Here is a 72,089-nt window from a genome sequence, read left to right as displayed (position 1 = left end):
GACGTCTGTTTTGATCAAGCAATGAAATGGTGTCCGATGTGCCTGATGGGGAAATTGTTTTCCAAAATTTTGCGGGGTTATTTTTTATGAGCGATTGAAGGTCTTGGGATAAAAATTTTATTGGCCTTCCGGATGGCATGGCAGTAAGATATCTCACACAATCTATGTGCAGCTTGCACATAATCAGTGCGCAATCGCTTCGCGGCTCTGAAAAGGTATTTTTTCTTGTTTTTTAATGTTCGTAAGGAATTGTTATACCAAGGTTTAGGTATGTTGACCCGTAATGTTATACACGGAATGTATTTGCGCACAAGTTTCGCTATTTTTCCTTGTACAAAGTCAAGTTTTCATTAAGAGACCGGGATGAAAAATCACGAACAAAAAATTTGGAGAAATGCTTGAGACAACAATTAATAGCGTCGAAGTCAGCCTTTCTATAATTTAGTATCTGTTTTGGTTGCGCGTGACGTGAGTAATGAGGAGCATTCTTCGATAACTGAAGAAGCTGATGATCGCTGAACCTGTCATTATAAGATATATCGCTACCCCTCTCTGGAGCAGATGTTAAAGCAAGGTCTAAAATATTAGCATCGCGTGTCGGAGCGTCAACTAATTGGACAAAAGAAAAGTCGAGTGTTAGCTGCATGAACTCATTAGAGGCAGATAAATGAGAAGATAAGTGCAACCAATCACTGTCCAGGTAATTAAAGTTGCCGAACAAGAAAATGTCAGATTTAGGAAATCTATTGCGAATGGCCTTAGTATTGTCATGTAGATCAGCAACAATACCACGGCAAAGGAGTCTGGGGGCCTGTAGCAGATGCCTAAGACAGTGTTAACTAGGCGGGATGTTGTTAATACCCATATGATTTCCAGTTCGCATGGGATATCAACAATGAAAGACAAAATGTTATTATTAACAGCAATTAATACTCAACTGCCCCTTTTGCTTATTCTATCTTTGCGGTAAATTTGAAATTCGTTGCTATCAGGCAGAGGTTCCTCGTCAGCGATATCAGGACGCAACCATGTTTCTGTTAAAAGTAGTATATTGTAGTTGCTATTATCAAGATATGAGCAGACTTCGAAGCGTTTACGAAGAAGGCTGCGTATGTTAGTGAATGACAAATGGAGGGGTGGGCTTCGAATACTATCCATTGTGGGTTTCTACGTGGACACAGGCCACCACCCACCGCGGGTTCGAGCTTCGCGCGAGCCAAGGGCCCCGATCAGCCGTCACCACACACACACTGGGACACCGATGCGGCGCACTCAACCTCCGCTGGGAGGAGAGCGATTCGCCGCAAAGAAATAGGCCTCCAAGTTCACCAAGGAGACGTTTATTCACGTCGTCCTTCAGCAGGTACACACGCACTCAATAGTCACCCCGTCCCAGGGGCGCGCGAGGAGCAAGGCTCCGCTGCGCGCACGAAGCGACTCGAGTAATGCGCGCCGCTAGCACGCCGCTGCAGGAGAATGTCCCCGCGGCAGTGCTGTGATCCCTCTCTCGTGTCGACCGTTGGGCCGGTTGCGAGAGAGAGTGGGCAATCAACGCAAGGTACGCCTGTCGGAGGTCGCTGGACCCCGCTGGACAGGCTCGAGCCACTGCAGGTCAGAGGACACGTGCGGGCGAGCTCGAGTAAGCACTGGTCCGAACGGCAAAGGCTGGCACGGACAAACACTAGCGTACGCACCTTACGCTGTCTCGGAGGGATCTCTCTCTGGGCCCCGCTCGGACGGTCGCGCCGTGCGCGGCCGCCCAAAGCGGGTCCCGAATTCCCGCCAAAAGGCGCCAATGGCAAAGGCCCTTGGGGAGCCGGGGCGGAGCTGTGGCTAAATGACAGTGATTAGTCACTCAGCCGCCTTTCCACGGCCTGAGGCGGGAGCAAGGGAAAGAGGAGAAACAACGCGGGAAGCCGGCACAGCCGCGCAAAGGCAACGGCGGAAAGCCAGGATTCCCACACCATAGACGGCTGGGTTGGGTTTTTGGTAACACATGCATTGCTTCTGCGTCTTAGCTATTTTGAGACTTCTGTTACTTGGTCAGTGTTAGAGTCATACATGTATACTGAATCACCTATGCGCAGTTTGTCTACGTTGAGTTTGTAGGCCGTTTATTTAGATTTAGCAAATTTCAAGAGCTTTTTCCTGGCGAGCCATGTTTGTAGTGAAAAGTCCTCATGCACTGCATAATCGGTGTCCTTAAACTTTTTTCCGTTTTCGAGAATAAGTTGTTTGTCTTTAAAAAATGTAAGTTTTACTATGATTTCCTGCATTCGTCAGTCTGAAACTGCCGTAGACGATGCAATCTTTCAATTTGTGTATTTTGAAGATTACCCCTAGTTTTTCAGTACAGAGATTTATAATTTTATTTCCTGACGTCGACCACGTTTCAGACATCTCGTCCGGAACGCCAAAAAACAGCAGATTTGATCACCTATGTCTGTTTTCCGCGTCTTCGCATCTTGATTTGATTTTACGAAGCTGTGCGCCAGTCATCATCATCAATAGCCTGACTAAGCCCACTGCAGGGCAAAGGCCTCTTCCACGTCTCTCAAATTAACCCTGTCCTTTGCCAGTTGCGGCCACCATATTCACGCAAATTTCTTAATCTCATCCGCCCACCTTTCTGCCGCCCCCTGCTATGCTTGTCTTCTCTTGGAATCCACTCCATTACCCTTAAGGACCAGCAGTTATCTTGCCTTCGCATTACGTGCCCTGCCCAAGCCCACTTCTTGATTTCGACTAGAATGTCATTAACCCGCGTTTGTTCCCTCACCCACTCCGCCCTCTTCCGATCTCTTTAACATTGCACCTATCATTTTTCTTTCCACAGCTCGCTATGTTATCCTTAACTTAAGCCAAACCCTTTTTGTTAGCCTCCACGTTTCTGCCCCATAGGTGAGTACCGGTAAGATACAGCTGTTGTATACTTTTCTCTTGGGCGATATTGGTAAACTGCCTTTCATGATCTGAGAGAACCTGCCAAATGTGCTCCACCCCATTCTTATTCTTCTAGTTATTTCGTTCTCATGATCCAGATCAGCTGTCACTACCTGCCCTAAATAGACATATTCTCTTACTACTTCCAGCACCTTGCCACCAATTCCTAACTGCTGTTTTCTTGCTAGACTGTTTAATATTGCTTTGTCCTGCTCTGCCTGTCTAACTGATTGATCATGCTTTGCAGTTTATGTCCTGAATGACTTAGCAAGGCAATGTTATCAGCGAATCACAGATTACTTAGGTATTCTCTATTAACTCTTATCTCCAACTGTTCCCATTTCAGGCCCCGGAATACCTCCTGTAAACAGGCAGCAAATAGCATAGGCGAGATCGTGTCTCCCTGCCTGACAGCTTTCCTTATGGAATTTTATTGCTGACTTAATAGAGAACTATGGTAGCTATGCAATCGTTATAAATATCTTCCAATATTTTCACATAACACTCTTCTACCCCCTGAATCTGCAATGCCTGCATGACTGCTGAGGTTTCTACTGAGTCGAATGCTTTCTCGTAATCAATGAACGCTATATATAGGGGCTGGATATATTCTGCGCATTTCTCTATCACCTGCTTGATATTGTGAATGTGGTCTATTGTCGGGTACCTTTACAAAAGCCTGCCAGTTCATTTGGTTGATTTCAGTCTACGGTTGTCCTGACTAGTGCACTGCACGGGCTCGGGTCGGCCCGAAAACCCAGGCCTGGCCCGGCCCGCGGGCCGGGCCGGGACATGATTTGTTTTGCCGGGCCTGGGCTGGGCCCGGGCCTGAAGTTGCGGGCCTGGGCCGGGCTCGGGCCGAAAGCTGTGGGCGCGAGTCGAGCTTGGGTCTGTACAGAAACGCCTGGTGTCCGACTATTCATTCACTATTGCAGAGTGAAGTACACAACTGCGACAGTGGAGCAGCGACACGGATGAGCTATGGGTTATAGTACGTGCTGAGAAAAAAACTAAACTTTATTCATTGACTTATTTATTTCCTTATTTCCACACCGTGGTGGCTTAGTGATCAAGGCGCTTGATTACTGAGCCGGGGAACCAGGGTTTGCTCCTATCCTCAGTGGCCGCATTTCTGTTTAGGCGGCAAGCACGACAGCCATGTACTTTGTAGTATCATTGCTCGTTGAAGAAACCCAGGTGGTCGAAATGATCCGGAGCCCTTTGCTTCGGCATCTCTCACAGCCTCACACCCCTTGGGCCCTTAAGCCCCAAAAACATAGCTTTAATTTTATACCTATATTTTTCTCATGTGAGAAAATTCACAAACTAAAGTGCGTTTGGTTTTCTTTTTGATGAGCTGACCGGAACGTCTAGTAAATGAAATAGCCACAAAAGCTCACGAGAGTTTGTAAATCTCATCGAATAAGCACATCTATCTCTCCTCGCTTCTTCAGCCTGGTTTTCATGACAAGGGTTTCGCCCTGTAAGTTATCACGTCGTTCGCACGTTATCTTCTGCTCCACCAGTAAGAGTAAAATTCAACCGGTCTTAATTGGCCATTGATCATTCATCATCCCAAAGTTTAGGACGCTTATAGTCTTCCAAACACGCACCATGAAATACTCAGGTCTTTTAACTTTTCATTTCTGCTGAAAGGCGGCCAGTTTGGCTATGATTTCAACCTCTGAGATCGTGTTCACTAAAAAAATGTCATCCCACTGCTTGCTAGGCAGCTTTAATGTTTATTCTTCCGGGCGGCAAAATATAACTAATTAAAATCATGGCGGAGTGCAAAGTGGTCTATTACGCGCGTATGCAGCCCTTTTTATTTCGCTTTCGGAACTTCCGAGTTTATCTTCGCGCACCTACACGAGATCAATGTCCAAAAGAGGGCCTGGCGAGCACTACTCTTAATCACTTCCTTCTGGGTTAAAAAGAACCAACTTTCTGCACGACAAATTGTGGTTTCAGGACCTTTGTCGGCCAGTTCCTTATCGGTCTAGTCGCAGTCTACTTGCTCAGAGTGAGCAGTGTACCTCAAACGTTACTGTGAAACGGGCCGGGCCGGGCCCGGGCTGGGCTTCACTCCGGGATTCACGGGCCGGGCCGGGCTCGCTAGAGCGATAATTTAGCGGGCCTGGGCCGGGCCCGGGCTCGAGCTTTAGGTCTCGGGCCCGGGCCGGGCCCTAGATTGAGGCCCGTGCAGTGCTCTAGTCCTGACCCTATTAGGGATTACCTTAGTAAATAACTTGTAGGCAACAGCCAATAAGCTGATCAGTCTGTAATTATTGAATTCCTTGATGTTTCCTTTCATATGAGTTAAGATAATGCTAGCATTTTTCCAAGCTCTAGGTGTGCTCGAGGTCCCAAGGCATTGCGAGTACAGGGTGGCTTGTTTTTCGAGCACAATCTCTCCTCCATTTTGTTGTCTGATCCTCACCAGCTGCATTCCCCCTTTGCATTGCTCCTAAGGCTTTCTTTGCTTCCTCCTTTACTACTGGCGGGATGTCCCTTTGCTGTGCTCTACTTCCTCTCTCAGTAACATTCTGATCACTACTGTATAGATTTGTGTAAACTCTTCGACTACTTTAACTATCTTATCCATATTGCTGATGACATTACCTATGCCTAGTTTTCTCTTCACTACTTTTAGGCTACCTCCGCTCTTAAGAGCATAATCGATTTTCTCCATGTTAAACTTCCTGATGTCGGCTACCTTGCGCTTATTTATTAACTTCGACAGCTCTACTAGTTCTGTTCTGTCGATGGAGTTAGACGTCCTCGTGCTTTGGTGTTTCTTAATCAGATCTTTAGTCTCCTGAGATAGTTTCCCGGTATCCTGTCAAACCATCCTACTGCCTACTTCTACGGCACACTCCGCAATGATATCTGTGAGACAATCGTTCATTGTTTCAACATTATGTTCGTCATCTTCAGTTAAAGCGGAAAATCTGTTGTGCAGCAAAATCCTGAATTCCTCTACTTTCCCTCTTGATGCTAGCTTGTTAATAGACATCCGCTTCACTAATTTCCTCCGTTCTCTTTTCAAATCTAAGCTAATACGAGACCTTACCATTTTGTGGTCGCTACAACAGACCTTTCTGAGGACCTCCACATTGTCTACGATGGCAGGGTGAGTGCACAGTATGAAGTCTATTTCATTTTTAGTCTTACCATTGGGGCTGTTCCGCGTCCACTTCCTGTTGGCTCGTTTGCGGAAGAAGGTATTCATGATCCATAAATTATTTCTATCTGTGAACTCTACTAATAACTCTCCCCTGCTATTCCTAGAACCTATACCATAGTCACCTACCGCCTGGTCTCCAGGTTGCTTTTTGCCTACCTTCGCATTGAAGTTGCCCATCAGTACAGTGTACTGTGATTTTACTTTGTTCATTGCTGATTCCACGTCTTCATAGAAGCTTTCAACGATCTGGTCATCATGGCTTGATGTAGGCACGTAGGCCTGCACCACCTTCAGCTTATACCTCTTATTAAGCCTAATTACGATAGCTGCCACCCTCTCATTAATACTATAAAACTCCTCTATGTTGCCAGCTATATCCTGATTGATGAGGATTCCCACGCCTAGTTCTCGTCTGTCTGCTAATCCACAATAGCACAGTAAGTGCCCGCCAGTACGTATACGCCTCATCTGCCCTCCTAACCTCACTTAGCCCTATGACATCCCATTTATTACCCACTAATTCCTCTAACAGCACTGCTAAGCCAGCCTCACTGGATAAGGTTCTTGCGTTAAACGTTGTTAGGTTCAGTTTCCAATAGCGGCCTGTCCGGAGCCAATGATTCATAGCACCCTCCACTGTGTTACAGGTCTGACCGCCGCCTTGGTCAGCTGCTCCGCAGCCGCTGGGGACTGAGGGCAGAGGGTTAATTCGGTTGTTCTTAGAAGATTATACTACACCAGGGTGGACAAATCCTGCTCTGGTGAAGTGCGCTGATGGTTCTAGTCACCGAAATCAGGCCCTGTACCTGAACCAATAGTACCTGACGTATTTGGTCTGGACTCGGACACTGTCGAAAGCTGTTTAATCTTACATTCTGCCATATCAACTTCGACTGTGCGAATCCTTTCTGACAGTTGCTTCAGCTTGATGTCAACACAGGCACACCTGTGTTTAAGCGCAGTCATTTCGCTCCGAATGTTGTTTTGACCTGTTTCAATTCTTTGTATCGTAGCGAGCATAGTTGAAAATATATCCTCATTTCCCGGGTTGGGACCTGGGTTTGTTTCCACATTGGCACAAGAAATCAAGAGCAGGTTACTAACGCCGCGTGCAGCTTTGCTGTCAAGCAATCGTAACACATCACACAACACCTCAGGGCACGACACCACAAAGAAACAACGATTGCTGGTTCTAACACAACAGTAAACGTTTAGGTAACTGACCTGGATGAAGAGGCGAAGTGAGTGCACCATTCTGAATGCGATGGTCTCCCCACAGGGGTGGCTGCTGGAAGCTGCTTATATTCCCGGTGGCCATTGCTGACAGTGACGGAATGCGCTCGTTGTTGCCAGATTGGTTGTAACTGGTCGCTGCGTCCAATCCTCGGGCCATTGCTTCACAGTCAAGGCACAGGCTCGCAGGGAGGCTGTGTCAGGGTTTGCAGCAAGCATGCTGTGTATAAGGCCAGCCTGGAAGAAGAGGCGAGGTGAGTGCACCATTCTGAATGCGGTGTCGTGCCCTGCCTCTTCATCTTCGTATTTGCCGCCTCTTCATCATTGGGGCGCAAGTGGTAATAGGGGTATGAATAGGTAATCCTACATAGAACGAAGGCTTGTGTGAGGCAGCAGTGGTCGGTCTCCCGCATGCCTCTGGTGCGAGTGGTGATGCTGCGGATGAGGCCGTTGATCTGGTGGGCAGTGGTTCGGAGGCATTATATGGCTTCCGAGTTCTGCGTGTTGTTCTGCGCCAGCGTACCTAACACGCAGATGGTCTGCACGGGAGGTGGGTGTCGGTGTAGAGCGCGATCGGCTCATGCCAACCCCATGACCTTGCCAACTCCAGTGACACCACGACCATAAGTTCTGCCCGATGTTAGACTACTCGTTTTTGAGCACAAATGTGCAATTTCCGCAAAAATATATGTTTGTTGGGTTCTTTCTTGCTGCGGTAGAATTAATTCTCGGCCTGGTTGTGCACTGTAGGTCCATGGTAGCATACAAGTATGCACAAGAAATCACTCAACTAAAACGCTCCTGAACCCTTCTGTGAACTCTGCAACCTCATCAGAACACCGAGAAGCATGCGTTGATGCCCCTCGCCCGGTCATCGGATTCTTCTGAGCTGCAGTGCGCGGGCCATCGCAGTTAGCGCTGTGCTTTTGAATTGAGAATGCCGCTCTCAATGTTTTCCTCTTTCTTTCCCAAGCATATGTTATCAAAGATAGCGGGTGATCAAGAGCCTTGCAGCATTACCACAATCTGACTTGATATTCTTGCCATTCATTCGTACAACAGTGAGTAGTTTCTAGCATGGTATTATTAAGTACAGTTTTTTTTTTATTTAAATGCCCCAAAGGCTCAAGTGGGCATTACTTAGGAGGAGTACATAAAACAGCATAGTGCATAATCTTTCCGTACGTTAGTTCACAAATACAGTAAAGCGCTATAAATACGGATGGTAAGTACAGAGCACTGCATTCGATAAGGGATACATAGCTTTCATACACAGCACATGGAGGAGGAGGAGGACGAAAGGCGGGTAGGTTAACCGGTAAATGAGACCAGTTTGAGCTACCCTGCACTGGGGGAAAGGGATGAGGGGATATAAAGGTGAGGGAGAAAAGGGAGAGAGATAGAGGGAAAGTATAAGGCAAAAAGGCTTAGACAAAGTCACAGCCTGTTGTGCAGGCCCAACACTGACAGCTGATGATCTCCGTGGTCAGTGTCCCCGAATCTGGAACTTCGTTAGCAGGCGTGAAGCGCTGGGTTCCAATGCAAGGCGGAGAGAATGTCTTGTAGAACTGTACTCTGGTCATTCACAAAAAATTTGAGATATGGTCTCATCACAGCCACAGATGTCATAGGCAGGGTTATCAGCCATGACGATCAAAGTAGAGAAGTGCTTTGTGAATGCAAACGTTAAGCCACAGCAGACACACCATAGTTGCCTCACTTCGTGGTAGACCAGATGGAAGCCGTAACTTTAGGTTAAGATCCAGGGATAATTGATGCTGGTTCGAAAACTGGCCAGAAGAAGTGTGATCTCTCAGGCGATTGTTCAAAACCTACCCACTGCGTCGGCTCTCGAGATGGGGATGGTCAAAATCGCCCTCGTGGTGAGCAGTTCGCGCGGCCTGGTCCTCGCAGTGGTTGCCGGCAATGCCGTTGTGTCCTGGCAGCCATTGGTAGATAATATCATGCCCTTCATTGATAGTGGTGTGGTGTAGCTCTCGAATTTTCACAACAAGTTGTTCATGGGACCCCTGACGAAGAGTAGATTGCAAGGCTTGGAGGGCTGCTTTTGAATCAGTGAAAACAGACCATTGCTGGGGTTTTTCTTCACTAATATGTTCAGTGGTGATGTGAATAGCAGCAAGTTGTGCACCAGTCGATGAAGTCTGGTGTGATTTTTTCACTTTCTTAACTATGGTCTTTACGGGGATGACTACGGAGCCTGAAGAACTGGAGGGGGTCACAGAGCCATCGATGTATACGGGCAGTCGGTGTCTGTGGTTCTTATGCAATTAATCCAATAGTGATTTGTTTTAATGCTGCTGGTGATAAAGCAGCCTTCTTTTTGATGCCTGGTATGGAAAGCAGCACACGAGATTGGTGCAGGCTTCATAATGGAGATGACGGTCTAGAGGCTGGTGTAATTTGTGATGGCAAAAAGTCGTAATGGGCATCAGTAATTTTTGCATAGGATGTACACAGCCAGTTAGCAGGAAGACTGGCAAGATGGTGAACGGGAATCCGAGAGAGGTGTCATATGCACTCTCAAGGTGTCGATTGTTATATAGGTAGTCACTAGATTCTCCTGGGCCTTGAGTACTGTTGCCGCTGTAGACGTGCATTTGGGCAGTCCTAGGCACGTCCAGAGTCTCCGGAGTCGTCTTGAATGCTTTGTAGACACTGTATGTTCGTTTTCCTCAAGTTTCCAAGTGCAGGGAGACTGTACCGAAGGAATCCCATGAATAATACGGTGTACAGGTGGAGCATCGACTGCACTGATGCACCCCACGGCTTCCCTCCAAGAAAGGAGAGAAGGTGAACGATCGATGTCAGTTGCCTTTTCATGTACGAGACATGAGCGCCATGATAGGTTACGATCAGTAATTACTCCAAGGAAGCGATGCCTTCTTTCGCAGGGTATTGTTCAGCCATTTATACATACGGGGTAATGAGACATACTTTTGCATGTAGAGACAACCAGGGAACATTTTTCACTTTAAATCTCTAGGTCTTGCAAGCGGAGGTAGGCCATAAGAATGCTGGCTGCCTTTTGAAGCCTTGCTCTAACTTGCGGCCGCGTAACTCCTGATGCCCAGACACAAATGTCGTCCACATGGACAGAGAGTTGCGCTGACTGTGGTAGTATGTTGATAAGGCTGACAAGCGGAAGGTTGAAAAGCATTGGGCTAAATACCCCATCCTGTGGGACACCACGGGAAGTGAAATGTGAAGACGTTGGTTCATCCTCAGTTTGCATAAAGAGTGATCTATTGGATAAATAACTTTGCATCCAGCAGAATATGCGACCACCAATTTATACAGATTCCAGAGCGTCCATAATAGCTTGATGATTGACGTCGTGTGCCCCTTTAACATCCAGAAACGACGCCACGGTCAAGCACTTCAGATGTTTCTGATGTTGAATTGATGACACCAGGTCAATCACGCTATCAATAGATGAACGTCCACATCGAAATCCAGACATTACATCTAGGTATATTTGTTAGCTTCTAGATACCACTCAATTCTAAAGTACAACCCTTTCCATGAGTTTGCCCACGCAACTAGCCAGTGCAACTGGATAATACAATGCAAGGTCAAGCGGTGATTTTTCAGGTATAAGGACTGGATCCAGATGACTTGATTTCCATGCATCTGGTACTGTACCTACACACCATGATAAGTTAAAATGGTCTGAAGAGCACGTCGAGCCTCCTGACCAAGGTTTGCTTGTGTAGAGTATGCTACTCCATCGGGCCCCGGCAACGATGACCGTCTACAACCAGCCATGGCGGCGTCTAGTTCTTCCATGGAGAAAAGGAAGTCCATTCGCGAGTCCCTAAATCTGGGCACAACAGAGCACATAGTTCTTAAATAGACAATAGCGAAAACAATACTACGATGAGTTTGGGCAACTAAGGTGCACTGAAACTCTTGTATGAAAACAGGATATATCAGTTTCAGTAATCATGTCATTCGGCAACGAGTTCATCTTCCATAGAGAATAGTGAGGGCTAGGTTTGATATTTTAGGGTTCTTGCAAAGGTGGGTGTTACTTTGTGGAAATGATCACTCCTGGATGAAATATGATAAGCAGGAGCAATAAGGTCAGGTGCAAATGGGGAGTCACTGTACTATAAAGAATGAAAGAGCGATAAACAGGAGAACTTGTGTTGAGTGATAAGGTCGGTAATATTGAGTTTCCTGTAGTAATGATGAACTCTGATACGGTAAGTATGCCAAAACATGAACTTGACAGCTTGATTTGGACAGACTCAATGTGGTTAATTAATGAAATGCGGCTTGGATTTTATATTGTAAAGGCATACTGTAAAGCTGGCCTTATGAGAGTAGTATACGTGTGAAGCTTTTTCTTGGAGTTGGCAAGGTATAAATGACGTTTAATGCGTTCCAGTTTTTGAGATGCTTTGTTTATGGTGGGATTTATGTGGGCACTCCAGCCTGAATAAGCACTGAAATATACACCAAAGTACTTGAACAATCTTTTCTGTCAACTACATTGAGCCCACTTATAACGGACAGTTATAACGGACGCTCTATGAACAAGGGCAATGTGACCGCTAAAATATGTATTGGGGCTATGGCACTGCATCTAAGATAGAACGTACAAGTGTGGCTGCACAGCTCGGTTGCTGCAAACGAGGAGGCACCACAAAATTGGCCCCACCATAACCTCGCACTTCCTTTAGGGCCAGTGACCGAAGAGCGCCTCCCAGTTCCCGTGACACAATCTCCCCTCTTCTTTGGAAAGAATAGGGCAACTTGAGAAAGTAGTCATAAAGGTGTGATGTGTACAAGGCGAACGAAACTATTTAGCAGATGTAGCCATCGAAATGCATGCTTGGGAAGGCAACGCTTCGAATTACCAACTTTCTGTACACGGTTATGGACATGAGTGACCAGCAGCTGTCATCGCCAAGTCTCTCAGGCCAAGATACTTAGTGAGCTATGCATGTGTACACTGCAGGCCTAGCACAAAGACATGAATCACAAATGAATTTTGTTTATTCGACGAGTATGCCACTAGGCTTTAGTATAGAAGGGGGTATAGGAATGAAGCATGACTGTGTGTCGAGTGGTCAACTGATTTCGAGCACTATATAGCGAACAAAAAAAGTTCAGTTGCTTCTCGTGCTCGGCAACTGTGCTTAGCACTATGTGCTGTTCTCTGAATGCCATCGAATGCGACACGAAAGACCAGCCACGCGACATGGGCGCTTCATTCACGTGCTTTAGGTGCCCTATTGGCACTGTCACAGTGTATGCCGGTAGCGACTTACAGACCAGCTGCCGATGTCTCGGTTAGGGTCTGTTCACAGCCGTCAAAACAATTATAACCGTTTAGATAGAAATGACTGCATTAAAGTGCATCACAAATTGCTTTAGTGGGGTAGGATTTACGCATCCAGGAACAACGGAGGATGCAGTGGAACACCCACGCATTGCGATTGAATTGGACTTGCGGCAATGCATCATTCAAAGTTGGTCGGATGTGAATTTGTTAAGAATGACTTGGTTTGCATGGGTGATGATGCTGACATACGAGAATCGTGCACCAACGCGGCTAAAGTATGCGTGCATATGCACTCCCAAACTGCCAAGAAAGAGGTTATTATGAAGACGATGCCGAGAGTGCCAATCTAGCACAAGCTGCCGTGAATGCTTCAACTGCTATTAATCACATCGCAATTCCAAAGCAGCTAGTCACATCAAGTGTCTTGGCGAGGAGCACATGACGTCTCTGGCGAGCTTGGAAAGTGCCACTATAGCGTCTACCTTTAAGAACCACATGCGCATAAGGAGCTTCTTTAAAAAATAAATGGCACTTGCGTGTGGCTTTGTACATTTGCCTGTAATATGGTATGTAATGCAATGAACATAATATGCGTGACCGTCAGGTTCATTATAAGTGGGCTCTATTATATTTTGTCTTGATGAATACTTCCATGAATAATTAAAGGTGCCCCTGACAAACACTGATGGGAGCAGCAAGGCTTCGTCTGTGCTGGTGATAAGGCGAGCATCAAAACTGCAGGATAGTTGTGCCGGACCCTCACTGTCCACATGCACTTCCGCTGCTATAGCCCTCTGGGAAGCAATTTGTCCACCGCTCACATGAACAGTGGTACTTCCAGTGCACTTGCACTGTTGAACTGTGCTTAGTGTTCTCATACTCTTGAGAGAATGTCCTGGTTAAAATGCGGTGTAAATGCATTTTGCAGTGTGGTCAACAAATAAAAAGTTTTCTGTTTTGGTCGGTCATCAGGTACCTGACTGTCAGTTAATGTCCTCTTTTTTTATCTCCTTTTTTTGTGTGGAGGTCATTGGCTTTTGTCATTGTGGCAAAAATCTGGCAAGAAATGCAGGCCACAAAGTGGGGCGCATGTGCGGGAGCGCATTGCGCATGGTAATGTGGTTCTGGCTGCTGCCAACTTGTTCACGAGATGCAGCTCAACACAGTCCCTGCGACTTCTGGAGAACGTTGGTATCTGCAGCTCCTCGAAATGGACTTGCGACTATCCAGAATTACGTTTTAATTCCAGATGTGCATATAGTTTCCACGTCTCATTTATGAATGCTTGCATTTTTGCATTATTAATGTAGTTACTCGTCTGTAAGCCGACCTGTTTTTACAAAATCATATTTTTCCAAACTCGTGGGTTAACCAATACGTGGGTAATGGCTAGGGCGACATGCAAACCACTACTTCAGAAAGTCGTGCTCTGTGTAAACCGTTTTGCACAAAGGTAGATAGATGCCTCTTGTTTTTCAAAAAAGCCTCACAAAAGATTCTCAAATAAGGCTGATATGAAGATAAGAATAGAGCCTCACTGTGATATCGTCGTACCAGCCGCACTTTTTGGAGGCAGCATCGTAAAAGCAGTACGTCTCACAGTCGCTCAGCTGCGGAGCATGTCATGGTGGTATAGCATCATCTTCTATATAGTACTGCTCATGCAATAGGAAATTGTAAAAGAGCTGCCAACATATGTTGCATACAAGAGTGGAAAAGAAGTGACTGCAATTCATAGTACTTACACCAGAGAGCATTCACAGAAGTATTTGATTACATGTTTATTTCTTTCGTAAGTAAAGGAATGGTGAAATTTGTAATAATGTTCTGACACTGGACAGTTGGGGGCTTAGTAACACTGACTTTTGAGAATGCTATTGGGACAGTCATCTTGACACCTGGATAAAGATCTGTAAGCATGTATGGGCTGAAAAGAGAAAGATCAAGTATATCATTCTTAACTGATTGAACTTAGCGGAGGTTACCGTAATGATTGCGGCACTTGGAGTGGTCGAGTTCAGGGCTGCAAGCCCTGATATTTTTTTGGGTGGGTATAGAGATCCTGAATTTTCAGCTTTTTGCAGTGTTGCTTATGATTTCATTTTTTTTTCATGGGTTCCTTTCTGTTTGTATCTATGTAATGCAGGCTATGTCAGCCAGCTCCCCAGCATCGTTGGCAAGCTCGTGGAGAGTGGCAGCTGTGGCAGTGCCAGGCAAGTACGCTCCATCAGCTACACCATCCCTGTCAAGCCGCTTTGAGGTAGTCTGCAGGCACAACCTGTGCAAGCCCACATAACAAGGCGCATCGCATCAAGATGGCTCTAGTGACACATGGGCAGTGCAAGTCTGCAGTCAGCAGAGATGGTGTGCTTTTATGTCGTGAAGCAAACTGAAGATGGGGATTGTGTGAGCAAAGTCCCTGCACAAGTTTCTTGGTGTCTGTGTATATTTTGTGCTTTCAATGCTAGTTCCTGTGTATTGTTGTTTGGATGCACTGAAGATGTATGTTTGCTTTGAGGTGCACTGTAGTGGAGAAACCTGGAATAATTTTCATTACTTGGACTTCTATAACATGGGTTGGCAATATATGGTACAGGTGTACGATTTGGTTTTTGGTGCAATACTTCCCATAGCTGTAGGTGGGTTATCACAGATGCCACACTAGAGGGCTTTAGAATGATTACAGTTGTCTAGAGCACTTAAACTTGCGCTATCACTGCGCAGCACATGGGGAATAAATTCTTCATTTGGTCTCCATTGCATTGTGGCCACCACAACCAGGATTCACACCAACTGCATAGATCATAAGGACAATGCGTTGACCAGCTGGGCTACTGCAGTGGGTTTCTGCGTGTTGCGCGATGTCATCATATAGCAGCACATGATGAGTGCAGTTGCTTCAGTTTGCAGCATGGCTTGCTTAGGTTCACCAGTCGTAGGTGCACACTGTGTAATGATTGCTGCAGGCTTTTTACCAATCATTGCAAGTGCCTTCTCTGACACTATGTGTGTGTTTTTTGTGTGGGCCCAACGGTGAAATTGTATGGTAGCATTCGCCGATTGGTTGAAGTGTAGCGTGGTGGCATTGGCGTACTTTATTGGGAACAACGATGTCGATGGCCTGTGGGTTATCAGTGTGTAAATAAGCCTGGGCAAGTAGAACTCATTATGTATGCATGCGTCCATTGTGGCGAGTGCTTTTTGGAGAAAACCTGTCTGTGTTTGCTTGGTAACATGCACTACACACAAGGCATATGACACTGGCTACCATTTCTCCTCGTAAGCTGTCTGAGGAAGTGCTGCTATTAGGCACTGAGGGGGTGCTTGAGCATGAAAGTATTCCGATGCACACAGTGGCATCGGTTTTTCACTGTTACGAACTCATTCTTGTTGAACACCGTAAAGCTAAACGGTTTGAGAGTTGCTTGTCTGGTTTCGTTTGATAACTTGTGGTAAACTGCACCACATCTCCAGCCAAACCCTTTTCAATTTCAATATCCCAACATTTTGGAGCCAGCTCGGCTCTTTTTCTGGCTGGGATGTAACGCAGGTGCTGTGGCCTTGTGTCTTTAACTACGCAGTGGGCAAAAAGGGACTCTGGTGTTGTGAAGGGTGTGGGAGGGTGTAAGGATGTTTTGACACAGGCCATGCTACGGTCTACGGCTGTGAGTTATGGTGCCAGGCAGTGTGGGGACAGCTGCTGCGTCTTTTCTTTTTCCGTGAGCTGTGGAGCAAAGTCAGCGCGTCCACAGGGGGATAGGTTGCCCTGTGTGCGGTTGGCATTGTTTTGATTAGCTTGAATATGCTAAAGTTTGAATAAGAGCCTTTTTCGTTTATTTGTTTTGGTTCCGAATGGGGTGGTTTCTTGAACGTTTTTTCTATGGTCGGCGTATTCGGAATGTCTGGCTACTGGGCTGCATTTTGTTGCGAAGTTGCATATGTCGTTCTTGCATTGTCGAATTCTTTATTTAGGTTTTTTTGTTTTGTCTACATATCTTGCTTCGCAGTCGGTGCGAGGAATCTTGTAAGCAGTGCTTGAGCTCTTTCCATGGCTGGTCTTTGGGAGCAGCTGGGGAAAGTGGCCCAGTTTTCGTAGGCATGTGCGCTACTCGGAGGCCACCTTTTTCAGGATACGGGTGATAGTTTCGCTAGTGCCTTCAGACATAAAGAAGAGTGGCCTATTTTGTGGTCTGGTTAACTGCTGTTGATTGATTTCTTGGCACATATTCGGTTTTTTGGAGGTGGCTGGTTATCTGAATAAAATTTTTTGTGTACCCGTTTATGATGAGGTCCTTGAATATCAGGTTTTTGTTCTGTTTGGTTCTATACTGCAGTGTGTTTGAACTCTTCGTAATCATTTCTTCACAACTGGTGTCTTGTAGATTGTTGGGTGGTTTGAAGTGAAGTGCAGATATAAGGCTGAATGGGTTGGTTTGCAGAAGACAGAGAACTAAAGGGAGCTGTGTTTTCGGGTTACGAGGACATCCAAAAACGAAAAGAAGTTTCCTTTTTCCACTTCTAGTGTGAACTGAACACTCGCTGCTATGGAATTTAAATGAGGGTGAAAATGTTGAATTTGGAATCTCTTGATGATTGAGAAGCAGTCATCGACATGCCCGAGGAAAGCCTTTGGCTATGGCTGGAGTGAGTTGAGAGCTTGTTCCTCGATGTGTTCCATAGTTAGATTTGCTAGATCAACATAGGTGGAGGTTCCTATTGGTGTTTCTTTCACCTGCCTGTAGAATTCGCCTTTAGACGAGAATTATGTGTGCCGGTTGTTGATAAACCAGACTTGTCTGCAGAGTTCAGCCTCGCAGTTTCGTTTTCTTTGCTAAGTTTTACAGTAATTTACCATATGTGTCTAGGTAGCCGAAAACTATGATATTACGTTTTCTTGAGGGCGAGCATGCATTACTTTGCTTATTTCTTCTAGTGCTGTTTCTATAGTGGTTGGGTTGTCTGTAATCTCTCCCAGAAAGCTTGTTTCCAGAAACTTTCACGTGCACTCACTCACTCACTCCGTTTTCAGCATCTTTCAGGTGCTGAATCACTATTGCAAGTTAGGTATTGTGTGTAATTTGATGACTCTCTGCACAAGTGGACTTTTGCATCTGACATGGCAGCAGTGCAGGGCATGCCTAAGGAAGTGTGGAATTGGGAATCATGTTCCTAGTTGGCTTTAGTGCAAGCTGTTGTTAGATGTATTTTTTTATGAATTCAGAGGCTGGTCATAAACTGTTCACCGACTGGCTTGGAAACTCGGAAAGCTTGCTTTCAAGGAACTTGTGGAGTTGGCAGCAATGGGAGATGCTTTCAACCCCTGAGGAGCTGAGTGCCATTTTGTTGCATGCATTGTAGTTTTACCTTCATCTCCTTTTCGGTGCTGGGTACTTCATGTGGAGCTGGCACCATAAGAGCTGTTCCTTTACTTGTAGTGAGCAGTTTTCCCTAGAAATATTCCAGTGCATTCAGCCAGATCAGAAAAGTTATCAAAGAATCTTTATATGAGCTGATCTCTTTTGTGGTGAATACACCTAGAGTCTATTACTGCAGCCTTTTGGCTGTGTTAAATTATTTGCATATGTCAGCGGGCAAAACTGGCTTCAGTGGCAAGAGCGAATTCAAGACGCCAGCTACATGATGTTTGTCACTTGAGCATTGTAGTTGGTACAATGCACTGATTGACATTTTGATTACTATTTAGACTGCTAACATGAAACAGACACAAGGAAACAGAATGCGGAGAGAAACTTCATTTTGCGGAAAGGGCAATACATTGCATGTTGTTAATTGTGAATGTGTTTGTTTAATTTCAGGCTGTTTTTGCCAGTTGCCATGTTTATGCATTAAACATAATATTTTAGTAAGTTGCTATTGAGCTTGAATTTCATGTTATGACCCATTCATTTCGAGCTGTCCATTTACGTAGTGGAGACTCTCCAGAAAGAACCATTGCTAATACTACTGCTGAGAATCCCCGAGGAGGCCAATTCACTGTGTCGAGCAGCTGATGCTTCAACGACCTTTCCCACACCTGCTTGCAATATGCCCAAATTCGCCAGATCTGCCTTTCCCACGAAGGATGTGCGATATGTAGTTTTGCCAATGAAGGGGTTCTTCGCCAAACTGTTGCTGCTGTCGGGTGACATTGAACAAAATCCCGGCCCCGAATTGGCTATTATCCTTCAAAGTTTGCAAAAGGGTCAGGCAAGAATTCTTAGTAGGCTTAGTGACATAATGGAAAGACAAAGCAAGCTTTAAAATATAAATGGGTGATTTCAGGGTAAGGTTAGAGTCACTAGAATCAAGGATAGCCATTCTCAAAATCAACGAATGCGAGACTGCTAGTATAAATAGCAGTACGCAAATATGTTCGGGAAAAGTCGATATGGCAGCAAAAAAAGTAGATCATTCAGAAAATAACAGCAGAAGGATGAATTTAATTTTCTATGGTTTCGAAGGCAAGGAACCACACGAAATCTGGCAAAGTTCCGAAAACTTTGTTAGGAACCGTTGCCAGGATAGGTTAAAAGTCACCATAGGGCAGATTCAGCGGGTCCATGGGATAGGCAAACACACTCTTGAGCATAAACGACCATTCATTGCAAACTTTGCATCATACAAGGAGATCGAACTGGTCCTAATCAACGTCAATAAACTAAAAGGCTCTGATTATGTAATCTCACGGGACTACTCAGTGTGTCAGAGAAATTTGTCAGAAGCTCTGGACTGTTGGTAAGCCAAGAAAACCTAGCGGTAAGGACAAGGTATCCCTGGCATATGAGAAACTAATTATAAATGGAGAGGCTTTCAGATTGAATGAGGATACCCAGTCTGTAAACAAGCTAAGTAAGGAATGAACAGCCTTAAGTAATAGGTAGTCCCAAAATTCTGAATGCTCTGTTCTCTTAAACTGCCAAAGCATTAAGAACAAAATCGGTCAGTTTTATGGTTTGGTACAGATGCTCAACGCAGAAAATGTTTTTGCTACAGAATCATGGCTGGACGACTCACTGAGCGACAGTGAATTGTTTTCTTCCGGTTATCAGATCTGTAGAAAAGACAGGAACTGTAGAGGCCGCGGATTATTTATCTTAGTTACGAAAATCTTGCAGTGTACTCCAATTGATGTGCAAAGCAGCAATCACGAGTCAGTTTGCCGCAGGCTCCTCACTTCTGATAAAGGAACAACAGCGTTGGCGCTCGACCACAAGTTATCACAACACTAGATGATTTGCTGGCTTCACTTCCTGTTAATCGCATTGTGTTAGCAGGAGACGAACTCTCCAAACTTAAACTGGGACGAGAGCATGCTCTCAGACGGAACCTGCTCAGCATTTTTTGATATGGTTTGCAAATACAGGTTTGATCAATATGCTGTGAATGGCTCACGTGGAAATAACATCTTCTACCTATTATTCTGCAGGGATCCGAGTGTTGTTCATGATGTTTGTGTGTCATCTGGTAGTTGTGACCATAAGTTTGTAACTGCAATGCTTACTCCACCACAAATAATTCCTGCTGCTCATGAAACTCGCAAAGTGTATGAATACCGCAGGGCAAATTTTAATGAAATCAGCTTGGGTATGGGAGCAGAGTTTCAGGCTTTCTCACAGCATTTATCTGAGAGTGCAGACTTTCTATGGAACTCTTTCTTTTAAAAGCATGCTGTCATCAGTGATTGAAAAACATGTACCTTTCAAATACATTTAGATAAACCAAAAGTAGACAAACCCTGGATGACTTATGAACTTAAAAGGCAGATAAAACAAAGGACTCGTGCGTTCCAAAAGTATAAAAAGAATCCTTAAAACAAACTTGAGTGCTGTCAACAAGAGCTACATACAGATTATATCGAAGCTATCACGTGCTACCGCCAAAGATATGTACTTTTCCGGACTCGCTCAATCTATTAGGACAAATGCAAAAGCAATTTGGAGCTATCTAAGGAAGACTCAAAAGGAGAGGACGGGTATTCTGAGTTTTCTTCAGAATGAAATCCAGTAATCAGCATGGTTTCCATAAAGGGGTTAGCTACACCACTCAGCTGATAGAACTATTTCATGAGCTTGCAGATACTGCTGCAAAAAGAATGCGTACTGATGCAGTCTTCCTTGATTATACAAAGCCTTTGATTTCGTATAACATGATCTGTTAATACATAAAATGAGTACTCTTAACTTGGATACATAAGTCATCAAGGTTAAGACTACCTGAACGACTGAACACAAAGCGTAGTTATTGGATGCAAGAATTCTAGTTTTGCTCAAGTCACCTTGGGAGTGCTGCAAGGCTCTGTGCTGGACTGCGACTCTTTTTAATTTTCATCAATGATATCGCCTCAAACATTTCCTCACAAATCAGAGTATTTACAGACGAATGCATTGTTTGCAAACGTGATTTAGATCCACTTCAGCAAGACCTAACCAATATGGCCTCCTTGTGCCAAAACTGGGAACTTAGCCTGACTACAAAGAAATGTTCCCAGGTAACATTTACTAAATCTAAAATCAACCCACCTACAAATTGGGCAATTCCATACTCACAAAGGTAAATGAAGTTAAGTGCTTATATGTTATTTTAACAGCAGATCTGTCTTTTTCAAGCCATATTGACACGACTGTCAAAAAAGCTGGGAAAATGCTTAGCCCGCTTACACGAACCCTTAGGACTGCCCCTCAGATTCTTAAAATTACAGCATATAAGTCACTCGTAAGGCTGCAATTAGAGTATGCATTCAGATTATGGGATCCCCACCAGCGGTACCTGATTGATAAAAAAGAAGCCATACAAAACCTCGCTGCCAGATCTATATCAAGGCAGTACTCCGGACACTTAAGCATTACAGAAATGAAGAAACACATTAGACTAAAACCGCTACACATAAGATGCCAGAAGCACTGCCTGAAACTACTGCTTGCAATATACACTGACTCAACTGGCATTGACGAGCTTACACACCTCAAACCTCCCCGTTATGTTTCAAACAGAAGATACCACAGTTCCAAAATACGCGAAATGACCTGCAAAACGAACTACATGAAATATTATATTTTTCCCCGTAGTATTTCTGAATGGAATAAGTTGCCGGTGGAAGTTGTGGCTGCTCCCCAAGATGCATTTTTAAACTCTAATCAGTGATTTGTAATTGCACTGTTCTTTTAAACTGTTGTCTATACTCTTTGTCCTGAAGTGCATGCATGTTTTTGTTTGTGTGTTTTTTTTTCTTTCTGTTCTACTGATCTTGATGCATTGCTCCTTTGTCATCCCTCCCTTCTGGTGTGATTATATTCGCGCACTCGTCACTTGATGCAGTGCCCACTCCCCTGCTATAATGCTTCGGTGTTGCAGGGGATACTGTAAATAAATAAATAAATAGTTTGACACAGCAGTGAATCTACTCTGACATCAGTTTTTCAAAATTATTGTTACGTGCCAGCTACAGAGGTGTCAGATTCGGGGGTCATTAATGGTATAACCACTTGAACAGAGGAAGAGAGCGTGTGGCGAAGTTGTGTTAGATGCTATATTTTCATTGCTTTTAGCTTTGCTGGCAGGTGTGCCACAATTGTAGCAACCTGGCTGAAATTTTAAAACTCATTTGAAATGATCCAGTGTTCGTTTGAACTGCAGTACTTTTTCCCAGCAATGCAGCAGCGAACATACAGCTTTGAAGCATAAATGGGAACCATTGGGTTGAATGCAGGATATATAAATGCGCAAATGGAGCCTGTTCAGCGCAATCAGGCCACGAGGAGCGTCAGGAGTCCTCGTCTTGCAGCCTATCAGAGCCACAGCTGTAACCCGACGTGTGCCACGCGGTGGGCCACAAAGGGACTCCGCACTGCGCTGAAACCAGGTTAACTCAATTTGCTGGTAGATTAGAATAATCAACTGAGGCGACAACGGACGGATAAAAAATTTCCAATACACAAGTAAGTACGCAAAGCAAATGAAATTAAGTCAGAATACAAGGAAATAAATGAAACTCGAAGTGGTTGTGTCATGCCTTCCTCTATTCTCTTGGCTCACGTAATGAAATGAAAATGAATTGCATTTTCTGAGCTTGAGCACGGGAATACATAAGTCTGCTTGGCTTCGTGCCATGATAGTTTAGTGGCGACAAAATATCTTTTCACAACACGTTATCAGCTGCTCTCTGAGACACGGTAGATGTTGAAGATGTTTCGTTTAGAACTTGAAAGCACAGATATAGAAAACTGGATGCAAGGGTACAAGTGGAAGTGCTCACAGGTGGACACAGAGTTTAGGCAGAACACTGACATCAAGGAGGTCATTTTCTGAAGACTGAGGACAGGCCACATGTATTACATGCACATGCACGTCCCACCATGCGTGCTAGAAACCACAGGTTTCAAAGTTTGGAGCTTCCGTTTTGTGTGCTGCATGTCCTTCTGAAGTGTCTTGTACTGTGCAAGACTAGAAAACTACATTTCCTTGAGAGGTAGGCATACCAGATTTTAGCACACCACCACACATGATCATCCTCTGGTTTAGACCATGTGGTATCCTTTTCATTTGCTGTAATTTCTTTATATATAGTTTATGTTATCACCGTTAACCACTTGTACATCTGGTCTCAGCACATCATCAGCGACATCAAGAAAAGTGCATGCCCAACTCTTACATGTGCCCAGAAGTTCAGCAACTTCGCGGAACTACGAGGTGTCCAGTGAAGCCTTTAATATTGGGTAGCTTTAGCAATCATTTAATGTTAGAAACTTTTAATGCAATAGCATTTAGCTTGTCATCTCATAATATAGTCCTGGCTTCTCTGTCACGAAATTCCTTGATTGGTCAGATGTCACCTGTTGTGTTCTCATTCCAACCTGCCCATGACATTTCACTGGCACATCATGCCAGGCGGCAAAATAATGATTGGCCCAGAGAGGACATGTGAGCTTGCGATGCCATCACAACCTGGCCACCATGGCACATAGTGACCTACGTACCAGGCTGTGAGCAGACTGCCCCCATGGTACACTGAAGTGAGGTTAGTTGAAATCAATTCAATGAAATTTTGAAATTCTCACCGTGACGCGTTATGTGAGCCTTACGGGTTCTCGGGAAGAGCAACCTGAGTATCTCCAGCCCCACAGGTTGATCTGTTCGAAGCAGTCAACTGCCGTGCAGTGGCGCATCGAATAAAAGCTGCACCACTGTGCCAGTTGTGGTATGAGAACTCCCTACGTTCTATGAAGGTGACTGAGATGGTTGTGATGTCACCTGAACAGTAGACTGATTATAAGGTGCCGGCATATTTTAAAATCTGAGGACACCCAATATTTTGGAAGAGGGCCCACCCCAAAAAAGGGATTAAAGGCCAACTGCGGGTTTTTTAACGCGAAAGCATTTCTAGGCTATGTCAGTGGGGTCGTGTCACCAAAGCATGTCCGCAAAACGTGTCCGCAGCAGTCGCGACGTTCTGAGAAGAGGCAACATCAAACGAATAGTTGTAATTAAGAGAGGATGATGTGAGGATGCTATGCAAAAAATGTCAGTAGGATGATTGGTTTATTAACTAAGGCCAAAAATGAAGGGAAAACGTTGAAAAAGCAGTGATGTCGATAAAGTGAGCGGATGGGAAAACAGCCGTGGATGGCAGAAGAGTGAAAGTAAAGTTTGGAATGAATTGAAATGTATTTGATGAGTGATAAAGAGTCAAATGAAAAGTTTAATTGACTTAGATTAATTAATTAATTATCAGCAAAAACTATTGGAAGGTTGGATAGGCTGGATGGGGATATAGTAAGTGTTCGGGAAAGCAACCATGGTGCCATATTTGAAAAACCAAAATAACTGATTCAGATAAAAGTATAATCAATCAGAGTAAATAATTGATTTTGAATTAAAGCATAAGGTAACTACGCTAATTCAGTAGCTATACTAATAAAGAAAAAGTATGATAAAGAGAAGCGGAGTGCCGAGGACGCGTCAATCCTTTTGCATTCTCCCAATGCGAGTCGCTGCTGTGATCTCTAATTTTTTGAAAACATGAATACAAATTATGTTTAAAATTTAGTCTAGATATCCTGCAGTATATTAGAACGTATTATTTTCATATGTTTTCTCCACAACTGTCTACACACGCTTCGGTCCGGCGAAAAAACTTTTAAAACACCAAGTACGAGGCCGCGGCGGCTGAATTTCTTTGGAGGAGAAATTCGAGGCCCGTGTACTGTGCGATGTCAGTGCACGTTAAAGAACCCCAGGTGGTCGAAATTTCCGGAGCCCTCCACTAAGGCGTCTCTCATAGCCTTCGTCGCTTTGGGACGTTAAACCCCATAAAACCAAAACCAAACCAAGTACGAGTATTTGAAAAGAGCAAAAATGAAGAAATCGAAACCTAGACTGGATTAGGCTAAATGGTGACATCACGAGGGAGCATACTAGGACGTCACGGATACAGTTGCAAAATCATCGTGTGCGTGTTGATTGCCCGAATTAGCGACTAAGTGAGAGTTTGACTCAATGTTTGTCACGAATGAGGAAAACCCAGCTTGAAATTCTGAGCAGGAAACGCCGAGATAATATCGGCAGCTATGCGTCCAGCGACGTCACACACGCAAGGCTGCCTGCGACATCTCCCCGATTGAGGCCACAAAATGCGGAAATTTAAGAATTTGTTCGTCTCGCTCATTAATTCGACACAGAAAACCAGAAAAATGCGGAGAAAGTGCCGTAACTGTTTCAATAAATTCATAGGAAGCAGAAAGACGCTGTAGCTGCCCTTTAAATCAGTTTAGGGGAGCTGGTTTACTATAATCGAATACGACTATACAATGCAACGCACTCAAAAATTCAAGATGATGAGTGCCATAAGTTTAGAGTTTTGGCTGCAAAAACACAATAACGTTAGACACTTACTGTATAAAGCATAGTAGGAATTCTATACGCTATGGGATTTTGTTCAAGAATGTGGTTAAGAAGATCGCCGAGTGTTTTGGCCCTTTGGCCCATTTTAAAAATCGAAGTACATAACAGGGCATGCTCCCAAAACATGGTTGCATAAATCGTGGTAAAAGTTTATTGAATACATGAATAGAAATCATGTTTAAAATTACAAGCGTATTAATTACAAAAGTATATTACAAACGTATCGTTTTTTATATGTATCCGTGACGAATGGAATTTCCACAATTCGAACGAACCCAAATGTCCCTTTGATTCGCAGATTTGTCCTAGGCAAGCACTCATGTACAAGTCCCCTAGAAAGGTGCAGCTAGGAGAAGCTACACTCTGCATTCTTTGTGATCCATGGATGCGACATCACTTCCTCCAGGCTTGCCCTTTTTTTCGGCTCGTTCCACAGCAGCCTAGAAGTGAGATCCTTGGCTTCATTGGAGACATGAGCAGGGAACTGGAGGTCCAGACGTCGGATCCGGTCATAGGTAGTTCTTGCGGAGATCGATTCAAAAGGAGGTTTTCCGACTAGGAACCCATAGATCACAACACTTAGAGCGCAGAGATCCACTTTTTCGTCATAGACGCTGTTCTCAAGCATTTCGAGCGGCAAGGAATCCATGGTACCGCACAGAGTTTCACGCCTTTAAGACGGAGCATGGACGGACCAGCCAAAGTCTGCTGACTTGAGCACACCGTTGTAACCTACCAGGATATTCTCTGGATTTATGTCACGGTGCATGACTTTCTCGGTGTGGAAGGACTGGAGTGCCTTCCAAACTTGGTGGATATAAGTCGCGAATTTTTTGCTGTCAAACATTTGTCCTTTCGTGAGCTCCTTGTATAGATCTCCTTTGGGTGTGCAACCTAGAATAAGGTAAACCGTGGAAGTAACCATACAGTCTCAGGATATGATGATGTCTGAGGTATAGCTGAATTTCGATCTCACTTTGAAGCTGGTGCTCAACATTGTTGCTCTTCAACTGGGACTTGAACATAACCTTCAGTGCAATGACGTATTTGCTATTCTCTTATGCCAGGTATACGTTTCCGAATGTTCGTTTGGGTAAGGGTCGTCCAATCTTGAATTCGTCGAGGCTCCATTACAAGATCGTTTTTTTTTTGTAGTAGTCGGAATCGGTGCTTGCCGTCCTCTGTATGGCGTCAGCAGCCCTTGCATTCTGTGGCTGGTTTTCCTTGTCGGCCATTGCAAAGCAAGGAACTGGACTCAGGGAAATTAATACACGTCGATGAAAGACTTCAAGCACAAGAGACTACTGACGCCTGATGACAGTAAGCTAAAAGCGCATTGCACTGCACTCATCACACCTGGCCTGCTGGCACCAGTTGTGGAGGGCGGTGTAGAGGTAGGCCAGGCAGCCGTCGCTCACCCGGTGGTCTGGGAGCACCCCGGACCGCAGCATGAGGAACAGCAGCAGCAGGTGGCCGAGCACCAGGCCCGCCACGTCGTGCCACACTGCCACCAGCACTGAGATGGCCATCTGCATGCCCTGGGCTTCCGCCAAAAGCAGGTGCAAGATGCGCAGCTTCTCGAGATGAGTCAGGATGCGCATGCCCGTCGTAGCAGTCAAGCAGCGGCCCAGAATGTTCTGCAGCAGTGCCACGTCTGGGAGCGCGCGATGAAAAAAGCGTCACGAGCCGTGTGAAAAAAAGGCTCGGGCTTCGGGTTGCTGTTGTTGGGCCGGCGTTATTGCGACAGGGGTAGAAATAACGAAAATCCAAGCCAAATCTTTATTGCGACCCGGTCGCAGGGTTGCCAGATCGCTCCGACCTCAGGTCGCCAAATTGACCTGCATAGTAGCGCAAACGTAGCCAAAAGCGAAATTGTTGAGTAGCCAAAAGTAGCCAAAAATATTTGTTTTGTGACATTTCTTAGGCATACTAAATAAATTTTTGCAAAAATATTTATATATTAGATTTTTTTCCCGCACATGATGTCTGAGGTGGTCCACACACTGATCTCCACTAGGGGAGCTGGATTAGCTGGATGCCGCTAAAGTCCCTTTATGAGCTTTTCTAAAAAAAGCCGCATTCCCGCTTTCCGAGACGAGCGCGAGTGAAGCCACCGGAAGTTCGATGGCTTGTCCCGGAAGTCGGGTGTCTGCTGTGTATTTCAATGCAAAAAGTCGCGTCTTTTGCCCTTTCGTTCTCAGTTTTTTGCGCTGTTCTCGTATAATATCTGCTGTTATATGAAAGAAACAAGCAAGCCGAACGCGAGTAATGTGAGTATTGTGTGCAGAACCCTGTAATTTCAGAGAAACCGAAGAAAACAGGCATGCAGGTCTCACCCTACCGCGGCAAAGGAGTACGTGCATTAAACACTATGTTCTTGTCTTGTTCTTGTCTTCCGAGCGTGACGGAGAAGGAGTGGAATGACGATGAGGCTAGGTCATCTTAAAACCGAATTTTCGTGCAGCAAAGAAAAAGCGCAGCGCGAGAGGAACGACTGACAAGAAAGACGAATGCTGCAGTGCGTGTGAGAAGCGCTGTTATAAGTCAACTGCACCAAGCATCATGAATAAAAGCCCATTCAGACTTAACTTGCTACAATACGAAACAGTACATGACACACTCCGTCGAAAAAGCAATACCATAGCTTTTGGAGGCGCTAATGTCATCCAACCGAACACCGTCGACACCTCACAAGATAGTAGCCTAGCCCTCGCTCCGGTTCGGTCTAAACATAATCGGTAAAATGGTCGCTGCAAAGTAAGCTGCCTGGTGAATGTTTCAACCTATTCTTTCTTATATTTATCTCCCATTGATAGCATAACTTGGGCTTGAGCTTGGGAACAAGCACCACAGCAAAGAGCAGAGTTGGCGAAGCTAGGCAAACGAGACGACACCGAGGCGAGTAGACGAGGCTCCATGCTTGCTGCGTGTAGCGACGTCCTGTCGTCTACTAGTGTCGTCCCATTGTGATGCAATGGACCCTTATTTTTGAAACGTCTTTCCCGAAGACTTCGCTGGTCTCCTCGCTCAGTTGACGGCGCAACAGGTAGGCATTGGCATGTAAAAAGACGAGAACGACGAAAAGACGAAATGCTTAGTGGGAAAACAGAACTGGAACTGAAAAACCGTGCTGAGGTCCGATTTCATGCGCTGCCAAAGGCTGACTTCCGGGACAAGGCCGCTTACTTCCGGTGGCTTCACTTTCGGGCGCCCGATGCGGCATCCAGCTCCCCTAGTGGAGATCAGTGGAACCACACCACTGATCTCCACTAATGCCGCATCGGGCGCCCGAAAGTAAAGGCACCGGAAGTAAGCGGCCTTGTCCCGGAAGTCAGCCTTTGGCAGAGACAAAGAAAAGCGTGGCCAATGCTCAGCAGCATGTGACTCAAATGAAGGAGCAAAACAGTGCACTGAGCGAAGAAGCACTCGAGGCAAAAATACAGTCACTCCCGAAGAAGCAGTATAGTTAGCTGTGAGAGCTTGTTTCCTGGCCGCAAGACGAAAGCCTCTGAGAGGCATGCCTTATGAAGATGCCTGGATTGTGGAATGTTGCTAATGAGAATGCGGAGCCCAATGCTCTACGAGCACCTTCGGAAGCAGAGAATTATGATTCTGCCTGGACGAAAATGCTTGCAAAAATATCTGAAACGGTTTAAAGGTGTGGGGCTTCAAATTTAACTACCATAAAGTTCTTGATTTCAGGGTTTCAATTTCCAGTGCAACGAACATCTCGCACGTTCCTTTAGTGCGCAGTTCATTGCTTAACCTTTTTGTGAATCTTTATTTCCACTTCAAGTATGGTCGAATCAAGGCTATGTGGTAAGCGGCTTTGGACTTTCTGAAATAATTTTGCTCTCGAGAGCTAGTAAGTAAAAAGAATCGGTTGCATGGTGAGTATCGAGTTTTTTGCGGGCGAAGGCAAACTGCTAGAATACGTCAAAAAATTGATCTATATCTGGTATTGCAAAATGTGCGCACTGTCAGCGAGCTCGCATAGTTCTTATATAAGAGAACATTTTTTTTAAGAACGCTCGAAATACAAAAAAATATAGTTTGCTTCGCTCTGCTCCGCGCGCGCGTATTGAACGCAGATGCACCCACCTAAAAAAAGCCCATGAAGGCTCCCTACACCCACCCGAACAACAGCGCACCAAGCGGGCGCCGCCGGAAATCATCAACATCGGGACCCTCGCCAAGCCCGCCCTTGCCACACTAGCCAGTATTCTAGGCACTATAGTGTGTGTGGAGGAAAGAAAAAAAAGAGTAGAGGCCCTTCTCACACAACACCATGGGAGAAAGGTGTGGAGGAAATCACGTGGTTTTTCCACGATCAGGAGCAATCAGGAGGCCGTCTTGTCCGGGCAGCTTAGCAACGGCGTCGTAGTTGCTGCTTGCAAACCGGGCGGTAGCAGGCGGCCGCGGTGTAGCATTTGCGGTGTGGCGTACTTCTCTCAACTGCTCGACTTTGTTTTTGACCGTGCTCACACGCTGACGTTGGCGCCGATCACTCATATCTCAGGTGGAATTCGCTGCAAAACTCTCGTTATTGCGTGCATTGATTTCAACGTGCTCGGCGACCACGATCGCACGGGCATTTCGTCTACTGCGCAACTGCTAGGAACCGTCGGGAGACCACCGCTGATCACTGAGGAGCACTCGCGCTGTTCGTTCACCAGTGATTCAATACGCCGTGCGCTAGAGAGGCCGTCGGCGTATTGTGCGGACGTTTCGCGTCCCGCGCGTGCAGTGTGCGTGTGCCATTCGGCCTCCCGTTTCCATCGGCAGTGAAACCGTTGCTATTAGGCGTGTTCTTGCAACGCTCCAGTGATCGTCACTGGTGTTAGTGTAACTGTCATTTTCGTTTTTATTGCGTAAGCAATATTACGACAGGTTTCAGCCCGTGGCGTCGGGGCGGCCGCGAGGCACGTTTTACCTTGAAGGGCGGCGCGAGGAGCGGCGCACTACAGCTGTAGCCGCGCTGCTGCTGAGTGGAGGCGCTGCCCTCGCCGCGCTCTCGCACATGGTGCTCTCGCCAGCTGCGGAATGTGGAGAGGAGGCTGGAGAATGGGGTGGGTGGGGGGGGGGGGTATAAAATGCGTTCGCTCGCTTGCCGGCACCCCGACGCCAGGGTTGTCCAAGGGACACCCCCCCCCCCCCCCCCCCCGCTCCTGCCGGACAAGGGACTTGCAAGACGGGAGAGGTCCCTCCTGCTCCGGCTCCGTGTGGGCTGCGCCTGGACCGGGGCAAGACTGTTCCGCAAGGGCCTGCCTACCTGTGCAGACTGCCCCCGCTGTGGTCACCCGGAGGAGACAATAGAACACCTCCTGTGCGGTTGTCCTGCCCTGGCCGCACAACAGGCTAGGCTCTCAGCTGGCTACCGGGCACTGGGTCTCCCAGCTGACACGTCAAGTGCCCTGCTCTTCCCGTCCGGACCCAACACCAGCAAGGCCCTTCGGTCCCTCCTTGCCTTCCTGGAGGACACGGGCTTGGACAGCTATTGCTAGTCCTTGGCGGCTGATGACAGCGACGGCGCCTCTAAAGACGCTCTTCTTTCCCTTCCCTTTACTTCTTTCTTATCCCCTCTACCTATCCTCCTCCCTATCTGCACGCCGGCAGTGGTGGTGGCGATAACTCGCCAGTCACAGGCCCGTGCTAGTTTCCTTTCCTCTTCCTTCATGCACTTACTACTTACTACTACCGGCTCCGTCGTTATGCCGCCTGATAAACAGAAAGGAAGGCTACGTCGGCTTGACGAAGCCAGGAAACGACAACGGGCTTGGGAGTGAAGAACGCGAACAGCGCCTTGCTAAGCGGCGCGCTCAGGACGCTGCTAGATGGGCGCACCGCGCATCTATCGAAACCGAATCGTCTACAACCGGTGATGATCCCGAATGGAACGCTATGGATGCTTACGCAACCTACCAGGTTTAACCAAAGCTAAACCCCAGCAAATTTTTCGCGATTGCGCTTGTGTGAGCGGCGGGGGCCATGACATGGGCGGAGCGCGATATTATAAAGGAAGCAGCTGCGCTCACTTTGCTCTTAGTATACTGCATAAACTTTGTTATACGCCCGTTTCAAGCGTGTAACGTTTGAAGCGTCTAGCGAGCTCTAGCTTCTGGGACGTGCCGGGCTCAAGTGTATTCGTTCATGTCGTGGCCAAGTCTGTGTTTCTGGTCGCGCGCTATGTTTAGACCGGTTTCCTGTTGCAGGTTTGCAATTGCTTTTCTATATGATGTCATGGTCAAGAAGTGCGAAAAAGGCGAAGCTCTAAGTGAATTAGGAGGCCTTTTCTCACGTGTTTATTGTGGCCATGTCCTTAGTGAAATGAGGATCCACATGTGCACTGAATTTCACTGATGCCTGTGGTTATGTTGAAGAAAAATAATTTGATGCATTCATTACGTGCAATAGATCGACTTTCATTTTATGTATTCTCGATCACAAGTAAAGTGTGCTACTATGCAGTGACATTACAAGCTATAGTGTTTCATCAAATAGCGAAAAGTGGTGCTACAGCTTGTGGGCAATTCCTCTGCGCGGGGGCGCACAGGCAGTCACTCGAGGCAGGACTTTGTACAAAACGGTTTATTCTCACATGGCAGGTCGGTCGTCGTTGGGGCAGCGGGGTCAGGTGTCGGGAGAGCTGGTACAAGAGAGAGCGCGAGCCTTCCCGGTCGCGCCTTATGAAGGCTTTCTCCTAGCCTCGCTCCCCCCGCCCCACCACTCGGGAAGAAGAGGTCCGAGGCTACCCGCGGTGAGCGGCGCGAGATTTGACCTGCCCGCGAGCAGACCCTACATCTCCCCCCCCCCTCAAACGTCCGTCCCGGGGTCCGCCAGTAGGCGTTCGATGACCTCCGGGTCCGGGTCCATAGAGTCGTCGCAGGGGGGAGGGGTGCTCGCCGGGGGGCCGCTCACCGCTAGCTGGATGGGCTCCTCACGAGCCGCCTGGGGGAGCGAGGCGCCTGGCTCCACTGGGGGCCCTGCCAGCAGCGCCCTCCAAAGCTCCTCGGCCGCCGGGGACAGCAGGTCTGGGCGGCTGGACTGGAGGATGCGGAGGGCCGCCTCCTCCGGGCTGCCCCTCTGCAGTGGCGCAGCGGGGGAAGGTGCTGCAGCCGCCAAGCGCAATTCCGCCGCCTCCCTGCGCGCTCTATGCAGCGCACCGGCCTCGTGGCGGGGCCTGTGCACAACAAGTGTGCCGCAGAGGGAACACAGGCCGGCCCGCTCCTCGTCATTAAACACGGCCGGGGGCTCCTGGTCCCTCTCCTCCAGGGTCAGGCCGCGGAAAGGCAGCGGCACTTCCTGGAGGTCACCGCCGCGAAAGGGCTGCGCCTGGTCCCGCCACCTGGACCGCGTGCAGTAAGAGATGGCCGCTCCGTTGGCGACCGTGGTCCAGGTGGCCACGTGCCGCAGGACCCTGGGCCGCTTGGGTTGCGGCTGCTCGGCGGCCGAAGCGCCGGCTGGGTGCTGAGGGGGGCCCTGCGCCTGGTCGTCACTGGCCCTCTTGCGTTGTCCTGCACCACTGGGAGGTTCTCTCCAGTGGTCAGGCGCGCGGTTAGACTGGCGGTGGGGGCCACCGCGGCCGCGGAACCGGCGCCACTCGCGTGGACCCTGCCGCCGGCCGGGTGGCGCGCCTTGAGGGCGGCCACCGTTCGACGGTGGTCTGCCATCCCTTCCGGAGTCCGAGCCCCGAGTGTCGGTCCGCTGGAGCTTCCTAGAAGGCATATTGAGAGGGCGAGAGCATTGCGAGTGATAATTGATCGAGAGACACGGGTGCTACCTGGTCCTCAGGTTGTAGCGTCGGTTGCGAACCGCACCGCTACCTGCTCGTCCTCCCGGGGGTGAGATCGCCGCATCGCGCTGATTTTCCACCGCTTCGCAGCCATCGTCCTTGCGAAGGTGGAAAGCCTTCAAATCAGCGACATGCACCGGACCGGCGGTTTCGCCGTTTGTCAACAACCGCAGCTGGTAGGTGAGCGGCGTAGTCCGTGCCGTAACTTCGTACGGCCCAGCCCACTTGTGCGCTAGCGACGTGGCGAAACCGCGCGCTGCGTTACTAAGTGGGTGCGTTCTCTTGAGTACTAAGTCGCCCGTGTTGAAAACGACGTGACGGCGACCTTTGTTGTACTGATCCGCCTGCTCCATGCGCGCGACATCGAGGTTTTCACGGGCTGCGCGCTGCGCTGCCTCCATGCGCTCCCGGAGCCTTGCCGCGTACTGCGAAAGCGGAGGGGGCGCAGGCCCCGCCGCGTCGAGTAGGGCATTCTCTAGCGGAAAAGCGATCTCTCTCCCAAAATTCAAGTAAGCGGGTGTACCGTATTTACTCGCATAATGCTCGCACCCCCCACATTGCCTATCGAAAATTGGATTTTTTTTTCTTCGCATACTCATCGCATCCCCAACATCACTCGACAGAACTAAGGAAAAGTGCATGCACTATCAAAATATAGCATTACCAAACTAATGATAAAAGGACTAACAGATACAAAGGAGCGGATGACCCAGCTACAGCCTAAGACAACTACAGCTCAGATAGGAAAGAAAATGATTACTTCAAAGCAAAGCGGAATCTTTGGGCTACATAAAAACATTCAAGAGAGCGAGAAGGCGAGAAGGTGTTTCGTCAGTTTTGTTCCGCTGGTACCGCCGCACGTTCTCCCGAGTTCCGCGCATAGTTCTGCCATTTTGCGAAGACTTTCGTAGGCCTCGCTCAGTGCGTGCTACTTTTGTCACCGTGCTCTCGGTGCCGCTTCGCCATGGGGCGATACGCAAGCTACACCGCTGCCTTTAAGCTAAAAGCTGTCGAGTACGCTTTGGAGCACGGCAACCGCGCTGCCAGCAGACACTTCGGAGTCAACGAGTTTTGTGTCCGCTACTGGAGACGGCAGCACGACAAGCTCAAGGCAACCAGCAAGACTCGGCGTGCCTTCCGTGGTCCGAAGACGGGAAAGTTTCCTGGGGTTGAAACTGCACTCCTGGACTACATTAAGGCTCTACGGGCGGTTGGTTGCGCCATGTCAATAGAGCTGATGCGGAACCAGGCGCGCGTAATTGCAAGGAAAGAAGGCATCTCGGCGCAAGATTTCCGGGCAAGTAACGGGTGGGCCACGCGGTTCATGCGGCGCAATGGACTTTCGCTCAGGAGGCGGACGACGCTTTGCCAGCGGCTACCTGCAGCCTATGAAGACAAGATTGTGGACTTCCATCGCTTCGTGATACGAATTCGGCAGGAAAAAAACTTCTTGCTCTCCCATATCGGAAACGCGGACCAAACGCTCCTCAATTTTGATATGCCGAGCAGCACTACAATGGAGCAGACAGGTGCGCGGTCTGTGCACATAAGGACGACTGGTGCCGAAAAACAACGATGCACGGTCATGCTAGGCGTGACTGCGGACGGGCGGAAGCTGCCACCATATGTGATTTTTAAGCGGAAAACCCTGCCAAAAGGAAAGCTGCCCTCCGGAATACACGTGCGGGTGCAAGAGAAAGGTTGGATGACGGCAGAATTGATGATCGACTGGTTGAAGACGGTGTGGGCACGGCGACCGGGAGCACTTCTTTGTCCGTCGCTTCTCGTTCTTGATAGCTTCCGCGGTCACCTCATGGACTCTGTTCGCGCGAAGTTGACGGAATTGCGTACGGACATCGCAGTAATACCAGGTGGCCTCACATCGATGCTTCAGCCTCTGGACGTGTCTTTGAACAAGCCGTTCAAAGATAACGTTCGGAGGCTGTATGCAGAATGGATGGCCGAAGGCCAACACGCTCTTACGCCGGGTGGCAAGATAAAGAGGCCATCTGTGGAGCTGCTGTGCAGCTGGGTAGCAGATGCATGGAGCATGATTGGCGCTGACGTGGTCGTGAAGAGTTTCAAGAAAACTGGCATTTCCAACGCCCTGGACGCGACAGAAGACCACTTGGTGTGGGACGAAGATGAAGAGGGTGAAGCTGAGGAAGCCGACGAAGCAGCGACCAGCGATAGCGATGGCAATGTCGACGTGGACTCCGCGGACTCTGAGTGATGGTGATGTTGCGGGCGGCCAGCCTTCGCAAATAAAGTGTTTCTGCAGCTAGTGTTTGTCGTCTCTGTGGTTTTATTACAAACGTAAGTCCTGCTTGCAATTGAAGTTTTGGTTAAATTTACAATAGCTGGCTTGAGAACCCCGGTTCACAGCCTATTTACATTTGCTTTCAGCACTCCAAAGCATTGTTCAAAAATTTTCCCCGCGTAATTATCGCACCCCCTAACTTCGCACCGATTTTCTGCGAAAAAAAGTGCGAGGATTATGCGAGTAAATACGGTAATACCCACTGACCTGTTCACGGTTGTCCTTGTAGCGAACGCCAGTTCGGACAGCCGCGCGTCCCAATCTCTGTGCTGCTCGGTCGTCGCGACCAGCATGCTCTTCAGATTTCGATTCACCCGCTCGGTTATGTTGCTCTGAGCGTGGTAGGGACTCGTTCTCCTGTGGCGGATTTGAAGCGCGCGACAAGAGTCTACAAAGACTTTGCTTGTGAAATAAGAAGCATTGTCTGTAATCAGGTCGTAAGGGAAACCGAAACGAGTGAAAGTCTCCAACAGTTTTTCCCAAATTCGTTCCGACACAAGCTTCCTAAGGGGGAAAACCTCAACCCACTTGGAATAGTGGTCCGTTATTACCAGGATGAATTGGTTTCCGCGCGCGGACCGAGGGAGGGGTCCCATGATATCGCACGCGACCACTTGCCACGGGTAGTTGCTAACTACCGCCTTCATCATGCCAGCGGGCTTGCCCGCCCGAGGCTTGGCTACCTGGCATACCGGGCAGGTACGGGCGTATCCCAGCACATCCTTTCTCATGCCTGGCCAGGTCGCGACACGGCATAACTTGTCGTAAGTCTTCTGCCGCTGCCATGGCCTGCCAGCGCTGAGTCATGGAAGTACTGCAGGAACCGTTTCCGCAACCTTCTCGGGACCACGACTCGGAAAGGGGATACTATCGCCTCTTCCTCGTCAAGTTGGGGAATATAGCGGAGCAGCAAGCCATCATCGCCCAGCAGATACGCGTCGTACTTGCCCTCAGCGTTCCCGGTGCAAGCTGCGCTGCTCGCAAGCCCCTTCAGCACCCGCTGGCCAAGACCGTCTGCTTTCTGGGCCTCGATCAGCTCTTCTCTACTGACCGCTACTCCCCAAGACAGATTTATTTCTGCCTCGCTCCTAGGCAGGCGAGCGGTCGCCGCCACGAGCTGCTGTGTTTCCCTTCCCTCACAGCACTGTGCGGGACCTTTGTCCGTCTCCTCTTTCTCCAAACCGGGCGCGACACTCCCGTCCGCCCTCTCCTCCTCTCTAACAGCGGTGACGCCGCTTTCTACAAAGCTGGGCTGCGCCACTGAAACGCTTCCGCCAGCCTTCCACGGTGCGCGCGATAAAGCATCGGCCACCTTGTTCAAGCTGCCCCGGCGGTACTCGATGGCGTACGCGTAACGTTGCAACGTCAGCGCTCATCTCGCGAGTCTGCCTGCGGGGTTCTTGAGCTTCTTTAACCAAGACAATGCCTGATGATCTGTCTGCACGGTGAAGACCGCTCCGTCTAGGTGCATCTCGAACTTCGACAATGCGAACATGATCGCCAGGCATTCCTTTTCGGTCACGGAGTAATTCCGCTCCGCCGATGTGAGCGTGCGACTAGCGAACGCGACAGGGCGCAGTTTGCCCTCGTGTTCCTGTAACAAAACAGCTCCAACACCGTAGTCACTAGCGTCTGTCTGCAAGACAAACTGCTTGTTCAGGTCGGGGAGGCGCAGACTAGCGGTATTCGCTATAGTGCGAGCCAAGGCAACAAATGCGTCACTCTGTTCCTTGCCCCAGACCCACTTCGAGCCTTTACGCAACAGCAGGTTCAGCGGCCTTGCAAGCTCCGAACAGCGCGGGATGAATTGCCTGTAGAACGCAACCATCCCCAAAAACCTCTGCAAGCTTTTCACATCCATGGGGCAGGGGTAGTTCAGAATTGCCTGCAGTTTGTCATCATTCGGTCTCAGTGTGCCATCATCCACGACAAAGCCCAAGAGGTTCACTCTCTTCGATTCCAACTGTACTTTCTTTGGATTAATGGTTAGACCGGCACGTCTCATTCTATCGAGAACGGAATTCAGGTGAATGAGGTGCTCCTCGAACGACTGTGAGAATATCACAACGTCGTCGAGGTACGCCATGGCGTAGTTGAACCTTGCATCGCCCAGCACGATGTCCATCAGTCGCATGAACGTGCTCGGGGCGTTAGACAAACCAAACGGGAGTCGAGTAAATTCGAAGAGCCCGCGGTGGCAGGTGAATGCGGTTTTCTCGATGTCACCTTAGGCCAGCTCAATCTGCAGGTACCCTCTGCTTGCATCTAGGACTGTGAAGAACCTCGCGTTCCCTAACGCGTACACCACAGCCTCGATCGACTGAAAAGGGTACGCAACCGTAGGCGTCAGTGAGTTGAGCTTACGATAATCAACACACAGCCTGACCGATCCATCTTTCTTCGGCGCTAGAACCACTGGTGACGCCCAGGGACTTTGTGAGGGTCTCACCGCACCGGTGTCAATCATCTCGTCAAGGGCACAGTCGAGAAGCTGCCTCTTATGCGCACTTAACGGCCTCGGGTTACACCTGAAAGGGCGCGTATCACCCGTCTGAATCTCGTGCTGAAGCAGGTCGGTTCTGCCCGGTTTCTCCGTGAAGCAATCCGAAAACGGGAGTAAAGTTTCCGCGAGCCTTCGGCGCTGACTACTGGGTCCTGAGAAAGACGCAATAATCGCTTCTAACGGGCCACCGTCTCTCAGCATCTCGAGGGAGCTCCCCTGCCTTTTTGTCGCACAGGTGTGGACACCCACCTTTTGTGCAGGACAGCCGGGCAAGGATGCGCTTTCGAAGGGAATGAGGGGGGCGAGCTGGCTGTAACGATAGCCATTCTCCCCCATGTCGAGCACAATGCCTTCGCTCGAGAGAAAATCCCTTCCCAGAATTACTGGTATCGACAAGGCAGGCAGATAGACGAAGCGATGTCTCCGCTTTCTGCCGTCAAAGCGCATCGTAAGACGCACCGCTCCCTTTGCCTTTGCCGCCCCAGCTGCTAAGCTTAACGGGGTTTCGGCCGGTCTGACACGGAAGTTACCTATCCGGCAGGCCTCGTACACCTCGTCACCGACCAGTGACAGCGTTGAGCCCGTGTCTACGAGTGCAGAGTAGCATCGACCCGCTAACTGCACTAGCATAAAAGGGCTTGAGCGCGGAACGACTCCCTGAGCTCTACAGGCGAGCGGGACAAAGGCCTCCCCGTCGCCGGCGCGGGAGTTCTTTTCCTGACTAGCGCCTTGACAACCATGAAATTCTCCCGCTGACGGTGAAAGGCCGGTGCCACCAGACATCACCGCCAGCGTCTGGCGTTTCCCTGGATACGCCTAGCTTGGCACTCGCGTGCCATGTGGCCGGGCTGGTTGCAATTCCAGCAAAGCCGGTCGTTCACCCGCCGCGTGGACGGAGGTCCCCTCGTTCCACGAAGCGGCTGGGGACGACTCTCCCCTTTCTCCGCGCCTTCCTGACGCTCGCTCGGCGCGCGGCCTGTGAGGCCGGCACGACGCCGCTGCTCGAAAGCGTACGGGTCCAGCGCGTGAGGGACAACAGGGGGTTCCGCCTGCCTTTCCACGGCCATTACCTCGGCGCGCCGAGCCCTCATCGCGCATTCTCGGCCTCCATCTCATGCGCATCCCGGTTCTAGCGATTCGACTGGCCTGGGGGGCGGCTGGTAGCGCAGTTCGGCCAGTAAATCCGCCTGCACGGTTTTGGCCTCCTGCGCTAGGGCCTCGAGGTTTGTAAAACTGCGGCCCCGCAGATACGGCTTGAAGCGTGGATGGCACTGCCTGATCACACGTGCAACCTGATCTCGGTCGGTTGCCGTCGGATCTGCCCTCTTGTACAGCTCTTGCATTGCGCGTACGTACTCGAGGAGGCTTTCCTCTGGGTGTTGGGTGCGCAACGCGAGCTCCTTCAGTATCCGGCGCTCATAATCAGGCGGCAAGAACTCGGCGCGGAAACGGTCTTTGAAGTCCGTCATCGACTGGAAAGTCGGCTGGCAGCGCCTCCATCGCGCCGCGCTCTCGACGAGTGCTACAGGCAGGACCTGCCCTAGCATCACGTCATCTGGGGCGCCCAGAGCCGTCTGGTAGTCGTCGAGTTGTAGTAAAAACTCGTTGACTGATTTAGCGTCCGTGTACCCGGAAAAGGAGGGGACCTCCATATTTATCCGCGGGCGCGATGTTGTCGCCGATGCTGCGGCCTGGTTGGCGCCAGCCACCGAACCGAGCTGACGGGCTAATGCGGCAAACATCTCAGTGACCTGCCCTATTACGGCCGCCGCGTCGGCCGTCTCACTACCGGCTGCCCCGCCATCCAACGCCGTGGCTGAAACATCCTTTCTGGGAGGCATAGTTCGCGCTAACTGTCGGGCCGCACCGGCTAACTGCTCATGGCAACAAGAGCATTCATATACAGAACAATCTATCTACAAACACACGGAAATACACAACAGAAAACGCCCGAAAACTACATAAATAACACAAAACCCCTAACAAATTTACAACACTACACAAGTCGCTACCCCGCGAACATTCCACCTGACCCGCTCCTTAACCCTAGCGGTCCGGCGTGGCCCCGAACAAAGAGGGCCTACCACGAGTCTGGCTGCACGTCCCAAAATCGGCAGAGAAATCGTCCACAAGGTGTTAATTAAAGCCCCACGTTGGGCGCCATTGTTTGTGGGCAATTCCTCTGCGCGGGGGCGCACAGGCAGTCACTCGAGGCAGGACTTTGTACAAAACGGTTTATTCTCACATGGCAGGTCGGTCGTCGTTGGGGCAGCGGGGTCAGGTGTCGGGAGAGCTGGTCCAAGAGAGAGCGCGAGCCTTCCCGGTCGCGCCTTATGAAGGCTTTCTCCTAGCCTCGCTCCCCCCGCCCCACCACTCGGGAAGAAGGGGTCCGAGGCTACCCGCGGTGAGCGGCGCGAGATTTGACCTGCCCGCGAGCAGACCCTACAAGCTGCAGCTCTGCACATTAAACATGAAACACGGCATTGAAGTGATGCACAACACCGTGAAACTTATAATGCAGACACTGGGTACTCCTAAACTTCTAGAAGTCTGAAAAGCTACGGTAATATATATCATGCACAATACTAGATCTGTGGATATGTGAAACATGCTATGTTGCCATGCTACAAAGGATGGATTTATGGAGAGGGGCAGTCACATTTTAAAAATTAATTTCTTGGACTTTTTTCATTGAGAAAAACATGTTCAGAATGGTTATCCTGTGTAAAATTTCAGATAAACCCTCCCCTGCTGTCTACTATATGCACTTTGGCCCTCTCCGTTTCTGTCACCTGCGTGAGTGGCTCTTGGAGTTGTGAATCAAAAGTCATTGCTGGCACGGCCACCAATACAACACGTTATGATATTACATTTTGCGTTCAGGGTCAAGAACTCAAACTTTTTAGTATACTTGCCCATCCTCACTGTTGTATACGAGAATTCCTTGCATCACCAGTCGCACGAAAACATGCTATGAAGATAAGTATAGTATTTATGGCCAATAACAAAGTACTGCAGAATTTTTCCTACCCTCACTGCTGCAGCACAAGGCAACGTTGACACAGCCAGCTTCCCAAACATATGCAATGGAAGCAGATGGCAACATTCAGCAGCAAGAGCTGCATTAAAAGGCAGGTTGAACACTGAGGTGGGGTGTGACAATGCATGGCAGCATTGTTCACGATTCAGCCGAAAGCAGACAAGTGCACACTCATTCAGCATAAAACTGTGTGGTTTGTGCTATCCTCCAGAGAGCGCGATTAAAGTGCGGCCAGTATACGGCACACTTTTATGCGAGCATAGCATGCAAACAACCCTATATCAATAACCTTCCTCAGGGATCTCATGCATGAAGCTCCAAACTCATTCTAGCAAAGAAGGATTTTTTTTACAACCTCATGAGCACATTTGACAGCTGTCCACTCAAAAATCATTAATAGAAAGTGTTGCAGAGTACCATTCAAATATGTCTCGTGTAAGCAAGCTGTACATGAAAGGCTTCCAGGGTAGCCATATACAAAAACATTTCAGGAAGCTTAAGTTTAAAGGGAGTACTTTACACTGCATAAGGTGGGATAGTTTGTTCGGAAGCTTCATGAAATACACTGTGAGATCCAAGACACACAACATTAAAAAGAGAAAGAAAAAGAAAGGAAGAAGAAAAAAGAAAGTGCTTTCAGGCAATCGGTATGTGAAATCTCTTAATTTTAGAACGTTCCCCAAAGCACGTATAAAATTTGACAAAATATTTTTGCAGAAATGACTAAAAAAACCTGAGCTACTGGTGACTATTGCATGCCATACTCAGTAAAGAATGCAGGGGCTCGTTCGGTTGAATGTGAAATTTACCGTTGATTTTATGTGCGACTATTGTTGCATATACCTTTATGCACTCGCTGTAGTTTCTACCGGCATCTTGCTTACACCTACGATTAATTCGATCCCGACTTTACGTATTCATTGATCACACGCGCCCTTAGGTTATTCTAAACTGAAGGTAGACACATGCGCCGAAGCAGATGAGTAAATTTTTATTCTTTCACAATACAGCCACTACCAGTGGCGTAGGCAGAAGTATTTTTCGGGGAGTGTTATACGCCGCCGGTAAAAAGAAAGAGACCCTGCGCTTAAACAATACCTTAGAGATTTTTCTTCTTTAATAAAGGCGAAGGGTTAGTTTTGTTCACTGCAATATCTATATAAAGATACGTATGCACACAGGATCCTGAGAACTTCATTCATAAAAAACATTTATTTTCTCAGAAAAAACAACGCATACGGAAAAAACGTGGCTATTTACAATATTTTCACATCATATACAACAACACAAAAGCTTCTGCTCTACAACAAAGTCATCAACTGCAAACAAATGGCATTTGTCAAAACTTCTACCCCGTACATGCAAACCTGCGGGGGCCTGTGCCCATGCGGTAGCACGCTCCTTCGTTGGCTTTGAAACGCGCGCGCAATCAGCGCGGCGGCGAAACGTCAGCATGACGTCAGCCCAGACAAGATGGCGTCGAGCTTGTTTCCGGCTTCACAAAATGTCACGTGACGGCCTCTCTAATTTTCCTTCCTCCAAGACGCCGTGAGTGTGTGGTGTGCAGCCGGCATGGCTCCCAAGTTGCCTATCAGTCTTGTATCGTGTTCTTAGTTGTGTAATTAAAGAAGTGCAGACACAGCAAATGGCGACAAGGACCGGATCAAGAACGCTCCAAGTACACCCTGAAGATCGCCACGTCGAGCGACAGTAACTGGCAACCGTAAGAAGAGCAACGACAAACACGAAGTGTCAAGCCTAACTCCGCGAACCCTACGCTGTGCGGGAGAAAACAATGGCAGCTCAAGCAGCGCTAATTGGTAAGCTCGACAGTTTCGATGACACTATTGAAGACTGTTCAGTAACACGTTCTGCTGGGCGAGTTGGTTCATCTTGGTAAAGTAAAAGCTTTTAGCGCAAAACGACTAAGGAAGGACGGTGACAGAACACAGACACAGAGGAGCGCTACTCTCAAGTTGAGAGTAGCGCTCCTTTGTGTCTTTGTTTTGTCCCCGTCCTTTCTTAGTCGTTTTGCGCTAAAAGATTTTACTTTACCATGTTGAAGACTGGTCGTCGTACATCTAAAGGACGGACGAATACTTCGCGCTCAATAGCTTACCGGAAGAGAAGAAAGTCGCGGCTATAATTACGAGCATGGGAGCGAAAACTAACGCTATCCTTCGCAAGCTGACCACGCCGAACAAAGCTTCATAGAAAACGTACGCAGACATTAAAAAGTGCTTGGAAGATTACTTTCCACCTGTGCCACTTGAAATGTCTGAGCGACATCGGTTCTACAAGCCTCTGCAGAGAGAAGGTGCTAACGAGTACTTGACAGAATTGCGGTGGCTTTCATAGAACTGTAACTTCGGCTCATTTTTGGACCAGGCACTGCGGGATACATTTGTGTGCGGTCTTCGCTACGTCCAAGTCCAGCAGAGGTTGCTAACCGCAAAAAAGGTTACGCTTAAGCACGCCCTTGACGAAGCAGTAGCACATGAACTTGCCGTGAAGGACATCGCCGAATTCAAAAGAAGGGAAGAAGTGCCAGCCTCCGTTGCACAAGTTGAGAAGGAGGCGCGAAGATGTTACAGGTGTGACCGCAAGAGGCATCAACCGTCGGAATGCAAATTTCTCACAAGTGTTTGTCACAAGTGCAATAAAATTGGCCACGTAAGTACCGCGTGTAAAAGCAAGTCAAGTGACGCCAATAGAGCACCACGCCGGTCAAGCCTTACTTACAAAAAGAATAGGCAGCCTTTAAAAAGTCAAGTGCATGCCATTGAACAAGACAGTGATGCATTTGAACTTCTGGCACATGTCGACGATGGAAACAAAAGCAGTCCGATCTGGCTGAAGCCCCAGATTGAAGGGCACGCATTGCAAATGGAGATGGACACTGGATCCAAGTATTCTCTTGTGCCACGGACCACGTACGAAGCATACCTCTCTCATCTGCCTCTGAAGGGAACTTCAGTACGGTTCAAAACGCTGACGGGTCAAGCCTTCAGACCTAACGGAGTGGCAACAACCAACGTCCTGTTTGGAAAGTCAACGCAACGCGTGCAGTTCTTCGTAGTCGACAATCCAGGACCTCCACTCTTTGGAAGAGACTGGATTAATCGTTTCAACCTTCTTGAACTGAGCAGTGTATTGAGGACTGACAACCAACTGGGGCCACGTGTAGATCAACTGAACAAGATCCTCGCAGAGCACAGGAACGTCTTCGATGACAACATTGGAAAACTCAAGCAGTTCAAATTGAAACTGCATCTTCAAGGTGGCGCTCAACCAAAGTTCTGCAGGCCACGACAAGTGCCCTGTCCCTTGAAGGAGACAGTCAACACTGAGCTTGAAAGGTTGGAAGCACTAAGTATCCTGACAAAAGTGAATCACAGGGATTGGGTCACGCCCATAGCGCCAGTAGTGAAAGCAAATGGGACTGTCCGCATATGTGGAGACTTAAAAACCACAATCAACCCTCACTTGGTGGTGGATCAGTGTCACTTACCCCTCATTGAGGACATCTTTGCGAAGTTAGCAGGAGGACAGAAGTTTTCAAAGATAGATCTGAGACAAGCCTACCTACAAATGAAAGTAGACGATGAGTCCAAGCCGGTCTTGACTATCAACACAGAAAAAGGGCTGTATCAGTACAACAGAATGATTTTTGGCATTTCTCCTGCACCAGCTGTGTGGCAGAGAACAATAGATCAAATTCTGCAGGGAATCCCAATGTGCCATGCTACTCAAGATGACATTCTCGTCACTGGTGAGTCAGAAGATTCTCATCTCAAGAATTAGCACCCGTGCTCAGGAGACTGAAAGAGTATGGGCTCAGAGCTAAACTCCAGAAATGTTCGTTCTTTGAAGACTCTGTAACATATTGTGGTTACAAGCTTGACGGAACCGGGTTGCACAAGACAGAGAACAAAATTCGGGCAGTGATGGGCGCTCCTACACCCAAGTCCACGTCTGAGCTGAGGTCGTTCCTTGGCCTTGTGAATTATTATGGGAAGTTCATTACTGACAGTGCCAACCTCCTCAGACCACTGTATGCACTTCTGGAGAAATCATCACCATGGAAGTGGACAAAAGAGTGATGTGGCATTCCAGCGAGCAAAGAAGATTATAGCCTCAGAAACTGTACCCGTGTACTACAACCCAAGCCTGGAAGTACGTCTAACATGTGATGCTGGCCCTCATAGACTCGGAGCAGTCCTTTCGCAAAAATTGCCTAATGGGAGTGAAAGACCCATTGCATTTATTTATTTATTTGGGAATACTGTAGCCCTCACTTGAGGGCCATAACAGGAGAGGTTTTTATTTTAATTATCGAGGAACAAAAACCTCAGGCACCGACAAGACACAAAAAACATAATCAAAACACGAATACTTAACAACTTAACAAACAAAGATGAGGGAAATCATAACAACAGCATGATCAGTTGTCAATTCCCCTGTTGCCTGTAATATAATTCCAAAAGGTTCTCAAATTCTTTGACATTTTCAGCTGTGACAATGAATTCCGCAAGACCATTCCACATAATAATACATGGGGGAAAAAGAGTTTTGAAAAGCACATAGGTGGGCTCTGTACGGCCGTATTGCGGCACTGTGGTTTAAACGCGCACTTTGTTTTAGAGGGGGGGGGGGGGTGTGAATATATGTTTCTTTGCTTATTTTTAGTTGATTCCTGGTTATTTGAAAAAACAGTTTCAATCCTTGTTTTTTTTTCGTCGTGTTTCGAGCAGTTCCAGGTCGCAAGATTACAGAATCGGTCTTCCGATAACGCGAACATACAAAACGCACTGCGGTTCTCTGAATTTTTTCGAGTTTATCTCGCAAGTACACTTGGTGGGGGCTCCAAGCTGAGGAGGCATACTCCAAAACCGGGCGGATAAATGTCTTGTATGCAGTTAACTTCACTTTTTTTGGTGCATGCTGTAATTTTTTTCTCAAATACCATAGTTTTCGATAGGCTTTAGAGCAGACTTCCTCTACATGGATGCGCCAGCACAGATCGTCCTGAATGATTGCTCCTAAATACTTAAAGGGACAGTGAGGAGAGCTCTATTAATATTTTTTTTAAAGCAAAATCCGATAGTTCGGCATTTCATGGCTTTGTTGCCACTCGGCCGGCAGCGAAAGATGCATTTATTTCTAAGAAATTTGGATTCGAAGTTGAAAATTTTTTCCCGCCGCTCTGATTCAAGCTTGGAATTCTCCTATGACGACACAGGACTAAGTGACGTGAAACATGACGTGCACATGATGTAACGCAGACTCCGTGATTTCTGGCGGCCAGCAGTGCGGCCTAGCAGCAGCCGAAAAGAAAGCTACCGCCGGCCGCACGTCGAAGGCATCTATCGGCTATTGCGGCCGTCGCTACCATAGCTTCGTTTACGTTTGCACCGCCGTTTTGCCAGCGTTACGATGGATCCCGCTCTGGAAGTCGTCAACGAAGTTCTCGCAAATAGACACCTTTAGCATACCGTGTACCTTGTCACCGCTAGCGGAATACCGGGAGCCCGCCTACCGCTGGTGAGCAGGCGCTGATTGGTCCCGATGCTGCAGGCGCGCGCGTAGCTGCTGGGTACGTGGCGCCATCTGGCGATGTCAAGGAGATTTGCGCATGCATTGGTTGCACCTCAGTGATTCGTGGCTTCTAGTGTCTTAGTGTTGCTAGAACCATTGGTTCTAGCAACACTGTTTTGTCCTACACTCTAAAAAAAGGTAGTTGAGGTTACTACATTTTGGGGTAGCAACGACTGTCACATATATGACTACCTAGGTAGTAACTGTATGTAGTAACTGCAATGTAGTAACATTTACTACCTCTGGAGAGAAAACACCTTCAGAAAAAATATAATGACTTGACATTAGGATCTTATGCCTATATGATAATAATAGTGCAAAATAAGAGCCAAAATAAAAAAACTGGAGCAAAAACAAAAAAGAAAAAAAAATTGCTTCCTTTCACGAGGATTCGAACCGCGGACCTTAGACTCTCTATCCCACCACGCTAACCACTACGACTTTTTTTTTACGCCACCAGTTTTTTTTTCTTTATTGCATGGAAGAACTTCCATAGAAAGGAGGAAAACATCAATCAGATTGGTTCGCGTCTCAAGTTACCGGGCTGCTTAATAGGAGCCCGCCATAGCCCTAACTCACCACTGCATCCCCATCAAAACATCAAAATTCAGGGAGGCACACACATGCATCTAGGCACGGCAGCCAGCTTGGAGGTTCTTCGCGTGCAGCATATACACTCCTCACCAAAGCACACTGTTCACGAAACACAGATTTGGACGATCTTGGTGGCTCGGCATGCCTGTCCATCATACGGCTTTTCCAAAGACTGAATAGTCCCATCAACACAAACAGATCATAAGGCACAACAGAGTTTTTGTCAACAGGCAGAAATCTAATAGTGTATGGTGTAATTTCAATGTCCTTCTTAAGAGTTCGTTGAAGTATGTCCCAAAAGAACATGGCATCACGGCACAGGATGAAGCAATGATCAATTGTCTCAGGCACGTTACACAGACGCCAATTCACATTCCAGGGTACAAACATCCCCTTGTCATTAAGAAATGTCTTGACAGGCAGCGTCGCTGTATGTAGTTTAAAAAAGAACGTTTTAGCGGCTGCCTGAATGCACATCCGCCTAACACGCTTTAGAACACTGATGTCCAAAGACCCCAGATAAGGCTGCCGATACAATGGTGTTGGGAACAAAGACTCAGTGAGAGCCAGGGTCATCTGTTTTCTCGAGAGGCTATAGAGGTAATCTAAAGAGAAGCGCACAGTGAGGAAATTGAAAGTGTCAGCAACCTCCTTAAGGAATCCCCATAAAGTCCCCTCACGAGCCTGCACAGTCGGTGCGAATAAGTAAGGCAAATGAAAACTAAGCCGCCTAATGACCACAGCCACCAGAAACGGGTGGTTTGCCGATTTGAAAAAGAAAAAACGGGAAACAAGTTGATGCACGAACAGGTGAACAAGGCCCACTCCACCACCCTCTAAGGGAAGGAACAAGTTGTCACGCCTCATGGGCTCCCATTGAGAGCGCCAAATGAATGTTGCAAATATTCTGTGTATTGCTTGCACCTTCCTCCTCGCACAATGCAGGACTTGAAGGACATACGCGAGCTTTGCAAACAAAAATATGTTACAGACCTGCGCCCTCGCAAACACTGAGAGTTCCCTACCCATCCGAGCCTGTGTTTGCCGCCGTAGAGTTACAATTTGTGAATCCCAGTAGGCTGTACTGTTGCGAACTTGATGCAGCGGAACGCCTAGGTACTCAAGAGGGCTACAGTCCCAGCATATGCCACCAAACTGGCTTGGCTTAGTTCCCCAATAACCCAACCAAAAGCCTTTGGATTTCTCTAAATTAAGAGCCGCGCCTGATACATCGCAGAACTGTTTAGTCAAGTTTAGAGCCTCAAGTACACTCTTTTTGTCAGAACAAAAGAGGGCGACATCATCAGCGTAGGCTAAAACTTTAACTTCACATTGAGCCAGAGAGAAACCGCGGATAGCTGCGCTGTTAATTATACCGAGACAGAGGGGTTCCAGATATAGGGCAAACAACAATGGAGACAGTGGACATCCTTGACGAACAGATGCTTCTAGTGGTATTGGTTTCGTTAGCTCCTGATTAACAATAACCCTTGTATAGGAGTTCTTATAGCACAGCCTTATGCCTTTGAGCAAGACGTCACCAATATTTGCATTCTCCAAGACCGCGAACAAGAAATCGTGCCGAACTTTATCAAACGCCTTCGCCAAGTCAATTTGAATCAGAGCTACTTGGCCTGTCTCATCTGATACTGTCTCTAATACTGAACGTGCAATGTGGATATGTGTTTGAATACTGCGGCCTCTAATACCACAGACCTGATGCGAACCTATCAAGTCCATAATGACGAGCTGCAGACGACTGCTAAGAACCTTGGCAAAAATTTTGTAATCAACATTGCAGAGGGAAATTGGACGATATCCCTCAACAGTTTTCAACCGATTAGTATCTTTGCTTTTGGGAATTAATATTGTGTGCCCAGAATAGAAAGTGGGAGGCAGGCCACCCACATCATAAGATGCTTGGAAAACTTCAATCAAAACAGGCGCTAGGCAAGGCGAAAATGTTTTATAGAATTCGCTAGTAATACCATCTGGCCCAGGAGATTTCTGGCTCTGCAGGGCAGAAATGGCTGTTTGAATTTCATCCAATGTGATAGGTCCCTTCACTATAGCACTCTTCTCATCGCCAAGTCAAGGGAAGTTTCCGAGTAAGGAACTGTAATCGAAACCCTGATTTGGATCTTCGCAACTGCCAAACAGCTTCCGATAATAGTCGAAGAAAGCAGCAAGAATACCAGGCGCATCGCTGTATGTGCAATCACCATACTGAATTTCCAATATTTCCTTCGCAAGAGCATTCTCTCTTTCATCACTCAGGGCCCGTCGAGAAGGTTGCTCATCAAGAAACCTTCGGGACCTAGATCGTATGAAGGCCCCCTTATATCTTTCTGTCGCAAATTCTTGAAGCTCTGCTTTTACGTCATTAATCTCTTCGAGATAGGCACCCGGGCTTACCCTCTCTAGCTCATGTAGCTCTGTTAGGGTGCGCCCAAGCTCACGAAGGTGGTGTCTCTTCAGGAAAGCGATTCTTGCTGAGGCCTCAATTGCCAAGTTTTTGATCTCCTGTTTAAACAAGTCCCACTTTTGAAAAACAGACAGATCACGGCGTGACCATACGTCCTTCAAACAAGTAGGTACAGCACACTGATAGATTTCGTCTGAGAGCAGACAGTTATTCATCTTCCACAACTCCCATCGAGGGTGAAGTACATGCCGAGTGTACCTCCCTATCTGAAGAGACACCATACAGTGGTCACTGAAGAAGATGGGCCGCACCCAGTAGCCAAACACACTTGCTAACGCGTCTACAGAAACGTAAATTCTGTCAAGGCGAGCATTAGAGGGAAACTGAAAATGAGTGAAATGTATACTGTCGCCTTTTTCCTGTCCCACATCCACAAGACTATATTCAGAAACCAAGTCGGTAAATAATGCAGCACTAGGGTCGTATCTCTTACATACCACTGATCGGTCCTCATCCCTACAAACGCAATTAAAATCTCCCAACAATAAAATTTTGCGGTCCGTGCACAAATGTTCAACTAATGACAGAAAGAAAAGCCTTCTATCGCGCTGCTTTGTGGGGGCGTAAACACAAATAATCCGCCACTGTACACCTGAAATTGTGAGATCACAGCATATAAGTCGCCCCTCGTCATCTATGCAATAAGACAAGGCTGTCATCTCTAGCGTGTTCGCCAGGAATAGCATACAACCTCCGGATAAGCCTCTCGCGTGGCTAACAATAATGTTGTATTCCGACAAAAAAGGCTCGAGAGCAGCTGCTGTCTCTTCATCAGAGGACAACTTTGTTTCCTGGATAGCGGCTACACACACACTCCATTTCTTTAAGAGATGCCGTACCTGCGGTTGCCTCCTACGATTACGCATACCCCTAACGTTAAGGGTAGCGACTTGATATGCTGCGACGCTCGCCATTTTTGGTGCCAGTCTTAACAAACGCCATCCCCTGGAATGGGGTGGCCCGCCTCCAAATTGGCGGCCTCTCGGGCAGACATCGCCCTCCTCTTTAACACCACCCTTCCCGTGGCCTCTACACATTGTGCCTTGTGGTCAGCGCCATCGATACACACCTCGTCAGCATCTGCTGGACGTTTCAAAGGGGCGGTGCTGTCCATGTCTTCCTCTGAGACAGCCAAGGCCTCGGCCCACGAACCCGAGGGGAGCACATCACTCGCTGCCACACTGACAGCCGACAGAGAACCGGACACGCCAGACATCGATGCCACACACGGCTCACCGTTACCCTCCAACGACGAAGCAGAATCAGCAACAGAGGAGGATCGGCGAGCATTCACTGGCTGTATCGCCTCGACTGACTCCACAGGAGGCATATCCGGACGTTGACCTGTGGCGACGAGGTGTTCCTGTGTAGCAAGCACAGCAGTCTCTGAAGCACTCACGGGGGGGCCCGGGTCCGGCGGTTTTCGTTCTGGAGGCGCGGATGCTAGATGGCCAGTCGCTTCAGATTCCGTGTTGATTTGAGGTGTTGAAGTCTTCTGTTCCCCATCTATTCGATGCTCACGACTTAGTTCTCCGGTCGCGTCGACAACCTCAGACACATCCATGATGTGTTCGGATGCCACGTCATCTTCCCGTGACCACTGGCCTTGACGCAGCCTGTCAGCGTAACTCAAGACACAGTTCTCTGCAGTATGGCCAAAGCGTCGGCACTGGGTGCATCGAGGCGTGCGACACTGGCGCCGTACATGCCCAACCCGGCTGCATCGGAGGCACAGTGGAGGTCTCCCTGGGATAAGGACTAATGCCTGCACTCCATAAACATTAAGTGTTTGTGGGATTGTGCTTGCTGACACTCCATCCTTGAGTGTGAGGGAGATTTCACGGTTCGCCGTTTCCATATGCTCCATCCCTGGGCACCGCCACTTTTCACGCTCCACAGACTGAACCGTGCCATAAGGCTCTAATGCTTCCACAATCCTCCGGTGTTCCATATAGCGGGGAAGCCAAAGGAGCTTAACCTTGACGTTCTTAGTATCCGGGTCAAACACCATGCACCGCAGTCCTTTGACAGGAAACTCCGCTTTGTTAACAAGCTTCTGTTTGGAAGAACTACTCTCGCAGGTAACCATCCACATGTGGCTCATTTGGTATTGACCAATGCACAAAATTTCCCGGAGATCCAATATCTGTGCGAGTGCGTCACGGAAGTCAGGTGCTCGGTACGGGCGTCCCTTAAGGTCAGCATGCAGGAAAACGGTATTAAGGACAACATTACCGGTAGGCAATCGGGGAAGTACAACTTTGTACGAGTCCGTAGTGTCCTGAGACGTCGGTAGACCTCGGCCAACGGCCGATGCGCTGTTTCCAGCTAGGAGCATGTTGAAGCACAGCCGCACAGAACGGCTTCTTCCTCTTCTTCCTTTTTACGCCACCAGACGTTAACCTGTCAACTTATGTGGCTTGATATGTGCAGCCACAGTTGTTTTTTGTTCTTTCCATTGCCTGTAAATGTAGCAGCAGCATCTACATTCTCGCACGGGACAACAATGTTGTTGAGAAGGACCTTTCAGTGGCTGATGGCCAATGACACAAGGAAATCTTCTGTGTTAACGAAAAAGAGTCTCTGCTGAGTTTTTATTGTCGAAAGACATGAATACCTGACTTCGTGGTGACTTTCTAATGTGTCACAAGGAGTGCATGAACATGACACCAGAAACTCAACGCCCATTCTTGTGCATCTTGTAGTAAACCAGAAGGAAAAATGAGCACAAGTCAGGCACAATAGCTTGAGGTTGGTGAAAAAGTGCGATTAAGAAATCAAACTAAAGAATGGAACACATACGCGCTGCGTATATTGTATTGAAAACAAAAAACAGCACTGGCAATTTTGTTAGATTTGCAGTCAATTACGAAACCCTTTTCATTATATAAAAACATGGGGCATTGAGTAGCATTGTCACCGGGAATGTTAGTATACGTACATGTGCATTTTCCGATCATCCATTTCCAGATCTAGGTAGTAATGGATACTACCAGGGTTATAATGAGGTAGTACAAGTGTAGTAACTGCCAAAAAACGTAGTAACAGCAGAAGTTACTACCTTGTTACTACTTAATTTTCTTTCGAGGTAGTAACAAGGTCGTAGCAACATAGAACATAGGTAGTAAGGGTTAAAAAAAGGTAACAGCAGCCGTTAATACGTTTTCAGTACCTTTTTTTCTAAGAGTGTATGACGTCACCACGCTTGTACTTGCGAGTTTGGGCTGTGGCGGCGATACCTGTATTTTGGTTCTTGCTCTTTTCTATGTTGCAAGAGCTTTTTTGTCAGTATGAGTGGCGTTTTTGTAATCAGGAGCTGGTATTCTGTCGATACAAGCGAACTTCAATTTCTCCTCAGTGTCCCTTTATAGCTACGTACTTTGGACAAGGAGTTTTCACCAATTTTGTAATCAAAGGAAAGCTTGGTTTTCTTTCTTGTGATATGAGCAAACGTCGACTTAGAGTAATTAATTTTCATTCCTCATTTTACGCACCAGTCATATAAACATTGAAGGCATCGGTTGATTTTAATTTGATCAGTTGAATCGGTCACTCTAGAGTAAATTAGGCAATCGTCAGCCGAAAGTTTGATTTTTACAGGTGATTCAACAACACTAGGAATGTCATTAATATAAACCAAAAACAATAACGGCCCCAATACTGACCCTTGTGGAACCCCAGACAGAACTTCTAGTGAACTAGACATGTGGGCCGCCGTGGTGGCTCAGTGGCTATGGTGCTCGGCTGCTGACCCAAAAGACGCGGGTTCGATCCCGGCCGCGGCGGCTGGAATTTCTTTGGAGGAGAAATTCTAGAGGCCCGTGTACTGTGCGATGTCAGTGCACGTTAAAGAACCCCAGGTGGTCGAAATTTCCGGAGCCCTCCACTACGGCGTCTCTCATAGCCTTAGTCGCTTTGGGACGTTAAACCCCATAAATCAAATCAAATCAACTAGACATGTGGTTTCCAATGCGGATGAACTGTACACGGTCACTCAGGTAAGCTGCAATCCAGTTCACAATATCTGAATCAATACCTGCATTCCAAAGTTTAAACAGCAGTTTACTATGCGGAACCTTATCAAATGCCTTGGCAAAATCTATGCAGATAACGTCAGTTTGTTCGCGGGCATCTAAAGCTGCACAGAAATCATGAATCGTTTCAATGAGCTGTGAAACAGTGGATAAACCACTTCGGAATCCATGCTGTGACGAACAGAAGAAGTTATTCGCCTCAAGAAAGAAATGATGTGCTTTGCTATAGCGTGTTCTATAACCTTGCAAGTCACCGAAGTGAGCGATATTGGACGATAGTTGGTAACTTGACTTCGACTGCCAGATTTGAAAACAGGAATCACAACAGCGCTGCGCCAGTCTTGAGGTAGTGAACAGGTTGCCTAGGACTTTCGAAAGATTATTGTTAGGTAAAATGATACCCATTTAGCATATCGTTGCAAGAATTCACTAGGGATCCCGTCTGGACCGCTTGTTTTTTTCGTATCAAGCGCAAGAAGTTGCTGGAATATGCCCGGTTGGTTGATGTCTAGAGGGCCCATTGCGCAAGCGCCAAAATTATCGGATTGATCGTTTCCATGATTTTATTTATTTGTTGATACTGTCAGCCGTCAGGCCGTTACAGGGTGGAAAGAGATGCATATGTAACTAAAGTCACACAGCCGCAAGTATAAACAGTACACAATTCAAAGCAGTCAAATTGAAAACAGCAATTGTCGCAACACAGCTGTCCTGCACTGCAGATACAGGCCTAAAGTACAAACGCTAGTGGGTAAATACTTTGGCTTACAACCATAAAATAGCAGTAGGGAAACAAAACGTATGAAAAGAAAAACAAAATTACAGGGATGTCTATTCAGGTAAGTGACGGTACAAGCAATTTTCAAATTTGGGGAGATTGTCTATTTGCAGAAAGGCCGGAGGCAGGGAATTCCATTCTGTTATTGTTCTGGGGAAAAAGGAGTATTTAAAACAGTTAATACGGGCCATCATGGGTGTAACCTGGTAACTGTGAGAGCTTCTTACAGGGCGACACGAACGCTGTTGCAAATAGAGGCTTGTGTTTCAGTTGAAGTGATTATTGCGTAAAAGATAAAGAAATTTTAGCCTGGCGATCTTCCTTCGTTTCGACAGTGAAGGCAGTTGTAATTCATGTAGCATGTCAGTCACGGAATCAGTATATCTATATTTTGACAGAATGAACCTGGCGGCCCTTCTTTGAACTCTTTCAATCTTATCCGTTTGATTTGACTGATACGGATCCCATATGACGCTTGCATATTCCAATGTCGGACGTACCAGCGCGAGATAGGCAGTTAGTTTTACTTTTGTGGATGCAAGTTTCAGTTTTCTTCTAATGTACCGCATTTTAGTTTCGGCTTTTGAACATATGTTGTCAATATGTAAATTCCAACTTAGATTAGATGATATAGTGACACCTAAATACTTAAAGGAGTTGACACGTGTTATATTCCGCCCATATATTTCATAATCAAATGAAAAAATATTTTTGGTTTTGTTTGTCAGTGTAATATATGATGTTTTTGTATAATTAATTTTCATTCTGGCAGCTTTACACCATTGATTAATGGAGTTCAACGCCAAATTTAATGTTATTAAACAATTTATTAAACAATCATCCGCAAATAGCCGAACTATAATTTGAGGAGGAAGTGAGACTGCGATGTTATTAACATAGCATAAAAATAATATGGGCCCCAGCACAGACCCCTGAGGGACACCTGAGGGTACACCCAGGACGTCAGATTTCGCACCGTCTACCTCCACATACTGTGTTCTATTAGTAAGGTAAGCTTTAATCCAGTATACAATATCTCTGTTCATGCCTAAGTCAATGAGTCTATTAAGAAGTTCATCATGGGGTACACGGTCGAATACTTTAGACATGTCTAGGCAAACTCCATCCACTTGATCCCTGTTGTTTAAAGCTTTTGAAAAATCATGCAGTGTTTCTACAAGTTGGGTAACAGTAGAGAGCTTCCGCCTGAAACCATGTTGATTGGGATTTAGTTTGTTCGGGTCCTCAAGATATTTGGATAAGCAGTTTGATCTGTTGTTTTTTTTTTCGTAAATACTGACTGGAAGAACACATTGAAACAGTCTGCTATATACGTCTTTTCTGTGATCATTTCTGATTCATTTTTATCTGGTCTATTTCTTCGTTTTTATCGCTGAAGTATCTCCAGACTTTTTGCGGCGATGACTTGAGGAAGCCCGGGAGCGTTTCGCTAAAATACTTTTTCTTGGATTCCCCTAAAGCTTTTTTCAGTTCAGCACGCAAAATATACACTGCGGCTGAGTTTTGTTTCTTTTTGCGTAGCCGTTTTATTCTGCATTTCCTATGGATAATTTCCCGAGTTACCCAAGGGCTATGTTGCCTCGTCTTTTTCATGCGGGTAGGAATGAAGACATCTACGCAATGTTTGATGATGCCCTTGAAACGCTGCCACAGTTCCTCAACAGACTCATTAGATGACGCAAGCTCAAATTCACTAAATGATAGGCTTAAAACATCTACTATTGTTGTATCGTCCGACCGAGCGTAGTCTTTTACCTCTTTAGGAATAGATGGTCGGCGGCAAGGGTGTGTGCCTATTGGTATATCGACGGATATCATTTTGCGGTCTGACATTCCCGGCTCGACTGACACCGTGCTAGCAGCTATTTTGTGAGATAGGAACACAAGGTGTAGCAATGATTGGGAATACGACGTTTCTCATGTATTCTCTTCAACAATTTGCCTCAAATTATGACAAATCTGGGGTCCATGGAGTCTACTCTCTTCGTTCATGTGTTTTTGTACACTGGAATGATGTCTCATAATTCTACCCAGAACCAATTAGCTCAGCTCTCCATGCTTAGCAAAAACAAGGCAGCAGTAATGAAACCAGTTCTCATGTGTGCACTTTTTCTTTTACATCTGTGACCTGCGATGAGTGGCATAAAAACACATATTTAAGTTAACACACATGCATCATAATGTTAATATTCGTAGTCAAATATTATCAAATAATGCAGCCAAAAACATGCAGACATTTTGCACATCATGCATAGAATGCTACGGTTAAAAGACGAGCAATATTGAATGTAAAACTTCAAATGGCCTGCAACCGGCCCATTCTGACAGCCAACTAATATTACTCATATAAACATGTAAACATATCAGGCCAGAGCTATCCAAACTGCTCCAAGCAGTAGCATTAAGGAAAAGAGCAATGAAAGTAAGAGAACATTTCATGGCAACCACAAAAACAAAGCACAATGCAGTAACAACTTACAACACAGCTTTTGACTCCATATGGCGGCCACAAAATCCATGCCATTGACTCGTACTGGAAGACAGATGTGCCACCTGCAGGTACCAATTTCCCATTATCACTTTGACAGGAGTACAAAAACAAGCATGCGAACTCGGTCCAACAGCTAGTGAATATCACATGAATGTAAAAAGATCAGGAAAAATATACTTGCCCAAGTATACGCCTCAATACAAAGGAAAACTACCCTGTTTAAAATGCATCAGTTCCCCTAGCACTAGTAAGGGAATCTTGCTATGAGCAAAACAAATCTGCGTTCGAAAGCGTAGATAAACATAGTAATAACTGAGTCAATTATTGCGTCACTTCTTTTCCTCAGAAACCAATTTTCAAACAAAGCAGAGTGATCGAAATGCAAGATCCTATACTCTGGGTAGCCAGAAACGCTATCGGCATCATAAAAAAAATATGTTCACATACTGATTTAAAAATTAAATCCTGACGGCCGGAAATTAACATTCGTTGGTAACTGCAACCTGAGACAGTGCTTTCTCTATAGTGGGGTTTGAATTCAGATGCGGAAAATGGGCACTGATCGTATTGGAGTGTTCCGGATTAATTTAGACCACCTAGAATTTCTTAACGTGAGCTGACATCGCACAGCACAGGGGCATTCTTTTTTTAATTTCACCTAAATCGAAATCCGGCTACTGCCATCAGGATCGACCCCACGACCTAAGGTTCAACAGTCTAAGGCCAAGCAAAAACCGCGGCGAATAAAAAGTGTTTCAATCCCCCCCAAAGTGCTAACGCTATCTTGAAAGACAATCATACATTTCACGCACAGCCAAAGTGCCGGTCCTTGAAACGTGCGCGGTGGTGTGAAGAAGCATGGGCAGAAACGCGTAGAACGAGGCATATACGAGGACAAATCTGTGCTGAACAAGAAAAAAAACGCGCAAACATGCGCATACCAAAATCATGCAAAGCTAGCGCACGCACGGTCGCATCCCCTTTGCCAAAAAAGAGTGATTATATACGCACGACGTCGTGTTCGCCGACCGGAAGTTTGTACACACACGACTTGAGTCGCTTGCGCCGTCTGACGAGAAAAAACAATATCAACTTTGTTTCTGCGTGGCCTCCGTGATCGGCTCCGGCGGCGCGCCGCTGCTCCCTGCTCTATTGCGGAGGCCACGGTCCCACCCTTGGAGGAAGGAAAATTTTTCCTTCCTCCATGGTCCCACCGCTCCGACCCGGCCAGTCATACGACACTCCACACACTTTGCAATTATGTAACGTCCCTGCGCTCGCATTTGTGTTTTTTTTACTTTTCTTTTTCCTAACTGCGGGCCCGAGAGGAAAGGCGGAGGGAGTGGTGAAAAGTCGTCCGCTTCTACGCAGCGCGTTTGAACTTGTTTGTTCACAAAATTGTCAGTCCAATGTTTCCTATGCTGCTACAGCCTTGCTGCGTCCGGAGCAAAATGTGCGTGCGTGCGTGTGCGTGCGCGTGCGTGTGCGTGTGTGTGTGTGTGTGTGTGTGTGTGTGTGTGTGTGTGTGTGTGTGTGTGTGTGTGTGTGTGTGTGTGTGCGCGCGCCTGTACAGAGGTCTGTTCCAGAATAACAAAGCCGCTAATAATCGTTATTGGCCGCCTAGACGCAGGCGCATTTGGCGGCAGGCGCGACCGCGAGCGCCCGCGCGCGGCTTCGTTTTAGAAGTCTCAATGATGGGCGAAATACGAAACAGAAAGAAAGCAAGCAAGCGCGCATTTATGCTGCCCCTACACAGTTGGCCTTGCTCCCAAAGGCGATGCACGTCGATGGTCGATGGCAGGGTGGACTACGCTGCCGAATGCCGCGCGGTATCTAACAGAATAGTTTGAAAGAGGCAAGCGGTGTACCATTATGAGAGCGCCTAGGGCGCGCCTCGAAGGAAGCGAAAGACGGGAGGTGGCGGTGAGGGAAGAGGAATGGTTCAAACAACATACGTTATAACTCTGACGTCTCGCACTAGTGAAAACCACTCGTTAGAAATTTCCGAGCTTGAGATTCGCGTCATGCAGGCAAGCCGAAAAGTGCTCGTTCACAACGCTGTGGTTATCTATTCGTTCTGACTCGGAAAATCTCTGAACGCTTGTTTCGCAAACTGCGCAAAGCTGTCATACTTCTTCCCTAAGCAGATCTCCATCACAGCAACGCCGAAACGGCTGTCGTCCATGGTAGAGGCCGTCGAGCAAGGTTGGGGGAGAAAAAAAAAACACCCACACGGGACTACGCGCGGCGAGAGCAAACGCCAATTTTCGTCGCTAGACGGCGCAAGCGACCCACGCCGTGCGTTTACAAACTTGCGGTCGGCGAACACGACGTCGTGCGTATACAATCACTCTTTTCATAAATTAACGTCCATTACAGCTTTGCAGCCTACTGCTTCTCCTTCCCCGCAGATACAAGTGTTGTAGCAGGTTTAAAGGAGTAACTCCGGCAGGCTTCACTGAAGCATATTTGTCTACATTGTGGTTACACAGTTCTGCGGCTTTCATCATACTGGTAAAGGCGTTAACAAGCCCGAACCTTTTGGTGACTGCGCGGTGACATTTGGGAACACGCGCACAAAGACGGACCATGTCTTCACACGCGCACGCTGCAATAGTGACGTTCACCGGGTTGCACGAAGTAATCCTTGCTCTCTAGGCACATAGATTTCCTTCTGCAGAGCTTCTTCTTCTCACAGGCTGACAACACACAAAAATAATATATATAAAGCAACAGACTGAGGATCTGGCACGACCGGCAACACAGGAAAAGTGTACGCATGGATAGCATCATGATCGCATGCATGATCGCGTGTTGCAGGAATAAACGCACGCCATGCGCACGCCGTAGAGTGCTTCTCCCAGCTGCATTGTTCGAGCTCAAATTTCGTCTACTAACCGCGATGCGAGTGCCAGCCATCAGCCTTCTTCTTCTTCTCACCATATGAAAATTCATTCGCACTTTCCTTTTCCTCCTCTTCCCTTTCCCCTGTGTGGAGTAGCAGGGCCATGTTACCACCGGCCGACCTCTCCACCTTTCCCTCATTAAAATTCCTTTCTCTCTCTTTCAAATTTCGCAAAGAAATTGCATTATTTACTTATGATTTCCTTCCTCCAAATTGAAACGCCTTCCTATGCGCCTTCTTTTTTCGTCAGCTAGCCTACACCTCCAAAATAAGTGGCGTAGAAAGATTTCTTGTGCTACGCTATGCGTAAAAGAAATGCGTTCGTGTGCACTTTTTTGACGCTGGCAACAAAAAAATGTAGCCATGCTAGTGTAGCTGGTGTAGGTAAAAAAGTGGCCCTTTAATAATCAGCTGGTGCGGTCATATGCAAAGGTGTATAGTAGGATACAACTTAAAAAAACAGCAGTTGCTAACACTGGGCCGCGGTCCGCGGCATCCTGTATTACTCCGCCGGCCAATCGCAACTGTAAACGAAATCAGCTTTTTAATGTTTGTCTATATCAAACAATCCATGTATCAAAATTCTAGAGCTTATAATTTTTTTTTCTTGTGATAAGCTTCTTGTTTACGTAACAAGAAGCGTTTAAGCAGCAGACTACTTTTTCGTCGTGGAGGAAATCTGTGCGCGAAGGCTGAATGTGGGCGGAGCTTGACTGCACACTTAAGTTGTATCCGACTATAGTAGTTGATCGATGTTTACCTGCCGCGGCAGATGTGTCGGCTTAGCCATCCGCCTTGGCTTCGCCGCTGCTTTTGTGGTCCCATCCGTAAGGAGAGCGTCAGATAGACAGTCAGACATGGGCAAGCGTTACCATTGTGACTACTGTGACAAGACGCTTCGTGACAGTGCGAACAACCGCAAAAAGCATTTGCAGGGCGCGTTTCACACGCGAATGAAACGGCTTCACTACGACTCATTTCGCGATGCCGAAACTGTGTTCAAGGTTTGTTAATCATTATTTGATCTGATAGTCATGACGGTGCTTTGTAATAATCGGTGCACAGTAGCTAACTCTGTGTTAGCTGCTGTGCAGGCTTCTGCGCCAACCACAACCATATGTTCAATGGCTGCGTTTTATCGCTGCCTGCAGGGTGTGCTTGTTTTCCTTTTACACTGTTCCGTTCTCACGGTTTTCAAATTGCATTTAATTGTGGCATTTACTGCTTTTCTTGGTGCAGGCTGAGTCGATGAAGAAACCGTGCCGGCGGTTTCAGCAAGCAGGAGGTTGTGATTATGGCACTACGTGCAAGTTTTCGCACCTAAGTCCTGGTGAATTAGCAGAGCTGGCAGCCCGTGCGGAAGCCGAAAAGCATGCTTCGAAGCAGAGTATTTCCACACCCCTTCCAGCGGACGTGACAGTGCTGGAGTGGACTAGGAAGCGACTGAAAGCCCAGGAAAAGCTACCAGAACCATTTGCATACAAATTCATAATTGCCGAAGGTAGTGTTCGTGTGGACAAAAGTGCTTGTGGTTCTGTGCGTGCTCCTTCCCTTGACGATTTGTTGGCATGCAAGCCAAATCACTGGGGCTGAACTGCTCGACTAGTACTAGGGTAGAACAGCTGTATGTAATGTAGTCATCAGAACATCTGACTATTGCTGCATAATCCTGCGAAGTGGCTGTCAAAACGTGCATTTCTTGTTCATAGGTTGAATCTCAGGCAGAGGGTGATGCTCCCATTTCCTAAACTGAACTGGAAATGATCATTGAACATTTCTTCAGGGGTTAAGCTGTTCTGTCACTTTTTCCTGCATTGTACCACATGATGAAATGCGGAGTATGTTATCTTAAAAAGGGAGACTGATCATTTTTGTTACAAGAAAACAATGCATCCAAACGTAGGTGATCACTTACATGGCAGAATGGAGTGATCACTTACGTGGCAGAATGGAAGTTCAGAGGACTGTTGCTTTAGCCTTGATGAAGAGCAACAAATTCTAATCTACTGAATCAGTGTACAGTACAGCCAGGCCTACTGAAAGAGAAGTTGTACAGCATAAGTTTCAGCTTCCAGTGACAAGTTTGTGGCAAAAATGTATTCTCCTCATGATGTTATAAGCGCTGAACTAATAGAACGAGAAAGCATTTGACTCAGTGTAAATGTCAGCAGTCATGCAGGCATTGCACAATCAGGGTGTAGAAGAGTCTTATGTGAAAATACTCAGATATAAGAACTGCACAGCTGCCATAGTCCTTCAAAAAGTCAACAATAAAATTCCAGTGAAGAGGGATGTCAGGCAGGGAGACACGGTCTCGCCGATGCTACTCACCGCCTGTTTACACGAGGTTTTCTGAGGCCTGGATTAGGAACAGTTGGGGATAAGAGTTAATGGAGAATGCCTAAGTAATCTGCAATCAGCTGATGACATTGTCTTGCTAACCCCTCAGGAGAACTGCAAAATGTGGTCAGTGATTTGGACAGGCAGAGCAGAACGGTGAGTCTAGAAATTAACGTGCAGAAAAACCAAAGTAATGTTCAACAGTCTCTCAAGGGAACAGCAAGCAATTCATAATTGGTAGTGAGGTACTGGAAGTGGTAAGGGAATACGTCTACTTAGGGCAGGTAGTGGCCGCTGATCTGGATCATGAGAAGGAAATAACTAGGAGTAAGAATGGGGTGGAGCACATATGGCAGTTTACCAATGTCCCTCAAGATCAAAGTACAGCAGCTATATTTTGCCATTACTCACCTATGGGGCAGAATTGTGGAGGCTAACGAAAAGGGTTCAGCTTAAGCTAAGGAAAACACCGCTAGCTATGGGAAAAAATGATAGGTGTAACGTTAAGGGACAGGAAGAGGGAAGAGTGGGTTAGGGAAAAAACATGGGTCAACTACATCCTAGTTGAAATCAAGAGGAAGAAATGGGCTTGGGCAGGACATGTAATGCGAAGGCAAGGTAACCGCTGGTCCTTAAGGTTAGCGGAGTGGATTCCAAGAGAAGGCAGGTGTAGCGAGGGGGGGGGAAGGTGTCTGAAAGTTAGGTGGGCAGATGAGATTAAGAAGTGTTGCCTGTATACGGTGGCTGCAGCTGGCAAAGGACCAGGGTTAACTGGAAAGGCAAGGGAAAGGCTTTTACCCTGCAGTGGACGTAATCAGGCTGATGATGATGGTGGTGGTATGCCGAATGGTCATATCACTGTAGTTGTCATGAATGAATAGTGTTAACCTTTGAATGCCTAAATTATGAAGGAATCAGTGGAAAAAACCATTACCTCCATATTATGCCAGCTAATGTGCCGATACTTAAAAGCCAATATCAAAACATTGTTAGTGCTACTAAAATTACAGGAATCTACACATTTTCAATTAGCAACCATTAGCATTCGGTCCTCTTGGTGCTGCCAGTCTTGTGTTGTGTGAAAGACCAATTCAAAGGCCTCAAACCAACTCAGTGGCCCAGAGACAGTACAATTTGCTATCGAACAAATGTTTTGTAATTTACTCTGAACTTTTGTCAGAAAATGAGCAGAGTAATTTTTGGATGCTGGATGGAAGTCTCACATTCACACCTGCAGAAAGCTTACTGACATTAAAGCCAAACATTTTTACTGAAAAGTGCTGGCTCGTGAGAACATAACATCAGAATTTGTATTGAAGCTTCATGAAGCCGCCGCGGTACTGTACAATGTACAATGTCCCGTGTACTGTACAATGTCAGTGCACACTAAAGAACCCCAGGTAGTCAAAATTTCCGGAGCCCTTCACTACGGTGTCCCTCATAGCCTGATTCTCTTTAGGACGTTAAACCTCCATAAACCAAGCCAATTATGTAGTAATGAGTACACAGTGTGCAGATGGTATGTTGCCAATTTGCGACACTGGGCAGCACAGGATTAAGAGTATGATGTGTTGAGACCTCTTAACTGCAGTGCTTGGAACATTTCACTTGAAAATTGTTCCCAAATTTTGCCCCTACTTTGCAAAACTGAGTTACAAGAGTTACAGTGCTGGTATGCTTTGCTGCTTTTACTGTTTCTGTTGCGGTTGACATGTCTGTACTTTGTCAATAAAATCTTTTAATGACACAATGTCTCTTAATGAAGCAATGGACTTGACATCTGCATTCATGGGCCTTGGTGTCTGTCACATTTACAGTTTTTTGTCAGAACACAAGCACCGACTGGGCTCATATGGCCCTGGGAGAAGAGTACTACATGTTATTCAGGTGTGCTTAGAAGTATCAGTAAACAAAGAAGTTAACGATAAAATATGCGGGCACTGTAAGAAAAAATTAGCCTCAATAGAAAAGAAGGCTGCCTATGGAATCTCATTCTAATGCACATGTAAACTTCCCTATTAATGCAGGATTGCATTTAATGTGCACATTTGCAGAGATACTGAAGAAAAAGGTGCAATTGGACACGTGCTTAGCATGGTGAGGAGGAGGTTATTAGGAGAGGTATGGCAACTGCCATGCTAAGTGCTAACTGCGCATTCGTGCTAGCTTGACTGTGCTTAGCGTCGTGCGGAAGAGGAGAGGAAAGGCATATGTATACGTGTCCGACGGCATTCGCAAACATGTCTTGCAGATTTTTTTTATCAACTGGACAAATCCGTGCTCATCTCTGGGATTGGGTCAGAGGAATGAGACGAGTGCACAAACAATAAGTGAGGAAGAAATTGTGGGTATGTGATCATCATCATCATATGGAGCTCTGTGTAACCAGCTGGTGTAACAGTTTTGTGCCCTGAGGCAATCAACATCGCATTAAAAAAAACACAGCTGCTTGCTGCAAAACTATGCACGCCTTTGCATCATACAGGCCAGTCGAATTTCGATGGAGGCAAAATTCTAGGCCCGTGTACTGTGCGATGTCAGTGGAACGTCCCAAAGCGACTCACGCTATGAGAGACATTGAGAGACGCCGTAGTGAAGAGCTGCAGAAATTTCGACCACCTGGGTAACCTGGGGTTCTTTAACGTACTACGCTGACATTGCACAGTACACGGGCATCTAAAATTTCGCCTCCAGTGTGCATAAAGCGCTGCAGCAGTGAGCTGCGAGGCAAATATACATCCTAGCGCATCTGCCATTTTGGGGGCCCAGCGCCAGCGCTTGAGAGCAATATTTTCTCTGAACAATAGAGTAACGCGAACTGTCCCGCTAATCTCTTGCGCCTTTGCACACGTCATGGACGGTGAAGGTATTCATTACATGCATCACTGCTATTCCTTGACATCTCGATAATCGAGTAACAAAAACAACAAATCATTTCCACAGGAATTACACCGCGGTGCGTCGTGGCCATCGTCGTGGCGTCGTGCGATTGTTGATACTAACCGCGATGCATCTTGCGCAATCGGGCAATCACCTGCATGGTTGGAGTGGGCAAGTTTAAATACAACAAAAAAACTTAATAAAACCATGCAGAGAACTTGAATTAAGTATTATTGACGCTGAAAATTTTGGTTTTGTGCAAAAGAAGCGTTATTTTCAAAATGACGTCACGTTCGGTAATTTTTTTGTTTGAGTCATCTTTGAGCCGAGCCGAGCAGTGCTTTCTAGGTAGCAGTCTGGATACAGTGCTCTGTAGTCTGCATATAGTGCCTAGAATATACTGGCCAGTGTGCGCAGCGCGCGCGTTTCGTACGGGAGGGCGAGGCCCCCGCCGCGATGCCTGCGCGGAGAGGCCGCAAGGGGCGCTGCCGGTCGGGTGGGTGCGCGAAAGCCGCCGAACTCCCGTCGTCTGCTGTCGCGCCGATACCGCAGCCTCGCGCAGGGTGTCGAACCGGAATTTTTTCGGGTTCGGTTCAGGTTCGGGTTCACGCATTTCGGGTTCAGTTCCGGGTTCGGCTCCGGAGCGACATTCCGTTCCGGTTCGAACCGCTCCGGATAGCGTCGAACCGGTTCAAACGGGTTCAAACGGGTTCAGGCTGTCAAAAATTCTGAACGTAGGTTTTTATTCAACCTTGTTTTGCTGTTTACTTTTCCTTGTGATATTAGCATATAAAACAGCGCTGCAAAATTTGCTCATTGCGAGATGTTTTACTGTCCGCGGCAAAAAGATTTACATTTACGCAAAAGCCGCGAAATTAAATGAACTCAGAAGTAGTGTACACCGGCTATGTATACTAGACTCTATCTGATGAGATACGTAAAAAGAAAAGCTGATGGCTTTTTATTCTACAAAACCTTTCAGCTTCAGCAATTTCGGAGTCCCCGTCAGGCGAGTAATAGAGTCTCTCTTGAAGCTGGTGTCAATCGGGAATTTCTCCGGCGCAAAATGCTTAAGCGGGCGCCGTCAGGACCGCTGCATGCGCCCACTACGAACGGAAGTTGCCTTGTATTTGCAGGTATATACAGCCAAGACATCTTTCTGTCATCCCAAAAGCGGCTTGCAGTCACACCCCCCCCCCCTCCCTCTCTGGCACACCAGCAGCATACATCTAGAGAGTTTACCAGAGAGAGAGAGAGAGAACAACTTTTATTTAGAAAGCCTGCAGAGTCGGTTAGGCTCCCTCCAAGCAGGGAGGACAAGCTTTTACCGCGACGCGGCCACTACGTCAATCTCGTGCGTTGTGCTCCTTGAGGTCTTGTTACGTCCCTCGCTACTTCCGCGGGTTCGAGAGGGCTGCCGCCCCCCTCTCCTCGGTTTCGCTCGGTCGCTGCCTCTCGAGAGCTGCCGAGACCTGCTGGACGGCCTTGAGTTGTGTCTTTTGATCACAGCTCCTCGTTGCAGCCTCTAGCTGCGGCGGGATCGTCGTCTTCTCGCTGGCTTCGCGCGGATTTACGCTACAGTCCCAAAGGATGTGAGCCGCGGTGGCTCTCTCCTTCGCGCACAGTCTGCATATGTCGCTCGCGTGCACACTCGGACACACGTGCTTAGCTAGCACCGGGGTGAGCAGGGACCCCGTCTGTAACTGTCTATATAACACTGCCTCCTTCCGGGTAAGCCCCGGGTGAGGTGGCGGCATAGTCTGTCTGTTCAGTCTGTACCATTTCACTATTTCGTTGAAGGTGGTCATCTTGTCCTTGGCACTGCGTCGCGACCAGGACTCCGAGTCGGCCGTACTTTCAGCCGCGCGGTTGGTTAGTCCTCGCGCGGCCGAGTTGGCCGTCTCGTTGTGGTTCACGTTTCCGCGGTCCGACACAGATATATTTTCTTTTCATCACCTGCTGTACATCGCCTTTGTAACTCGCATTATATATCTCGACCACCTATAGCTCAGTTTCTTCAAAAACACAGCTAATCGTGGCTTGTAGCTAGTACAGTGTAAAATTAAGATTTTGGCCTATGCTGATGTCGTCTCCGTCTCTTGCTCTGATGAAAAGAATAGGATAAAAAAGCAGGCTTGCATTGGTTGGGGGCACTTCGTGTCTGTACGGACAGAAACTTGCGACGTCTTCGATGCGACGTTGCGTTGAGACGATGTTGCAATTGGTGCATTGCAAGAGGAGGACCGTAAATTCGTTAAGTAGAATTTTTGTGACTTTTCTGGGGCGCTTTCAAAGGGAGCCCATGCGTGGACAGAATTTCATGCTATCTTGATACAGTATGGTGAGCCTTTCGTGCAGTTTTTGTCCACTAACCTGTTTCATGATTTTTATTTTTCGAAACCGAAAACCACTGCTTCCTGGCAGCTGTGCTTATTATGTGTCAAAATGCTCATCTATATTTTATGTACATAGTCGTGAGAGAATTTTGTGCTGACACACTCGATTTCCTAAATATTAGCTTTTCCTTAGAATACCTGCACGGCTTCTCCAGAAGGCAGCTGACAAAGGTTCTGATGGGTCATTGCTTCCTCTACTTGCAGCCTTACCTAACCTTTCTTGACGGCCTTATATTAAGGCGAGTTCAGAGGATGTACATTCAATAGGCCCCAAAAACCTTCCTTAGACTTCAAACGTCGACTTTACGTGTTAGGACATGCCATCGAGCCAAGCGGACGCTTGTGCCATGATCAGTGAATTGCTACATCTGCAAGCTATGTGGAACTATTGAACAACGAAATTATTTGTGACGCTATGTTCGTTTGAGACATGGCTCACTTCAGCAGTCTCTCAAAAAGGACATTGAGGTCATGCCTTACACTATAAGATTTGTGCCAGTAATGAAGGACACCGGAATTCCGTGTGAACTTTTCCTCTTAATAAGACTGATTAGCCTATGAAGAAGCTGTATGCTTGATAAACACGCACAATCGCCACTTTCGGCGAGGTCACTGTTCAGAGAACAGTTCATTTTAGCTCAGATCGTATATGCTGCGAAAGTTCAACCTCCTGACTGTTCGCCCTTTCTTGGCGTGTGCGCCTTCAGGAATTTTTAGTGCGGGCAGAGCAAGGGAGTGATAGTGGCATGAGGCCGTATGCCGAGGTCGCGGAATTCGACCCAGTCCGGTAAGGCAAGACGAGGTCAGGTAGGTTCCTGATATCCCATGAGGCAACAATAAAAAGAATGTTCGAAGATGGCCGAATAACCTAAGGCATCAGTAAACGAAGCTTCTCTGTTGCGCCCGCCACCACTGGCTCGATTGCCACTCAGGATTTTAAGGCGAAATCCTTTAATGCCTCATACTGTCGTTAGCAGACGCGTCGGCAGGAGTGTCGACAGACGCGTCGGCAGCCGTGGTGTCGACAGACGCGCCGGCAAGAGTGTCGACAGACGCGTCGGCAGATTCGTCCGCCTTTCGGCGTCACTGCTTAAAAGGCTCAAGGTTACAGCATGAATAAAGGCGCATCTAGCGAATGCATGGGCTTCATAAATAAAATATAAGGAGTAAAGTCAAGAAAAGGATAATAAAAAACAAAAATAAGAAAATAAACAAAATAAAGACAATAAAAATGGATGTCAAAAAATAAAAAAAACAATAAAATTAAGAAAAGGGGCAAAAAATAAATAAAAACAAAATATGAAAAATAAAAAAGTAAATAAAAACAAACAGTGGCCAGGAAACACTTTCGCCTTGCAGCACTTTAGAGAGCCAAAGTGCCCCCTGAATGTTTGTAGTTGGTTTCTTTACTGCGTTAGCAGTTTAGTCTCCTTTCTCAAAAATTAAAAAAATTTCCGTGGTGCGTGCGTGCGTGGGTGCGTTCATGCATGCGTGCGCTTAAGCATGTGTATGCACACGCGTGCACAATTCCGTGGGCGCACATCCGGGCACTCACTGGCAAAAAATTGACAGACGGTTGCAATTGTCGGTAATGCGAAGTTTAAGCGCAACTCATCACACGCTACCTGGCATGTGGCGTATTATGCTGCTAGCCACTCTTGGGGTCTTCCCGTGGCATCCACCTTCCAGGTAGCGTTTAATTCGCTATGCTACTTGGACAACCGGTTACGCCGGCTACGCTGACTGCGACGCGGAACTCGGGAACGGGCGCATAATAGCTGCGGTCCAGAATGTCCCATCTACCTGCAACCGATCTACCTGAGGTAGAATGCTGTGAATGCTGCAGTGTGCCGTCGCAAAGCGTTCCACAAAAGAACGCGAAAATGCTAGCGAATCCTGACGCCGCGGTGTAAAAACTTGTTTTTGAGTCGTCGCGGTGGTGAGCGGCGAAGTTCCAACAAGCTGGAAATTTTTGCTGGGACGCGCCGCTCAGTCGCCCATTCGCTTGCATGTGAACCAACCCTAAGCCTCTCGCTTCAGACAAACAACCCGAAGCGAGGGTTCTCGCACAGCTTCCGCCCTCACCGTTCGATCACGCTTTTTATGTGGCACTCCCTGCATTACATTCGCTGCTATTGACGAGGGTGGCGCTGGTGAACACTGTGATGGTTCGGTTACACTACACCCCGGTTGCACCCCCGAAAGCACGAAAAATTATAAAGTCGTCGCCGCAGCGCGGAAGTAGCGGGCACCGTAAATTTCCTTCCTGTGCGCTTTCTTTTAGACTGCCTGTATAGCCTCTCCAGAAGGCAGACGACTCATGTACTTACAGGGTATTTGTTTCCTGTACTGTTGTATCGGCAACCTTTTCTGGAGTTCCTTAACACCAGTGTTATAAAATGTGTTAATCAAATGCACATGTATTTCTTCTGCTGAAAAAACGTTATTCTCCAAAGTGCGCACATAGACGCTGCTTGTCAAGGCACGACTTCATGCTGAGGAGATGTTTGTGTCATGGACGGTAAATTGACGCCTGCGCAATGCGCCAAAGACCATTGACCATTGTTTTATTCTGTGCAATGATGCTACGTTCTTCTGGGACATAATTACGGCAAACGTACACTTGAGAAGGACGTTAAAATCACACGGATTAGTACCCGTTTTTTGCCAGTGGAGAAAAACTGTGTTGTGCCGTGTGATCTATTTATGTTGCTGTGATTGTTTAGTCTCAAGAGCCGTATGATGGACCACCCCCGAATCACCGCAGTCATCGAAATATTTGTACCGTGAGCAGTGCGCTTTGGTGAGGGAAGTATATCCAGACTTCTAATGTTTAGGGAGGTGGGGATTTGCAGGGGTATGGTGGGCTCGTATTACACAGCCTGGTGTTTTGTGGCATGGACTTACTCCGATTTTCCTTTTCGCTGCTATTTCCATGCAATAAAGAAAAAAAATCGTCGCCGTAGCTCAGTTGGTAGAGCACCAGACGCAAAATTCGGAGGTCAAGGGTTCGGATCCTATTCGCGGCATGTGCTTTTTTTTCAGTTTAATCAATTATCATTAAAAGTAATTACTCTTCAAGCTCCTATTGATGAACAGCCCAAATTACTTTTAAAAAAGTACATCCCTTATGCTCCTTGGTTTCGGTTACTGTTGGCTTCCCTCATGTGCGGCAGAGAGGCAGATATATACCGCCCGTCAGAGAATTCAAGATACAGCAGTCCGAGAGCAGCGTGACGAAGCTGCCCGCTAGCGATTGGCATTTTTTTTTTATATAAGCAGAAAAATTTCAATGCATCGACATTCGACAAGACAGAAAATCACTTCATCGCAGTAACATTTCATTTCAGTAGCACCTTTCTAGGCGTTTTTCACATCTCAGCGAGCGCATGTATTTCCGCATTGCCTCTTTGTGTAATCGCTATTTTTTTTTTTAAGTATCGTACCGCTGCTACATGCCCGCCTTTCATTGCTTATTTCCGTCGCGTGCAACAAAGAATGTTCGGATTCTTTAAAAAGAAAAAAACATATGTGTATTTCTTTGTTTTGTAATAATAGTATTATGCGTGTCTTACGCGTCAAAGCGGTGCGGAGTCTATCAGGAACGCTGTAGTGGAGGACTCCAGATTAGCGTAGACCAAGCTGGGGTTCCTCAGAGTGCACTCACATCGCACAGCACACACGCATTTTTGCATTTCGTCGCGATCAAAATGCGACCTCGTCAACGGTATCAAACCCGCGACCTTGGCATTAGCAGCCGAGCACCACAGCCACTGAGCCATCGTGAGGGGTCTTATTCATTATCTGCTATCTGAGACAAGGAATGCCTCAGAAAGAAAAAGTTGCACAACGTGATTGGGTCATTGCGCCTATGCTTCACATATTTATGGTACTCGACACAAAGAAAAAGAAACCGTTCTCACTTAGTGCTTTATGAGTTAAAGCAGTGCTAACAATTCGAGTAAAGCTGTACGTAAGCATGTGAAAGGGAGATACTATAAAATCCAACATTTCACGTCAATCTTATGTAAAATACTTTAGAACTACCGAAAGCACATCGCGGAAACGCCAATTTTTCCTAGACACGAGACTTCTTTCAGCTTTGTTGTTGACCTGGATGCCGTTTCGACTGGATGCCATTTTTGCACTCCATAGCGCCGACAGCTTTCGCTGGCTAAATCTACGCTCTGGCATATGCCCTATGTTCTGAAAAAAAAAGAAAAAAAGTATGCCGTGTTGCACAAAATGTGCGGCTGAACTGAGTCCCGAACCGGTTCGGAACTGTTCCTTTGAATCGTTCCGGTTCGGGTTCAGTTCCAAGATGGCGAAAAAAATTTG

At 47.2% G+C, this 72,089-nt stretch overlaps 2 protein-coding genes and 1 pseudogene across 2 annotated transcripts; 1 reads left to right on the top strand and 2 right to left on the bottom strand.

Annotated features, from left to right (window-relative positions):
• Nucleotides 1-25,920: 25,920 nt before the first annotated feature.
• LOC149357253 (aurora kinase A-B pseudogene) lies at nt 25,921-26,828 on the bottom strand (annotated as a pseudogene).
• A 23,976-nt stretch (nt 26,829-50,804) lies between these two features.
• LOC149357252 (uncharacterized) lies at nt 50,805-52,244 on the bottom strand. Its single transcript, XM_089577903.1, has one exon. The coding sequence runs from the start codon at nt 52,242-52,244 to the stop codon at nt 50,835-50,837; it is 1,410 nt and encodes a 469-aa protein (XP_089434029.1). The 3' UTR covers nt 50,805-50,834.
• An 8,748-nt stretch (nt 52,245-60,992) lies between these two features.
• On the top strand, nt 60,993-63,063 carry LOC149357251 (zinc finger matrin-type protein 5-like). The gene is made up of 2 exons (XM_089577901.1): nt 60,993-61,139; nt 61,375-63,063. The coding sequence occupies exons 1-2, from the start codon at nt 60,993-60,995 to the stop codon at nt 61,726-61,728; spliced, it is 501 nt and encodes a 166-aa protein (XP_089434027.1). The 3' UTR covers nt 61,729-63,063.
• The last annotated feature ends 9,026 nt before the right edge of the window (nt 63,064-72,089 follow it).

The sequence above is a fragment of the Amblyomma mixtum genome, chromosome 3 (assembly GCF_055824585.1).
Source record: "Amblyomma mixtum isolate Tamu chromosome 3, ASM5582458v1, whole genome shotgun sequence".
NCBI lineage: Eukaryota > Metazoa > Arthropoda > Arachnida > Ixodida > Ixodidae > Amblyomma > Amblyomma mixtum.
This window is presented reverse-complemented; position numbering and strand designations above follow the sequence as displayed.

Bases quoted from the DNA above. Each gene is read 5' to 3' on its own strand.
- LOC149357252 (XM_089577903.1), bottom strand. From the start codon at position 52,244: ATGCTCCTAGCTGGAAACAGCGCATCGGCCGTTGGCCGAGGTCTACCG.
- LOC149357251 (XM_089577901.1), top strand. From the start codon at position 60,993: ATGGGCAAGCGTTACCATTGTGACTACTGTGACAAGACGCTTCGTGAC. The intron at 61,140-61,374 runs GTTTGTTAATCA...TTCTTGGTGCAG, and splicing joins ATGCCGAAACTGTGTTCAAG to GCTGAGTCGATGAAGAAACC.